Source organism: Podarcis cretensis, assembly GCF_951804945.1.
Source record: "Podarcis cretensis genome assembly, chromosome: 13".
NCBI lineage: Eukaryota > Metazoa > Chordata > Lepidosauria > Squamata > Lacertidae > Podarcis > Podarcis cretensis.
In genome coordinates, this window is record NC_137182.1 from 47,742,271 (window position 1) to 47,797,867 (window position 55,597).

Sequence of the window (55,597 nt, forward strand, 5' to 3'; positions counted from 1 at the left end):
AAGATACACATAATCCTCCTAAGGAAAGCTTATGATGAATATTGCTGTTAGAAAACCACCTTGGAGAGGTAACATCAGTAACCATGCAATGGGAAAGAGGAATTAATTGACCATAGGACCTGAGATTCCTAATCTGAAAACTGCCCAAGCCATGTGAGCAACTGAATGGCTACAATCCACAGGGAATATTTTCGCTTTCCACTGCAGGAGGCAATACACCTCTGATTCCCAGACACTGGGAATCACAACTGGGGAGCAGGGGTGCCCTACTTCTGCATCCAAGCCTTCCCCCCAATAAAGGCTGCCTCGCTTGCTGGCTGCGGAGGGCAGCGCTGAACTCCTTCTCTCTTGGAGGCAATACTGCTGCCATCTGCTGCCTTTTCTCATTGACTTTGTGGGTCCCCGGCCCCCACAATTATATTATTGTGGGTGCCCAAGCACCCCTGGCTCCCTGGATTTGGCTCCTATGTTGGGAAGAGTGCTGTTGTACTCAGGTCCTGTTTGGGGGCTCCCTGTGGGCACTTGTTTGGTCACTGGGAGTACTGGGCTAGATGGGCCATTGGCCTGGTCCATCAGGTCTCTTCTTATGTTCCTCTTCGTACATAGCAATAGTTCTCAGATTGGTGGGGGTGACAAAGCAAGGGCAGGTGAAATAGACTTTACATGTATGGAATGTCAACTGCGTTTTCTATAAATACAAACACTGAAACACAGAAGTAACTTTCATGAATTTTGGTCATGGCCACTGTTTTGGGTGGCTTCAATAGTGTTTTAGACAAATCTATGGAGGATAAATTCTATCAATGGCTGCTGGGTCCATAAGAGCCAAATTTCCAGAGCTAGTGTGCCTTCATTGTTATGTTCTTGTGGGTCTCCTTGAGCCATCTCATTGGCCATTGAGGAATGTAGAATGCTGGAGCAGATGGATATTTGGGCTTGATCCATCAGAGCTCTTATGTTCTCATAGAATCTGTCCAGGTTAGGGGAACTTCACCTTGTCATTGACCCACTTGCTCTGTGCACCCAGTGACAATGCTGTATGGATGCAACAGCTGACAGTGTACTGTAGAAGCAAAGGACTCTCAAAAAGATATTAGATAACAGGAGTGGAAAATATGAAAGGTGATCCTGCATTGAGAAGCATCAAAATTGAGCCTGCATTGGGCTAAACGACCTCCAAGATCCCTTCCAATATGTCAGTGTCTTGTATTTTTCACTAATCTGAAAATGTCATTAGCTTCAGTCTTTGTTTGCTCTCTAAAAATATGAGATCAACAACAACAACAGGTTTCTGCAATCTGCTTTACAAGATACCATTTTGAGGCTCTCGGGCTTATTTTCAGACCATGTGGTTGCCATTCTGAAACAACCACCTGTGGTTCTACACCAGCTTCCACTTCATTTGAATGCTGAATGCCGGAAGAACGGTAGCAGCTGAAACTGAAAAGCTTTGAAGCGTGGCCACCCATGAATGTTCAGCAATGTGGCAAACCCTCAACTAAACTTCCAGATGTCATCTGGCTTGTTTGGAACACTGGATGTAATGACTTAATTTTAGAAAAAACGCAAGGTAGTCCTCTTGATAGACTGTGCTGGAAAGCTACACTGAATCCAGAGAGACAGGAGGGAGTTAGGGGTTTCAAAGAAAGACCTGCAGACATCTGGTCTAATTGCAATGCACTCTATGTGGAGCTACCCTTGAAAACTGTCTGGAAGCTGCAGCTGGGGCAGAATGCTTCTGTTGGGGCTTTTCAGGAGAATGGGACAATTTATCACGGGTCCTTCAAGCAGTACACTTCTATGTGCTACTGGGCCTATTAAAAGTTTTGATACTAGAGTTCAAAGTCCTAAATGGCTCAGGGCCCAAGTTCACAGCCCTTGATGTGCAAAGCCTGTAACAAGTTGGGTCCAGGACCACCTGAACCCTTCTGTTCCAGCCCAATCACTGAGATATGTTTAAGGAATACTGTCAACTGAATGTAGCATCTTTGAAAAACTGAGCATCTAGCATAGCTGGCTCAGCAATGTGGAATATCTTCCTGATGGCAATCTTCCAGGCACCCTCATTTCATATTTCCAGATGCCTTCTGAAGACATCCATGTGTCTACAGCTCTTTTGAGTTGCATGGATTCTATGTGAATGGCTGGTTCCTTTCAATTCCCTCCATTGCTTTTATATTGTTCTTATTGTGTTATTTATTTATTTATTTATTTAATGTCCTATCTTCTTGTCCAAAGAGCTCAAAGCGGCTTTTATAATCCTCATCCTCTTCATTTAATTCTCACAATAACCCTGAGAGGTAGGTTAGGCTGAGAGGAAGTGGCTAGCCAAAGGTCACCTAGTGAATTTCATGGATGAGTGGGAATTTGAACCCTGCTCTCTCATGGCCTAGTCCAACTCTCTAACTACTGCACAACTCTGTTTTTGTATTTGCCATACATCACTTCAATATTTTCTATATGAGGTAGTGGTATATAAATATTTGTAAAAGTAAAAAGTAATACTCTCCAACCCCTACTTTGATATATACCACTCTATTCTGCCTTGGTCAGACCATACCTGAAGCACTGTATCCAGTTCTGGCTGTCACAATTTAAGGAGGATATTGATAAGCTTTAACATGTGCAGAGGAGGGCAACCAAGATGATGAAGGGTCTGGAAACCAAGCTTATGAGGAACAGTTAAAGGAGCTGGGACAAGAGGAGACAAAGAGGAGATACGACAGCCATCTTCCAATATCCTAAAGGGTTGTCACATGGAAGAGGGAACAATATTGTTTTCTCTTGTTAGAGAGGGTAGAACCTGAACCAATGGCTTCAAGTTAGAAGAAAGGAGATTCAGAATAAACATTAGGAATAGCTTTCTGACAGTAAGAGCTATTTGACAGTAGAACAGACTCCATCAGAAGGTCGTGGACTGTCCTTGGAGGTTTTTAAGCAGAGGTTGGATGGCCATCTGTCATGGATGCTTCATCTGAGATTCAGTTGAAGGTTGACATTGATGCCGAAATTCAGCATTGCCTGAGCTCTGCAAATGCAGCTTTCTCCTGACTGAAGTGCAGAGTGTTTGAGGACCGGGATATTCACAGGGAAACCAAACTGCTTGTTTACAAAGGTATTGTACTACCAACCTTACTGTATGCTTGTGAAACATGGACCACTTATAAACACCATCTCGTAAGATTCCATCAACAGTGTCTCCGAAAAATTTTACACGTCACTTTAGAAGACAGGTGAACTAATGCCAGTGTACTGGAAGAAGCAAAAATCACCAGTGTAGAAGCAATGATTCTTCAACATCAACTTCATTGGATTGGCCATGTTGTGCGGATGCCTGATTATTGTCTTCCAAAGCAACTACTCTATTCTGAACTTAAAAATGGAAAGCGTAATGCTGGTGGTCAACAAAAGAAGTTTAAAGACTCTCTCAAGGCAAATCTAAAATAAGTAGTATAAACACTGACAACTGGGAAACACTGGCCTGTGAGTGCTCCAATTGGAGTACAGCCTTTACCAAAGGTTTCATGGGCTTTGAAGATGCTCGAACTCAGGATGAAAGGGAGAAATGAGCTTGGCAAACCTTCACCGTGATCAACTCCTGCCCGGAAGCCTATGTCCCCACTGTGGAAGGATGTGTGGATCTAGAATTGGCCTCCACAGTCACTTACGGACTCATTGTTAAAACCGTGTTTACGAAAGACAATCTTACTCGACTATGAGTGATCACCAAAGAAGAAGAAGTTGAGATTTCTGCATTGCAGGGAATTGAACTTAGAGGACAATTTGAGGTCCCTTCCAACTCTACGTTTCTATCATTCTATCTGTAGGGGAGGCTAATGGACAGTGACTCACAACAGGGCCTTCTCACACTACATTTATGGCATTCTGTTCCCAGGTAATGCATCTGTCTATTACACTAAGGCCTGTTTGTTTATCCAGCCCTTTAAGATGTGAATGTCTATTGCAATCTCAGCAGCTGCAGTTAGGATATATTCTGAATTTTTTATATATATTATATATATCATATTGTTTTGCTGCTTGCTGGCCTGGTCTCCCATGAGAGGAAAAGCAAGCTAAAAATGAAATTCATGCTAGTTCACAGTTAAAGGGGCTAAATTATGCAAAATTTAGAAATTGTAAGAAGGGAGAGTAAAAAAAAAGTTGTTTCAATCGCAGCATCAATAAAGCTATTATAGGGTATAAAAGAGGAACCATAGAAAATGCGTTCTTAAAAAATATGCCCAATTTTTGTTTGTTTGTTTGTTTTGCTTCTGTAATTTAATCTTGACTATGGCTATATACATATTAACACCTTGAAATGCCTCATGTTGTTTTCCCTATTGCTTTTCAAGTAACTTTTTAATGTTGTGGTTCAAACCAGAAAAGGGGCAAGGTGGTATTCACCTGATGTCCATTACCTGATTTGCTTCCAATTTACTGAAATTGTCATGTCCTGTGTGAGTGCCTGGAGGCGGTTGGAGGATGGATGGCAGCTAACAGATTGAGGGTGAATCCTGACAAGACAGAAGTATTGTTTTTGGGGAGACAGGGGGTGGGCAGGTGTGGAGGACTCCCTGATCCTGAATGGGGTAACTCTGCCCCTGAAGGACCAGGTGAGCAGCCTGGGAGTCATTTTGGACTCACAGCTGTCCATGGAGGTGCAGGTCAATTCTGTGTCCAGGGCAGCTGTCTACCAGCTCCATCTGGTACACAGGCTGATTCCCTACCTGCCCGCAGACTGTCTCGCCAGAGTAGTGCATGCTCAAGTTATCTCCCACTTGGACTACTGCAACACGCTCTATGTGGAGCTACCTTTGAAGGTGACCTGGAAACTACAACTAATTCAGAATGTGGCAGCTAGCCTGGTGACTGGAAGTGGCCATCAAGACCATATAGCACCGGTCCTGAAAGACCTACATTGGCTCTCAGTATGTTTCTGAGCATCAGATGTCAAGGAAATAAACAACTATCTGACTTTTAGAAGACATCTGAAGGCAGCCCTGTTTTAGGGAACCTTTTTAATCTTTGATGTTTTATTGTATTTTTAATATTCTGTTGGAAGCTGCCCAGAGTGGCTGAGGAAACCCAGCCAGATGGGCAGGTTGTTATTATTATTATTATTATTATTATTATTATTATTATTATTTATAATGGCTGCCTGACACATCTCAGTTCTACCATGGTGTCTGTTTTCTAATCAGATGGAAGCTAGTTGGAGAGTAAGGGGTCTTTCTAAAGGAACTACATAATACTGAAGAATTGTGGCGAATGTCATGTGCACTTGGCTTCAAACACCAGTGGTTCGAGTATTTTATTATTAATCTGCACCTTCCCAGATACATGCAACCTCTAGCACACAAAATGGAGTCTCTGCATCCAACCTCTAGCATAGTCACCCTACTAACAAAATGGAGAATCCCAGAAATTGTAGCAAAACAACTTTACCACCATTACACTATGGTACAAATTGTTTTCCTGGATCATTGCCTTTCTCTGTATATTTTTTTTTCCCCCTACCCCACTTTCAAGCTCATTTGCAAGGATATACTAAAAATGGCCTTCAGTCTCTCGGTCACTGCTTTCAAGTGCAGTCACAACCGGCAGATGTTTTCGGAGCAAAGGAAACCAAACTGAATCATGTGCATCTAAGCCTGCATCTGTGGTTGCTTCCTGTCTGAAGCTCTATAGAGGGCTGACACCCCAGGCTGGAGAGAGAAATGATTAATAAAATTAAATGCCTTGAGAAAGACATTTAAAAAATCAATGAATGGCAAACCTTCTAGACGTGAGATGAGCAAATATTTGAAAGACATTCACAGGTCACTTCTCCTAATCTTTCTTTCTTTCTTTCTTTCTTTCTTTCTTTCTTTCTTTCTTTCACGAATCCCACCCTTCATGGGAAACTGGTCTCATGAAGCAGCTTTCACATCTCTAAAACACACGGAAATACCTTTACAAAATGCACGAAGAAGAAGAAGAAGAAGAAGAAGAAGAAGAAGAAGAAGAAGTTGTTACAATTATAAATTTTGCAATGTGTAGCTGCTTGGGTTGGGAAATTGGATCTGATTTCAAAAATCTGAATTCCTCAATTGGTGTAGTGGTTTGAGTGTTGAACTAGGCCCTAAGAGACCAGGGTTCAAATATCCACGTGGCCATGAAGCTCAATGGGTGAACCTGCCTCTTGGCCTATCCCACCTAACAGGGTTGAGGTGGGAATTAAATGAGGGGCAGGAGAAGGGTGTAAGCTCAATTGAGAAAAGATGGGATAAAAATGCAATTAATTAATTAATTAATTTGTAACTCTCCCATGTCAACATCTGCATTGTATTATGATTATTGAAGAGAAGCCCCTGGCACCAAGTGGCTGCTCATAGTTCCAACTGCTCAGGGATTCAAAAGGGAAAGAAAGTTGTCCACAGAGAAATAGCTTTGTGGGGCGGGCTGAGCACTGGGAAGCATTGCCAAGTTGCAGAGATGCTAAGGGAGGCAAAGTTCCTAGAAACAAGGTGCTAGGAGAAAAGGCTTTCGGTGGGATTGGTAGGAACAAACAGAAATCTAGCCTAGCTAGAAGAGAAGGAACACAGAAGCAATGACTTTGAGACACAGTGGCTATGCCTTTGCTGGGAATCATGAGTGGGGAGAGGGCTGCTGCCACTCAGGTCCTGCTTTCAGGCTTCTCATGGGCATCTGGTTGACCTATAAGCATCTGGAGGGCTCTGTCATGAGGCAGATTGAAGCGGTTGCTTCAGTCAGAAGAAGCCCCCAAGATGGCAGCCCCATTGGCATCCTGGGCATATCTTGTGGGGCAATTTCAGTGAGATCTCACCCAAAATTAGTGCTGATATTAGTGTTATTTCTCGGCCAGCAGCAGAGGCAGCAGGGTGGGGAAACAGTGCTGGTGGCAGCAGGCACAGTTGCTGCAAATCACCAGTGGGAAGAACACTGTAGCACTTGAGTCCTGCTTTGGGGCATCTCATAGGCATCCGGTTAGCCACTTATTACTATTTAAAATGCCATTGAATTACTTATTTAGAGAATTGTTGACTTGAGTTTCTATTTTGCTTTGTTAAGCACATAGGAAGAGCCTGCAGGATCAGGCCCATGACCATTCTAGTCCTGTATCCTGTTCTTTGTTTGGCCAACCAGATGCCTGGGGCAAGTAGGACCCAAGCACAACAGCACTCACCCCTCCTCCACTTTCCAGGCATTCAGAAACATTACTGCCTCTAACCACGGAGGCTAGTAGTTTTTTATTGTCTTCGCTTCCATGGATTTATCAAATACCCCTTCAAAGCATCTAGGTTCTACATTGGCTCCCAGTACGTTTCTGAGCACAATTCAAAGTGTTGGTGCTGACGTCTAAAGCCCTAAATGGCCTTAGCCCAGTAGACCTAAAGGAGCATCTCCACCCCTATCATTCTGCCCGGACGCTGAGGTCCAGCTCTGAGGGTCTTCTGGTGGTTCCCTCACTGCAAGAAATGAGGTTACAGGGAACCAGGCAGAAGGCCTTCTTGGTAGTGGCACCCGCCCTGTGTAACGCCCTCCCATCAGATGTCAAGGAAAGAAACAACTATCTGACTTTTAGAAAACAACTGAAAGCAGCCCTGTTTAGGGACTTTTTAAATGTTTGATGTTTTGCGCGTCGAGGTCCCCAAGACACCCCCCCCCCAAAGAAAAACACAATTGACACTTAATTTTTGTTTAAGGTTTTTGGCATAATTTTGGCCACAACTTTATTCAAATTACAGCAATGTGAGTGGTTGCTTAGGCATTGGTAGCACTAACTGACCCCGCCCGGGGGCAGCTCTGACATTCGCACCCCCCGCGAAGTCCGCAAGGGTAAGTCACCTGGGGAGAGAGACAGGACTGGGAACCATGCCTCACCTCTCCCCAGAATGCTCCCAGGGGCTTGCGTGGCCCTAGCCCCTTGCCAGGGGGTTTCGGACAAAAGCATGGGGAGCCCCTGGGTTCCTTTAACGGAAAACCCTTGAAGCAGCAGCTGCAGCAGCATTTTGGAGGGGCAGGCACAGCCGAATCCATACCCCTCCACCAACCAATTCCAAGACCAATGCCTAACCGCCAACTGAGCACTGAAGCTCACCGCCAAACCACCCACAAATGCAACCCTTCCTTCAATCCCAAAGCAACCGCATCCAGCCAGGTGTCGTTCCCCATAGGGGAAAGCTGCACCCCATCTGCCCTAAAGAGGGCAACAGCCTTGAAGGAAATAGCAGGGTGCAATATCACAGAACCACCTAAAGCAAGGACCTATTTTATTTTATTTTATTTTATTTTATTTTATTTTATTTTATTTTATTTTATTTTATTTTATTTTATTTTATTTTATTTTATTTTATTTTATTTTATTTTATTTTGCACCGCTTTATTAACATCAATATTCTTGCTGCTGTCACTGCATATAGAAATAACATCTTTATCTCATTACCTGTAATGCCTAGTAAAAATGCTTCTGGTTTCTTAGCAAATGTATATTTCAACATTTTCTTCAATTCATTATATATCATTTCCCAAAAGCATTTAACTTCTTACATTCCGACCACATATGAAAAAATGTACCTTCTTTTTCTTTCCATTTCCAACATTTATTACTTGTCTTATACATTTTTGCTAGTTTCACCGGTGTTACATACCATCGATACATCATTTTCATAACATTTTCTTTTATAGTTGTACATGCAGTGAATCTTAAGCCTTCCATAGTCTTTCCCAATCCTCCATTTGTACAGTTAACATGCTTTCTGGCCTGCTCGGTGGTAGTTTGTCTAGGCATTGGTTCCGACTATCTGCACCTGACCTCAGCAGGGCAGCACTGACCACTGGGCCCCACCATATCGTCAGTACAAGCAAACATCGTGGGGGAGCAATGAACCAGGATCAGACTCAAGCGAACCCCAAATGCTCCAGGGACCCTTGCGTGGCCCTACCCCTTGAAAGGGTTCGACAAAAGCATGGCGAATCCTTGGATTCCTTTAAAGGATTACCTTTGCGCATTGGAGGGGACAGGTGCTCCGACCCCCCCCCTCCAGACCACCTTGAACCAATGCCTTAAATTATTTTGAGTCCAGAGAGAGCTGCCATCAACTCATCCAAGTCCTCCTGCATGCAGGAATGCAAACTTATGCTGTAAGAAGACGGCAAGTCATTCTCGTCCAGCTGCACCACTAGCACTGCGAGAGGACCTGCACAGGTCACACTCGACCGCACCAAAGGAAGGAACTCCTCCCAAAGCATTCCCCATTTGGACACCCAGTAAATGTTCACATGGGCAGGAAGACTGAGATGGCACCCCAGTCCAGACTCGTCAGCACGCTTGCCAGCCCAGTGTACAATGCTGTGACCGACAATCCAAATGTGCACAGCTGCTCCTATGAAAAAGGGAAATAACAGACAGGCATCAGCACAGACATCATTGGTGACACTTCCTGATGTAACCCTTGTCAGCATCAGACTTCCAATGACCCGTATTCATATTCCTCATAGAATCATAGAGTTGGAAGAGACCACAAGGGCCATCAAATCCAACCCCCTGCCAAGCAGGAAACACCATCAGAGCACTCCTGACATATGGTTGTCAAGCCTCTGCTTAAAGACCTCCAAAGAAGGAGACTCCACCACACTCCTTGGCAGCAAATTCCACTGTCAAACAGCTCTTACTGTCAGGAAGTTCTTCCTAATGTTTAGGTGGAATCTTCTTTCTTGTAGTTTGGAGCCATTGCTCCGTGTCCGCTTCTCTGGAGCAGCAGAAAACAACCTTTCTCCCTCCTCTATGTGACATCCTTTTATATATTTGAACATGGCTATCATATCACCCCTTAACCTCCTCTTCTCCAGGCTAAACATGCCCAGCTCCCTTAGCCGTTCCTCATAAGGCATCGTTTCCAGGCCTTTGACCATTTTGGTTGCCCTCCTCTGGACACGTTCCAGTTTGTCAGTGTCCTTCTTGAACTGTGGTGCCCAGAACTGGGCACAGTAGTCCAGGTGAGATCTGACCAGAGCAGAATACAGTGGCACTATTACTTCCCTTGATCTAGATGCAATACTCCTATTGATGCAGCCCAGAATTGCATTGGCTTTTTTAGCTGCCGCGTCACTCTGTTGGCTCATGTCAAGTTTGTGGTCAACCAAGACTCCTAGATCCTTTTCACATGTACTGCTCTCAAGCCAGGTGTCACCCATCTTGTATTTGTGCCTCTCATTTTTTTTGCCCAAGTGCAATACTTTACATTTCTCCCTGTTAAAATTCATCTTGTTTGTTTTGGCCCAGTTCTCTAATCTGTCAAGGTCGTTTTGAAGTGTGATCCTGTCCTCTGGGATGTTAGCCACCCCTCCCAGTTTGGTGTCATCTGCAAATTTGATCAGGATGCCCTTGAGTCCATCATCCAAGTTGTTGATAAAGATGTTGAATAAGACCGGGCCCAAGACTAGGTCTGTTTTAGAGTTCCCAACTCTAATGACCAGCTCCAAAGCAGATAAGGAAAAGTCCTGAAGCAATAAGCCTCCAGACTCTCAGCCCCGCGCTGGCTCCAACACTATTTCCCCAACCCTCAGTGCACCAAAAATGCAATGGAATACTGAAAGGAGTCTCGCCTTGATCTTTAACCAGCAGACAAGTTATAACTTGTTGCAGATACTGCATAGGTAAAAATTGACCGACTTCCTGCCCACTGTCGTATGAAGTTGGAGCCTATTCCAACCTTCCAAGGCCCTGTGCACGACAGACTTTATACAAGGGTCTCTGCAAATTAAAGCTTTACTATAACAGACATTGCAGTGGACTGAATACTGATAGTTTTAACAGCACATCCAATCTGCAGCCGGTGGACCAAATACTGCAGGATCTGCTCAGAGGATGGGGGCCAGTTCTTCTGAATGGCCGAGGACTGCCAGCTTAAGGCTAAGAAATCCATCCAGGCCTTCTCATAAGAGCTAAAAGCAGAAGGGGAAATGGAAGCTGCTGCTCTCTGTAATTGACAACTAATTGTTGTCAAAGTGCCACAGGTGGTCTGGAAATATCTGGCAGTAGCTGAGTGTCTGGAGCCCAGGATCTGAAGCGCTCCATCTGAAAATGGGATAGAGTGTCAGTGACATCATTAGCGGATCCCGTAATCAGGAGAGCAGAAAGCACAATATTAAACCTTAAGCAGCGCAGCTCGAAGCGTGAGCGAAGGGGCGGAGACTCTGCTGGAGCGTGATTACTGTTTTGCCAAGACGCTCACCACTGCCTGGTTATCAGACCAAAAGCAGATCCGATGGTCACTGAACTCCTCGGGCCACATGTGAACTGCTACTACAATGGGGAAAAACTCAAGAAAAGTTAGGTCACATAATTGCTTCACCACACCGGGCTTGAGGCCATGGCTTTGCACACCAGCGGCCCCTGAAATAAAAAACCAAAGGGCAAAGATCCTGCAGCATCAGCATGAACCTGAAAATCCCTGTGCAGGTTCATGGTATCCTGCCATGGCGAACTACTATTGCATTCATTTAGGAATTGCAAGCCATCGCATGAGATCTGCCTTGGTAAGCGTACACGAAGGTAAGGGGACCTCAGGCCGCAGGCAGCCTGGCCTAGCGGGAATGAAAGGGGCAGCCTGGGGCAACACTCTGCATGCAAGATTAATTAAGTGACCCAGCAAGATCGGATCTGATGACGCATCACTTGCTTCAGAGGAAGTATTACAAAACAACCTCCTTCAGGGCAGCTTCTCCATAGGCAAGTGGTATGTTTTAGCAATGATATCCATCTGGATCCCTAAATAAATGTGATTGGCCTGCCTTGCCAGGCTCAAGGCCGGTGTACATGATGATGAAGGGACATGAGACAACCTGGCCAAGCAGGAATGGACGGGGCAGCCTGGGGCAACCACCCTGCATGCAAAATATAACTGACCTAGCAAATGAAAGGATCTGACAAGGCAACACTTGCTTCAGAGGAAGTATAACAAGAATAACTTCCTTCAAGGCAAACAACTTCACCACAGCAAGCAGATGTTTGAGCAACAATATCAAGTTAACCCCCAAATACATTAAAAGGGGCAGTAGGACCCACTGTCCTCTATCCACTGCCAACAGAACACCCAGCTCCCAGAGGGAACAAAGGGTGTCCAGAAAGCCTACGAAAAGGCTGGTGTCACATGAACCAGCCAGTAAAATAATCCAAATAATGGTACCCCCAATTAATGAGTCTTGACTCACACTGTTCAATCCAGAAAGGCGCTAAAGGACTTGAGTGCTGCACAGTATATTGCGCAACCCATCGGCATCGCCTTATCAATATAAGGAGCTCCATCCAAACTAAAGCCCAACCATTTAAAATCTCGAGGGTGAACCGGCAGCAGCCTAACAGCCGATTGAATATTGCATATTGCCAACAAAGCACATCTTCCAATTTGTTGGTAAGCTCAACCACCTGATCCAGAGACGCGTATTTCACTAAACAATTCCGGAAGGATAGCATCATTCACTGAGGTGCCTTTGGGATGTGATAAATGAGGATCAGATGGAATTATATGGGGCTTTCTTAGGGACAATCCCCGATGGGGATAAATGAAGATCAGGAATAGAAGGAGGATCAAAGGGGATCCCACCATACGTCTCAATGCAAGCTGCTTCCTAACCTTCTTTCAGGCTACCTCAGGTAGCTCTCTAACTGACTTTTGATTTGCTGTATTCCGAGCCACTGACTGAAGAGCCAGAGGAATCCTAAACCTTGAGAAAACCCTTCCCATAATCACAAAGCTGCGATCCCAGCAAGCTGTGGGAATGATGGCAGCCCTGTGTCTAACATTCTAAAATACAGTAAGGCACCAGACATTAAAAGCTTCCCTAAACAGGGCTGCCTTCAGATGTCTTCTAGAAGTCTGGTAGTTGACATCTGGTGGAGGGTGTTTCACAGGATGGGTGCCACCACGGAGAAGGCCCTCTGCCTGGCATCCTGTAATTTTGCTTCTCGCAGTGAGATAACCACCAGAATGCCCTCAGTGCTGGACCTCAGTGTCCAATTAGAATGATGGGGGAGCATGCAGCTGTCCCATACAGGGACCAATCCTGCAACCTAGACATTACCAGCACCACACGCTGACCAGCTGAACTATCCAGGATGATCCTTAAAGACCTGGAACAGCTTCACCCTGACCCCCGTAGAGGTCCAAGGTGATGTATGAATCCTCATCAGAGCCCAGGGATGATGTACCTGCGCAAGTAGTCTACATGTCCCCATCCCTGCGAGGAAGTGTAAACATCATCCCTGCTCCTCTTTGCCCTCCTCCTGGATTGCCGCCTCCGAAGAGCTTCCTTCTGGAAGAAGGCACCTGGGGCATCAGCAAGTCATCCTCTGCAGGAGAGGCAAGCTCTGGATGCATCTGCAAAGGCCCTGCCATAGTCTGCAAAAAACTAAACAATGTGAGGAACTGGTGAAACCAATGCTTTGTGACCACTTGGGGACACTATTCAGTCCAGAATCACTGCACGAGGCCATCGAATTCTAGGGCAAAGCGAGCAAAGCCTTAGGATCACCTGCTAGGCCAGTCATAAATAATTCCAATGAAATAACAAACTTGAGGCAGCCCACCGCCTGACCAGGTTGTTAGTTTGTTTGGCCAGCTCCGGCCCATCTGGAGCTGACACTATGGCTCATCTTGCTTTGAGCCCAGCAGAGCAGAATTCCAGTCCGCAGAACGAAAGGATAAGCAGGTATTGTGCTACATGCTAAGTTTTATTTACACTCTATGCTGAGAGAATACAAACATCCATCCTGCCTCTGTGAGAGCAGAGAAGCAACTCCCCTCGGAAACAAAGAACACCGAGAGAACACTGAAAAACAGGAAACCAGTATACGTCACATCCAGTCTCCCATTCCCGTGGGAACCCAACAGTAACTCTGACTGTGGAATGTAAACAATTGTCTTGTGACAAGCATTTTGCTGCTCAGTGAGGGAAATAGAAATCAACATCCTCCCCCTTTCTGTGAACATCACTGGGCAGCATGTTCGTACAATATCAGTACAAACCCAACTTCTGCACATAGGTACAGTGTTGATCCCTTGATACAATCTTGGACAATACATCAGCAGGAATTTCATTACCTGGCATATAGGACACCGTTACGAGTCCCTTCTGAACACGTTCCCTAGCATGTTGCAACTTCAACTGCAAGTGCTTCGTGCTTTGCTTACAACCTTCAGAATTCAGCAAAGCCAAACATGCTTTGTTGTCCTGGTAAACCTGGATTGGACATTTGACAGGAATTTTCATGTCTTTGCACAATTGTAACAACCATTCACAATCTTTAAGTGAATAAGACTGCATTCAGTTCAGCTTCACAAGTACTTAAGCTAACTGTTGTTTGCTTCTTGCATGACCAATCAAATAGACCCTGATTGTACATGTAGCAAACTCCAGACGTGCTTTTCCTGTCTGTAGTGTCACTTCCAAAACTTGCATCTGCAAATATCTCAAGACCACCAGACTTCTGATTGTTAAATCTCAGTCTGTAATGCATAGTGCCTTTCAAATAGCGTGCTATGCATTTCAGAGCTTTCCTTTTTTAAAAAATAATATTTATTCAAGTTTTAAAGATTACAAAAAGAGAAAAGAAAAAAAGAAAAATAAAAAGACAGAAAAAATACAAACATTTAAAAAAGAACAGATCAAACCTTTACATAGCTTTCTTTCCTTTACTTATTTCCTTGACCTCCTCACACCACCCATTTTTGTATTCTAATTCAATTTGTTATTCCAGCAAATCCTTCCAACCTTGTTTTTATCTTAATAATTTGTCTTAATATACTATAATTTTACATTCTCTCTTTCACCAATTCATTCATTTTTACTTAATCCTTTATGTCATTTCTACTAAAGCCACATAATTTTCTTTTCCCAACATCTTTCTAACAATCCTTAATTTTACAATATTTTAGAAGATAAACTTTAAATTTTTTCCAATCTTCTTCCACCGATTCTTCTCCTTGGTCCCGGATTCTGCCAGTCATCTCGGCCAGTTTCATATATTCCATCACCTTCATCTGCCATTCTTCCCGGGTGGGCAGATCTTGTGTTTTCCAATACTTTGCAATGAGTATTCTTGCTGCTGTTGTAGCGTACATAAAAAAAGTTCTATCCTCCTTTCGCACCAATTGGCCGACCATGCCCAAGAGAAAGGCTTCTGGTTTCTTCTGGAAGGTATATTTAAATACCTTTTTCATTTCATTATAGATCATCTCCCAAAAGGTCTTAATCGATTAAGATTAAGGCGTTTCAGAGCTTTCCAATCCTTAACAGTAGGATTGTTGACTTGTCTGCTTAGCAAATTACAGCTAACAGCAATGTCAGGTCTTGAACATCTGGCAATGAAGTTTAGTTTGCCTAGCACACTTCTTTACAGTGTAGTATCAGAAAATGCTCCTTCAGTGTCATCTACCTGATAACCTGTTGTCATTGGTGTGTCTACAGGGTTAGCATCCATCAGGTTTAGTTTGCTTAACACATCAGCAATTTTCCATGACTGGTGTACTAGAATGTTACCATCTTGATCTCTCTCTATTTCCAGAGATAGGTAGTTGTTTACCTCACCAAGATCTTTCATGTCAAAGTGCTCTTTCAGTTGAGCTAGGGCGTTATTGTACATTGTGACATCTTTCCAAAAGAACAGAATATCATCAACATAAAACAAGCAATACAGCTTCTTTTGCCCTTCCTCTTTGACAAATACACATGGATCAGCTTTCCTTTGCTGAAAACCTAGAGAAAACAATACTTCAGTGAGTTTAGTGTGCCAGCACCGTGCACTTTGTTTAAGACCATAAAGGGACTTCTTCAGAGCACAAACAAATCCCTGTTTTAACTGTACGCCATCAGGTGGAAGCATAAAAAGTGATTCACCTAGAGATCCATACAAAAACGCTGTATTCACATCGTGGTGACTAACATGTAGATTCTCTTCTGCAGCAAGCTTGAGCATAAGCCTAATGCTCTCATACCTCACGGTGGGTGAGTAGGTCTAGTGATAGTCTTCACCTGGTACCTGTGAAAAACCTCTGGCTAACAATCTGGCTTTTTGTCTGACTATCGTGCCATTTTGATCTGTCTTCGCTTTGAAGACCCATTTGCTTCCAAGCAGTTTCATTCCTGGAACTACTGGAACTAGCTCCCATGTTTTGTTCCTCTCTAAGGAATCAAGCTCAACCTTCATGGCATTTAACCATGGCTCAGCATCCTTTGAATCCAAATCCTGGATTTCTTGGAAACTTGAAGGTTCAAATACCTTCTTGGAGCTTTTAACAGCTGCTACAGCTGTTTTAGCAAATTCATAAGCAAATCTCTTTGGAGGTCTGCCTTTAGTGGCTCTCTGAGACCTGTGAATTAGCCGTAAGTCTTCAGCACTCTCCTCTTCTTTCTTAGGAGAAAAGTGACCTATTGTGAATAATGGTTCCTCCAATTCTTGATCAGAGCTTTCAGAGGGTCTCACAGAGGCTTTTGCACTCTTGAAATCCTCAGAATCATCTGATTCAGTCTCAGGATCAGGACCTTTATCAGTGGGTGTGGGTTGTTGCGGCAGTTGTGGCTGTTGCTGCTGCTGTTGCTGTGGCTGTTGCCTATCCTCAGTCTCATCACTGTCATCAGGATAACATTGAAAATTCCCACATTCTCCCCCCACTTGGAATTGTACTCAACACTTCTTGTGAGCCTAATTGTTTTAGAGTCAGTCATCATTATTCTGTAAGAACCTTTCTGATAACCTAGAAAGATACCATGCAATCCACGCTTGCCTAACTTGGAGCTTTGTGGTATGTGAACCCACATGTCAGAACCAAAAAATCTCACATGTTTGATGTATGGTTTCTTGCCAAACATCTTTTCATAGCGGGTACAACCAATCGCTGAAGATAACCTGCGATTTTAACTGTAAACAAAACAGGAGAGAGATTCAGCCCAATAACTCTCTGGAAGATTGGCATCATGCAGCAAGGTTTTTAACCCTTGAAGCAATGTTTGGCTTGCTCTCTCACGAAGTCCGTTCTGCCATGGCGAACGAGGACTAGACAAATCATGTTGAATTCCTTTCTCAGTTAGAAAAGCTTCAAACTGCTGAGAAGTGAATCCCCCCCCCACGATCAGTGAAAAGAGTCTTTATCTTCTTACCATGCACATTTTCCAACCAAGCACAGAATTCCTTGAACCTTGGAAAAGCCTCTGATTTCTGCTCGAGATTGTACACATAAATATACCTGGAAAATGCATCAATGAGAACCATGAAGTACCTGTTTCCACCCAAAGAGGGAGATAGTGGACCAACCAAATCAGCGTGCACTACCTGGTATGGTTCTGTAGCTTGTCTACTAGACACCTTACCTTTCACAGCCATTTTCACCTTGTTTGCTGCGCATGCCTTACACTTCATGTGGTACCTGCAGGGTTTAATAGTCATACCTTCAGCCAAGGCAGGCATTTTAGATACTGCCTCAAAATGTAAATGACAAAATTTCCTGTGAAAATCATGAATACATCCTGCATGCAAACTTTTGTTAGAACCTGCAATGCAACAAGTTTCATCTTGCACAACATCATCAAAATACAGAACAAACGAACAACATATTCAGCATACAATACATAATCATTTTTCTTTGTGATGGTGCACTTCTTGTTCTTGAATGAAACGTCAATGTTCCGTTCATTCAGCTGCACAACGCTGAGTAGATTGTGTGCAGCATCTGGAACGTAGAGAACATTGTATATCGACGAAACTGTGAAGAACAACAGTTCCGTAGCCTTGACTGGAGATCATGTGGTCATCCGCCTGGTGAATCGCACCTTCCTGCAGTGTAAAAGACACGAACAGTCACTTGTCATTGCATATGTGGCGGGTTGCTCCTGAATCAATCACGAAGAACGATCTAGACGTCTTCTGGACCTTTGCAACCTTTGGAGTGAAGCGTGAGACCATTGCCTTGTGCTGCGTTGTCCTGGACACCGTACCTTTGCCTTTGCCTTTTCCACGCATTGAGCTTTTGCTGTGCTGCTCTGTCTTGGCCCTGGGAAATCTGCATTCCCTCTTCATATGGCCTAGACGTCCACACGAGTAGCATTTCACTGCCTTGAAAGCTTTGGCACCATCTGGTGGTTCCACTGCTTGCCCTTTTAGAGGGAAGCACCTCCTCAAGAACCCCAAATTTCTTTTCATTTCCTTTCTTTTTTTTTGGGGGGGGGGGGGGAGCGATGAAATCACAAATGGGTCCAACTACCCAGCAACAGAATAGTCCAAAAGGAGCAGTTTGTTTTGTTTTGTTATAACAATGGCTAAGAGGGGGAAATGAACCCTGTCTCCCAGGACCTAGTCCTGTACTCTAGCCACTAAGCCACAAATCATCTCTAAAATGGTGGGAGCCACTATCAGGGCAAAACAAACTTGAAGAAAATAAACTTGTTCAGAAACAGCATAGTTAAAGAGCATACACAGAGTGCTCATAGTCATTGGAGGCACAGAGACACTGGCTCCACTCTGTCTGCCCCAAATATACAATAGCAACTGAGCCTGCAAGCAAAAGATACATTGTTAGAGAATGAGTCACATGTCACAGAGACTTAACAATTTACTGCTAACTGTAGCAGGCTTAGGCCTGAATGTAGGCCTCACTTCTTCTGCTCTTAAAAATCTTTGACTCATTGCAATATTAAAGGAAGCTCAAAATGGTCTCTTGCCCAAGGCTAGATTAAAATTCGGCCAACAGCGCTGCACACACCCAAAATAAAGCCACCTTTGGGGATACTATAAACGAAAGTGATTCCAGCTAAGCTGGGAACAGTCCTGACTAGCCCCACAATTAACAAACAGGCAAAATGAGGGAAACCTTTCTGCAAAAGAAAGCCCCTAAATGGGGGCTCTCTCCCTATTGGGAAAGACAAGCCAAGGAGGATTATGCACAGGCAGCACTCACAGGTACAGGGAGAATCTTCCCAAATGGCAGGGTAAGGGGTGGGGTTGGAAATCAAAGAGGAAAAGAAAAGGGGTGGAATTAAATTAATTAAGGGACTAGAGAGGATTAAAGAGAAGGGGGAAATAAAGAAATGTAACCAGACAATGAGAAGAACTCCACTGTCCTCCAGACGGTCCAAGTGCTCCAGGTGATCCGAAGTAAGCAGCGAAAAGAGGAAGTTCCCCGCTGCGAGCATTGTATTTAACAAATAGGGCTGTCAATCAACATCCTAGATTTCCCCAGTAACAGCCCGTCCCTGCTTAAAGGATGGCCAAACCATTTGCCTAGTAACAGTAAGGTGTTTTGTCAGCCCCGCCCGCAACCTGTGCTCTCCATGAGCGGGAACACACTTTATCGTGTTTTTAATATTCTGTTGGGAGCTGCCCAGAGTGGCTGGAAAAACCCAGTCAAATGGACAGGGTATAAATAATAAGTTGTTGCTGCTATTATTATTATTACTACTACTACTACTACTACCACTACTACTACTGTTACTACTATTGTCACTATCACTGCCTCCTGTGGAAACAGGTTCCATAGTTTAACTGTGAAAAAATACGTTCTTTTATCTGTCCTTAATCTTACAACATTCAGCTTTATTGCACCAGCTACAACACTCAGCTAAAATTTCCAGAGTGGTTTAACAACCAGTCCTTCTGCCCAGGGGACTCTGGGAATTGTTGTGTTCCAAGGAAGGAGAATATGGGTCTCCTAACAACTCAGTGTACCCTTAATAAATGACAATTGCCATGATTCTTTGAGGAAGCCATGACCATTTAATGAATATTGCAGTTGGGGCCTAATACTGTACCAAACAGTAGGTTTATTTTCCCAATGTATCATTCTATTGTCTATTTCTTTTTTTAAAAGGGTGGTGCTTGAGAACACAACTTGTACAGCTGGGATTCTCACAAACCTCTTTCGAAGCTTAAACCTCATCTTTCATTACAGTGACAGAAAGCATTGCTAAAAAACTCAAACACACATGTACAAAAGAAATACCCTGATTAGCACATTTGTGGTTAGTGGCCGTTGGCTCATGTTATCACCTCTGAAATATTTTTGTCTAGGTATTTCTCAGAATCCTGACACCTGGGTATTTCAGTAGTGGCCACTGCATGTCATTTGAAAGCTCCATCAAGAACAAACTGGTTGAGATAATGAAGTTATGAGAAAGCAGAGATACAAATTACCGTTATTCAGGGACTGGTGAGGAGGAGGTAGTTTTGGTTTCTTGGTGAAATATGCCTAGTTCAGAAATAGGTTTAACTTTGGACAGTTTTAACAGGTTTTTTTTTCTTAATCAGGCACCTGTTCCTTTTGGGGAAATATGTGTAGTTGTAATAATTTATTACCTTGACACAATAAAGTTGATCATGATAGTCTAATGATAAATTGCATACAATAGTAACTGAAAATATTATCTTGTTGGCATCCATCTGTTTCAAGAGACAATGGAGTGAGCCTCTGAGGGTGAAGTCAAACCAATATATTAGCAGCACCAAAGTGACATGCCTGGGGCGCAAGCCTGGACAGTGTGTATGGAGGTTCTGAGCTGCCCAGACAAGACCACCCCCTCAGCCTGGCTGATGTGGTCCAAAGGAAAGTAGAGCAATACGTTTGGCACCAGCTTGGCTTCAGGAGTTCCCAGAAGGAGCGTACAAGGCACCATCCAACCCTCTAGGGCAGGCATGGCCAAACTTGACCCTCCAGCTGCTTTGGGACTACAATTCCCATCATTCCTGACCACTGGTCCTGGTAGGGATGATGGGAGTTGTAGTTCCAAAACAGCTGGAGGACCAAGTTTGGCCATGCCTGATCTAAGGACTCCACTCCAGAATTGTGTAGGGTTTACTCCTTAGATAGGGTTGCCATATTTAAAACACTGATGAGCTTTTTTCTGCCAAATCACATTTAAAAATGATGTTTTAAGCTATTTTTTAATGGAAAATCAGCAGAAACTACACCGCCGACATGAGTTGCGAAATGTCCGGATTTCCAGGGACATTTTGCTGATTTCCGCCCAGACACTGCTACCAACCACAGTATTCTGGAAATGTCTGGGAAATTCCAGACATATGGCAACTCTGCCTTAGGTTTTTCTTCTCCCAAAGATATCCCACAAAACAACAGTGGTGGGAGCCATGTTAGTGTGCAAAAAACACTACAGTTTGTTGATACACTGAGGTCCAGCACCGAGGGCCTTCTGGTGGTTCCCTCACTGCGAGAAGCCAAGTTACAGGGAACCAGGCAGAGGGCCTTCTTGGTAGTGACGCCCTCCCTGTGGAATTGCATGTCAAAGAGAACAACAACTACCAGACTTTTAGAAGACATCTGAAGGCGGCTCTGTTTAGGGAGGCTTTTAATGTTTGATGTAGTACAGTATTTTAATATATTTTTTTGGAAGACGCCCAGAGTGGCTGGGGAAGCCCAGCCAGATGGTCAGGGTATAAATAATAAATTATTATTATTATTATTATTATTATTATTATTATTGACATTTTATGGCAGTGTAAGCTTTAACCTTGTATCTAAGTGAGCTCTGATCCAAACAAAGCTTTTACCATAACGTGTGGGTTAGGTTGCATTCATATAGCAGTTTATTCAAATTCATGGATGTTTCCCTGTGGAGATTATGTTTTTGCTGATAAAGAGTTAACTCCAACTTTGAACTGTGTGATTTACTGACTGGCATGCTCTGAGACAGTTGGGATGGGTAGCTATGGGGTGCTGGTTTGTGGGGCTTTTAGATGTCCAGTTATTCTACTTTCTTGTGTCTGGGCTAGAGAGACAGAACATTCCATGTCCATCATCTAGACTTGCAGAATATTATTATTATTATTATTATTATTATTATACCAGAGATGGCAAATCCATGTCCTTCCAGATGTTGCTGGACTTTAGCTCTCATCATGATGGTCTGGGGATGGTGGGAGTTGGAGTCCAATACTGGCAGGTCTAGATGTTTCTCATCCCTTCATGGCTTTCCAGTTTCACAGACATAATCTAATTATTAAAGGAAGGGCTTCGGGTAGGGATAACCATGAGATATAAATGCTGGTCGCTATTTATGATGGTCATTTTTTAAAAAATCCTCAATTATTTAATAAGGGAACATATTTTATTCTCCAAAGCAAAGGTTATCAGACTGCTATTTTGCCACTAGGAAAGAGCAGGTGACAGTTTCAGATGTATTTGGAAGTACCAAGACTTTTAGGTTTTGAGTTTCATTCTAAGTGCAGACATATGAAACTGAGAAGCAGTACTAATGATTAATGTTTGAAATAGTTGTAGTCGTGCCAGGTGTGTGTGAGAGAAGAGCAGAGAGAGAATGTTAGGTATAGGATGGGGACATTTCATGGCCATCATTCTTTAATTATTTGAGCATCATGTTTAACTCATTTATCCTCCCAATGTCATGGCTTCATCCACTTAACAAACACATGCATTTCTCTCTTTCTTAATGTATATACATAGACATTATGTATGGAGTATGTAGACAAGAAAGCAAGAGAGGGAAGCAGAATTCAATAAATGCACGCAACTGATGAAGCACTTCTTCAGCTTAAACAAATATTTGCAATCCTATAACTTGTTTTTCTTAACTTCAGGTACGAAATCCTATTCCAATTTTCACTATGGGTGAACTACTTTTGACAGGTCGTTGGCCCAGTGACACAGTTCAAATCTCACTTTAATCCAAGTTTCTCTGAAATATTTCATTCTTCATCCTCATGCTACTTCTTCATTCCTCGTCTCTTTGTGTGCTGAGATTAACCCAGGAAGTCTTCCATTAACCATAGTTAACTGTTCCATCTGAACCAATAAACCAATAAATAATCATTATAAGATTCAGAATAAGCTAGGATCTTAAACTATGGTTTAGAATTGGTTTAAATCTTGGTTTGCCCTGATCCTGGTGAACCTAGCCTTTTGGTTCGTATATAACTGGAGACTGTGGTTAATGGAAGACTTCTTGGATTAATCCAGCTCACTAACAATATGGAGAGAAAGGGCATAAAGCTTGTGCATATTTCAGTTCATCACCCAGTAGTGATGTATGGAAGTGAGAGCTGGACCATAAAGAAGGCTGATCGCCGAAGAATTGATGCTTTTGAATTATGGTGCTGGAGGAGACTCTTGAGAGTCCCATGGACTGCAAGAAGATCAAACACATCCATTCTTAAGGAAATTAGACCTGAGTGCTCACTGGAAGGACAGATCATGAAGCTGAGGCTCCAATACTTTGGCCACCTCATGAGAAGAGAAGACTCCCTGGAAAAGACCCTGATGTTGGGAAAGATGGAGGGCACAAGGAGAAGGGGACAACAGAGGACGAGATAGTTGGACAGTGTTCTCGAAGCTACAAACATGAGTCTGACCAAACTGCGGGAGGCAGTGGAAGACAGAAGTGCCTGGCATGCTCTGGTCCATGGGGTCACGAAGAGTCGGACACGACTAAACGACTAAACAACTAAACAACAACAACATTTCAGTTCAATAAAATGAGTTATATATGTTTGAATCAGATCATTAACTGCTATAAAGACACCACAGAATACACGGAGGGCAGCTCATAAATAAAAGTATGTGTATGTTTAAAGTACTATGGATCTACACATGTACCCAGACAGCAGTGAGAATGGAGGCAAAGATTTCATCCAATCATCAACATTGTTTTATTTCATTGCATATTAATACCACCACAAACCAGTAATTTGAGGGACGGCCTTCTCTTCTGCAGAACGCCCAAGTCAATGTGTTATGCTTAGGCTGCCACCAAGTCTGGGAGGACTTACAAACACTGTTCTTTGGGGGTTCCAGACTTACTTGTTATGTGGTCAAAGATGCTCATAATTTATGAAGTGCAAAGGTCTTCCTTCTTAATGCTTTTTGTGAAGCATCTTTGACCTCATTGTTCCTGATGGTGTATATGAAAGTGTTCAGCACTGGGGCAACTATCATGTTCAGTACAGACACAACTTTCACCACCTTGAATGAACCTCTTGTGACAGTAGGTCTTAAGTAGATGAAAAGGACTGCTCCATACAAGATGCTGACCACAATGAGATGGGAGGCACAGGTGGAGAAGGCCCTCTGCTGTTAATGATGTTGGAGATGCAGAAGGAAATCAACATCACCACCACAACAATCATTGTTGATGTGCCTCTATAACAAACTCTGTGTCCACAATACCTGCCCCCTCCCAAAGCTGTACATGGAAGGGTGTTGATTTTCTTTTCTTTGCTTAGGTAAAGAACCAAGGGCAGAGGTAAAACCATGTTTCCTTCAACAGTGCCCACTTTAAAGGAGATCTAACCAACTTTCCCTGTAAAAGATATTTCATTGATAGTTTAATTGCACTTCTGATTCACACATGAAAGGGATATTTCATCTACACCCTGCAAAGCCCTTCTTATGAATCATATAACACTAATGAAAAGTTATTTCACCTTCTCCAAAAGTTCTGGGATTCTGTCTCTAGGGCTGTGCCCCTTTGTGATTTCCAATCAGAAACACCCAAAGCTGAAGGTTGGATCAGGTAATGTTGAGTCAGCCAGGCCCACATGTGTTGATGTTCCATAAAGAATTGAATGCTTTATTTGTCATCCTTCACATATTCTAAAAGTCTACATTTTCTCATGTATTTTTTCCTGGAATTTCCTTTCGAGTAATGTATGGAAGCAAGAATTCAATCATGCAATATTTTACACAGGTTTCATGGCTGTATAAGGTTCAAAGGTTGGCTACAGTAGCCCAGGAGTGAGATCCTTTTTCAACTTGTGTCTCATTCCCTACATGGCAATGATGTGCTTAGAGCTTAGAAACTGCAAAGGTCTTACTTCCTAAGGCTTATTTTAAAGCACATTTGACTTCATTATTACGCATTGGTATTGTGGAAATCCCTATGGTATTTCTTCTTTGGAGATGAAAAGCTGCGTAGAAATCATTTAATAAAAGAAAACTTTGTCTTCCTGGCCACACTATCTTATTATAGCTGGGGTGAGGAATCTGTGGCCCTCTAGATGCTGTTAGACTCTAAAACCCAACTCGAGTCCCAGTCATAACAGCCAATGTGCAAGGATGATGGGAGTTGTAGTCCAGCAACATTTGGAGGGCCACAGTTTCTTTATCCCCATAGCATCTTCTGAGGGTGCCACCAAGTCTGATAGGACTTCCAGACACCGCTCTTTGGTGTCCCCAGACTGATAGGCTATGTAGTCAAAGCTGCTTCAATGCAGGGTCTGGAAATGGAAAAGACACCCAAAGAAAGTGGATGAAGCCAGGTATTGGCTTTTCTGAGAAATTAGAGAAGTGTTCTCAGGTTCAGTCCCCATCATCCACAGGTAGGACTGGGGAAAACCTTTGTCTGCAAGCCAGTATTGGTCCTGCCAGTCAGTGTGGACATATCTGACCTAGATGGACCAAGGGTCTGATTCAAAGAAGGCCACTTAATCAGCTATCTCTTGCCATTATCTGGTAAGTGGGGACATAAGTAGGTAGATTACTCTTTCTATACCCATCAATCCATCCATCCATCCATCTCCTCTAATCATCACTAAATTGATTGGCAATGGCACCATTTCAGAATAGAATCAGAGCTGTGGTAAACTTGGATTCAGAGGAGCATAGGGTAAAATTACAGGGGATGATGATGATGATATATTTATATGCTGCCCATCTGACTGGGTTGCTGGGATGCAGGTCTCTCTGAGCACTGAGTTAGACTGTAGTCCTTTCCAACCCAAGTCAGTGCTTAGAACTTAGAAACTGCAAATGTCTTCCGTCCTAAGGCTTTTCGTAAAGCATCTTTGACTTCATTATTCCTGATTGTGTATATGAAAGGGTTCAGCACTGGGGCGACAATCATGTTCAATACAGACACAGCTCTGACCACACCTAAAGAAGAGCCCTTGACAGAAGGTCTCAAGTAGATGAAAAGGACTGACCCATACAAGATGCTGACCACAGTCAAATGGGAGGCACAGGTGGAGAAAGCCTTCCGCTGTCCACTGGATGAAGTGATACGGAGGATCGTGGAGATGATGAAGATGTAAATTACAACCGTCAAAAGCAGAGAGCTCAGGATCACAGACACAGACACAGCAAAGCCAAGGGCTTCAATGATTTTTGTGTCCCCCCCTGCAATCTTTAGCAAAGCTCCAACATCACAGAAAAAAATGATGTACAATGTTGGAGCTACAGAAAGGAAGCCTCACAGCCTTCAACACCTGGAAAATAACTGAGAAAAAGCCTGCAAGCCAGGCAGCCAGTGCAAGCTTAAGGCAAACCTGAGAGGTCATGAGGGTGGGGTACCTCAATGGATGGCAGATGGCTAAGTATCTATCAAAGGACATGATAGAAAGAATGAAAAACTCTGTGACACCAAAGAGGAAGTAGAAGAACGACTGTGCCATGCAACAGTGGAAGCAGATCATCTTCTTTGCTGACAGGAAGTTGACTAGCATCTTCGGCATAAACACAGTAGTGTGTCCAATCTCAATAATAGAGAAGTTGCTAAGGAAGAAGTACATTGGCTTCTGGAGCCGATGGTCCACAGTCACGATGAGAATGACGAGACCATTCCCTGTAAGGCTCAGAAGGTAGAGCAGGAGGATCACCACAAACAAAAAGATATCCATGCCCTGAAAATGGGGGAATACCAGAAGGATGAATTCTGTCACTCTTGAGCAATTTGTTAAGTCCATCCTTTGAGTCTGCAAGTAGACAGGAGAGAAAAAGAGCTAATGAGGAAAATAGGAAGCTGCCTTCTGGTGAGTCAGACAATAGGGTCATCTATCTCAGAGTGGTCTATCACACAGCTCGAGGGCTACATGCTTGATCTTGGAAAAGCTTGACCTTGCAACTGTTGTTACAGTTGTGCAGTAACAACAGTTGTGCAGCCCATAAGCATCCCACAGTGACCACTCACAGATGGTACGGCAGCAGAAAGCAGACTTAGCATCAGCTCCAGGCATGCTAGCACGGACAAGCCAGGGCAAACCAAGTAGTGAAAAATCTGCCCATTTTGGTTCTCCAATTTTACCTCCTTCCAATTTTAAAATCCATTAGCTCTTTGCTACAAATTTCTCCCAATCACCACATTTACATATGCAGTTTGGGTTAATATACAATCTCTACAAGCTTCCTTGCATTTATATGGGTTTTTTTAAAGTAATAAATGCCCTTTCCCCTAGTATAGCTATGCTGCATTGGATGATTGGGTTGATTTGATTAACATCCTACGCCCTTTTAAAATGTGTTGGGGAAGGGGTTACTGTGTTGTTGGGTTTTTATTTTGATTATGTGTTTTGTGGTTTTATATTCTGATTTTATTCTGTGAAATGCCCTGAGGCCTGTTGGTATAGGGCGGTATATAAATTGAAAAAAACATCATCATCATCATCTGCATGATGTGGATTTAGAACAGGGGTCAGCAAGGTTCACTCCAGTGGAGATCCCTCTGTGGGCCAGATCGTGGGCGCGTGTGAGAGTGTGTGTCTGTGATTTCTGGATGCCTGCACAGATGCAATTTTTTACGTCTGTGCAGACTCAATTTCCGGCATCTGCACATGTGCGGACATGAATTCCAGTGCCGCGGAAGCGAATCCCCGTGCCGCGCTATGGCAGTTTAGTGCAGCCTGCAAGGACTTGCTGAGACGGTGGCTTGGTTCAGGGCGGTTCTTGGGCGGGTTAAACCACCCCCGTGGGCTGCTTGCGGCCCATGGGCCTTAGGTTGCCGATGCCTGATTTAGAAGGATAGCTATGCTTGAGCCATGTATTGCTTTGGAGAATGCTAATTAGAAAGGCTTGCCTTTAAATGTGAATCGAATCAAATTTCTACTCTTACTTCCTACTTAGTCTGTGCAATTTTGTACACATTACTTGGCTGAAAAGGTGCATTAAAAAATTCAGAGAGGTGCAAATTTCAAGGGATGACTATGTTTGGGTTTGTGCTTTGCACCAGAATGTGATAATTATGTAGGTTAAGTGAGAAATGAATTAGATTTCTCCTGCATTTCTAGTTTTAAAGCACGGGATAGCAGGGGGTGGGATGCGATAAAAAGAGTGTAAGGATGGTCATAGGAAGGAGAAGAGAAATTATGTCCATTCTCCGTATATTAGATCTCATCCATTACATCTACATCTCTCCAGTCTTATTCTCATTTCCAAATATATTGTAGATCCCTGAGTTTGATATTTCTAATTTCCAGAAACAATGTATTTAATAAACTCATTTGAATATATGCTTGAACCTAACTTTAAACAGTACAAATTAGTGAGGGGAGGAGGAGGAGAACATTCCCAGTACAGGAAAAGAATGAATTCAATGTCACTTAAAACATCAAAATACCTGAAAAATAATTAGCGTATTTTCACCACCACCGCGATGATCAATGTATTCCCATAAAAAGCTGGATTTCCATGATACCTGCTTCCATAAAAAGATGTACAGTGGAAGAGTGCTGATTTTCCTTCTCTGGGTTAGCTAGAGAACCAAGGGGGAAGATGGAGAAATGTTTCCTTCAAGACTATCCACATTTCAAATATAACTATCCAAGTTTCATTGTAAAAGGTATTTCACTGATGTTCTAAACCTACTTCTGAGCCATACATGAAATGAATATTTCATCTACACCATATGAAGCCTTTTTCACAAATCATGAAGCTCTGTCCTCATCTTCTGCAAAATAATAATAATAATAATAATAATAATAATAATAATAATATATTTATTTATATCCCGCCCTCCCCAGTTGAAGCTGGGCTCAGGGCGGCTAACAACAATCAAAATAATCCAACGATTCTAAAAACATTTCATTATAAAAATTAATTAAAATCAAATTGATGGCAACCAATAAGCAAAGTTCTGTGCAGGTTGCCAGAGGAGGGGGGGTCAGGCTGCGCCCTGACCAAAGGCCTGGTGGAACAGCTCTGTCTTGCAGGCCCTGCGGAAAGATGTCAAGTCCCGCAGGGGCCCTAGTCTCTTGTGACAGAGCGTTCCACCAGATTGGAGCCGCAGCTGAAAAGGCCCTGGCTCTAGTTGAGGCCAGCCTAACCTCTCTGTGGCCTGGGATCTTCAAGATGTTTTTGTTTGCAGACCGTAAGTTCCTCTGTGGGACATACCAGGAGAGGCGGTCCCATAGGTACGAGGGTCCTAGGCCATATAGGGCTTTAAAGGTTAAAACCAGCACCTTAAACCTGATCCTGTACTCCACCGGGAGCCAGTGCAGCTGGTATAGTACCGGATGAATGTCATCTCGCAGCGAAGACCCCGTAAGGAGTCTCGCTGCGGCATTCTGCACCCGCTGGAGTTTCTGGGTCAGTCTCAAGGGCAGCCCCACGTAGAGCGAGTTACAATAATCCAGTCTGGAGGTGACCGTCGCGTGGATCACAGTGGCTAGGTCAGGGCGAGAGAGGTAAGGAGCCAACTGCTTAGCCTGGCGGAGATGAAAAAATGCCGCCTTTGTTATAGCTGCAATCTGCGCCTCCATAGAGAGGGAGGTATCGAAGATTACACCCAAACTCTTAACGGACGGTGCTGGCACTAATTGCACCCCTGCAAGACTCTGGGATTTTGTCTCTGAGGATATGTTGCATTGTGATTTTCCATAAGCAACACCCAAAGGTGATGTTAGGAGCAGGTGATGTTGAATCAACCTGGTTTATGTGTTGATATCACTGGGAAACAATTTTTTTGATGCACTGACACCTGCAGTTGTTCTAACCTAATTTCAACGTGCTGATTTCATATCTGAAGTTGATTTTGTTCTGTAAGCTCTAGTTTTTTTGCAATTCATGTTTTTCACTTTTCACCATAATCTTTGTTTTTCACAATGCAAGAATTCAATATTTTATTAAACACATAGCCAAAGTAGTACAATATGAATATAAATGTAAGTGACTTATATAGCATTGAACATGACATGTATAGCATTGAAAATGACATGTACAGCTGGAGGTATGCAAAAAATGTATTCCCTTGGGATACACAGTATACTGGGGAAAATTTTTTTCCATTTTTTGTTGCATGAGATTTTTCAACTGTTCTTATATGTTCTTTCAATGCTGATTTCAAATCTGAAATCAATTTTTGTGTACGTACTGTAAGTTATCTTTCAATTTCCGACTTTTGCCGATATGTCATATTTACACTGGGGATAAGTGGACATTGACACATTGATCTACCCTAACCACATGGTAATTGTTGTTTTGCAGACTTAATTTTTCTTTATTTTTATAGTTTTGTAATCTAAATATTTGTATTTTTCAGATCGGACCACGGCTTCTTCAAATAGACAAAAAAGTGTAAATATGTGGGTTGTCAAAAGCAACTGAAACAAATTTGTCATCCATATATTCTAAGGGGGAAAAGTGTACATTCCCCCATGTACTTTTTCATGATGTTTCTCCAGTTTCATTTATACACGCTTACAATTCACCTGTGCAATACTTTACCCAGATGTTATAGCTGTCAATCAACCTATGACCAACAACCTATGAAGTAATGAATGCCAGCGGTAGGGATTGCCAAACACTCATGGTCTATAGAGATCCTCTCTCTCTCTCTCTCTCTCTCTCTCTCTCTCCAGCCTCTCTGTCCATTTAGGGAAATATAGAATTTGTATTCCTGGCATTGGGTAATCAGGACAGATTAGGGATTCTGCTAGTTTTCTATGATGGCTGTGTGGTTTTGTTTGTTTGTTTTTAAACAACACTCTAAACCAGAAACAGTTAAAAACATTCCCTTAACCAGTGATCTAAGGTAAACAGAAGTGTTTTCAAATTCCTCCTAAAAGTGAATAATGATGGAGATGGCTACACCTCTCTAAAGAGGGCATTCCATAAATGGGGAACCACCACTGAGCATGGGTCTACACCAGCCAGGCTTCCCTAGTTGTTGCACCACCAACAAGGCCTCATTGGATGATCTCAGGGCCTGAGATAATTGATATTGTAGAAGGTTCTCTTTTTCTGTACTTGGGCCCCAAGCCTTTTTAATGGCTTTATATAGTACCAACAGCTTGAATTGGGCCCACCAGCTCACTGGCAGCCAGAGTTTACAGGACAGTGACATGTGGTTCCATTGGACTATCCATGTGTCTGGTGAAACACGGTATCATTAGTGCTGTCTACATGCACAAGGTTTGCAGAAATATGCTTTAGAAAAAATGTAAGCAAGGGAACCCCAGCATAATGCAATGAGGGCTCATCATATTCAGTGGCCACAGAATTCTGAGTGTCCATTGTGTGCATGTGTAGGAGGGAGAGAAAACATTTCGGGGGATCATGGAATGGTGTATTTCAGAAAAGAGCATGGCTGGCTGACTGGAACTTTGAATTCTGCAATATCCTACTGCGGATCTCACTTGTAATACATTGATTTCATTTGAAAAGCCTATCCTCCCAATACAGTCATACCTTGGGATAAATACGCTTCAGGTTGAGCGCTTTCGGGTTGCGCTCCGCAGTGACCCAGAAGTAACAGAGTGAGTTACTTCCGGGGTTTGCCACTCACGCATGCACAGACAGTCAAAATGACATCACACACATGCGCGGAAGCAGCGAAACGCGACCCTTGCACGTGCAGACGCCTTGTCGCATCTTATGTTCTATTCAGGATGCGAACGGGGCTCCGGAACGGATCCCATTCACATCCCGAGGTACCACTGTATGCCTAATCCAGTCCATTACAGATTGAGCAGTCTGTAGCTTCAACATTTATGTTAATCGGCAAGGAACCATTAAATTGGCTTTAGATGTTGTAATAATATGGAATATGGAATTAAGCCTGCTGTGCCTTTCACATTCTTTAAGGGCTATGAAGAAGTCCTAAGAACATATGAGAATCCTGCTGGATCAGGCCATTGCCCATCTAGTACAGCATCTGGTTCTTACAGTAGCCAATCAGATGCCATGGGGAAGACCAGAAGCAGGACCTGAGTGCAACAGCTAGTTAAGAAATAAGTCCTTAATTCAAAAGCGAATTATTTCTTAGTTAGGTGAATTCAAAACTATTTGTAATGCAGAATGTTGATTTCCCTTATGGGAAATTACAGGGCTTATCATTAGAGAGCGAATCCAAAAACATTACGCAGAAGATCCATAGATAGCTCCTCATTTGCACTGTATAATTTGTGGGGAAGTTTTTAAACAGTGCAGATAAATTTAAACATATATATATACACCAAATTGCAGACACAGCATTGTGCATCTTGATGTTTCAACACATGCTTTGCAGGTCTGGGGATCAATAATCTCTAGGCAATCTTCAGCAGGGCTGGTAGATAGAGACAGGAGATCGATCAGAACAGATATAGCTATGTAGCTGACACTAAGGGAAAGGACAGCATAGAACGGCAGGTGGATAAAACTCCAAGACTTCTGATGAAGAAAATCCATAGGATTTCGTTTCAGTAGGATGATACGTTTGGAACATGACTGACAAAAATGTATAATTGGCTGATTGTTGCCCTGAACATGCACTATTGGCACATTTGTGATGGATCCAATAGCTATAATGTGAGTATATAATCCCCCACCCACCCCTTTTTAGAAAATACGCTTTGTAGTCTTAAAGCAAATACTCATTAGTTTTCAGTCATGCGTTCATTTCCTGCAGAAGCACCCTCTTGCCTTGCTTTGTATCATTTCTCAGATTCTACAAACCTAGAGCTGAAAACAGCACTTATTTGAAATGTTTATTCTGCTAAAAGAATCTGTATTCTGCTAAAACCAACAACAACAAACCTCTCCCTCTCTTCTCACTTCCCCGCTGACTTCATCTGTGCTTTCTTTTCAAAATTGTGTTGATCGAAGCAGAAAGTAGATATAATTTTTTGTGTGTTTTACTGGGGGCTTCTTGTCTCACTCCGCCACCCATTATGAGAACTCTTGCCACTTTGTATTCAGAGGAATATTAGAAGTACAACATAGCTATAGTGGTTAATATATGTAGAAACTTGTATGTGTGCCCAGCTGGATCTCACCAAAGGCCCATAGAGTCCAGCATCCTCTTCTCATAGTGACCCACCAGATGCCCCTTATAGGAAGCCCATGAGCATGATCTAAGTGCAACAGCAGCTCTATCTCCACCTGTGACCCCCAGCAAGTGTCAGGCTTCAGGGAATTGGCTTCTTCCCCCTCCCTCTTTGACAGTAGATAAGCAGAACAAAGGAAAAGGAGTCTCCTCACCAGTTAGAAACTTTAATGACCACAGAGAGAAAACAAAGAATCCATTTCCTAGGAATGAAGGTGCTCCCAGTTAAGGGTTCCACCCACTTCCTCCCTAGTCACCCACATCACTACTGCATCTTGCAACCTAAGCTCATAACCACTGTGCTTCTGTGCAGGCACCTTAACTGTTCTCCTTGACCTTGGGCTGAGCAGATGGATGCTTTCCAGAGACAGTTAATCTCTCTCTCTCTCCCCCAGTGCTTCTTCTCCATCCAGAATTTCCCAGCTTCTGCCTTCTGAACTATGCCCTTCTGCAAACCACTGGTCCAAATCTATACTGTCCTCCTGCTCCTGGGAAGCTTCAGGATGTTGATCAGGAGCAGGGGGAGGGGGAGTCTCCCACCATTTCTCCTCAGTGCTGGGTCCCTGACAGCAAGTGGCATTCAGAGGCATACTGCCTCCAACAGCAGAAGAGGAATACAGCCAATGCAGCTAGTAGCTATTAACTAATGCATGTAAATGGTACTTTTAAAACAAGAGAGGACCACCTGCAACTCTCCAGCTGTTTTTGGTCTTCAGATCACATCAGCCCCCAATCAGCATGGCTTATGATCAGAGATGATGGGAAATGATGTCCAGCAACATTTGAAGGCTCATTGGTTCCTCACTCCTGGAACATATAGGTGTTTAAATTAAAAATGTTTTCAAGAGCTACATTGTTCATTTATTTTAAATATTCTGTGGCTGCCTTTTCAAGGCCAAAGCTTCCACAAGGCAGTCCATAAGAAAAATGGAGGTTGGTAAAAACATAATTCCAATATATACAGTGATTTTAAATGAGCAGTTAAGTTAAGTTAAAACATTGTACAGTAATACCTCCGTGAACGTCTGCCTCGTCTAGCTTCCATTCTGGTGAATGTCCACAGCAAACCTAGAAGTACCAGAATGGGTTACTTCTGGGTTTTCTGCTCGTGCATGTGCAGAAGCGCTAAATCGTGCTCCACGCATGTGTGCAGATGCGACACTTTGCCCTGCGTCCTTTTCGGCTAACGGATCCCGGTCACAAAACATGGTACGACTGTACAGGCGGGCCAGAACCACACTCATATAAAATAAATGTAAGATCAATAGGAAGGAGCATGTTAAAGTCAATGTGTTAAAAGAAAAACAGCAATGAAAGTAATTAAAAGCATGCAGCATTGAATCTCGACTGAAAGAAGAAGTCTAGAAGAGGGTTTCATAGCTCATTTCAAAGCCAGCACAGATGTATCTCCCTCGGGAGGAATTTCCACAAATGTGGCTTGAGAACAAAGCCAAAAATCCTGGATTCAGTTAAGTTCTAAAAATCCAAACTAAATCAAATTCAGTCTCCATTTCTAATGCCAGTATTTCCTTCTAATAAATTCCATCAGCCTACAGAGGGAGGGAAGAGAACTTGGTGTATCTTATTGCCTCTGCTGAAATACTGTCACCTGGCAGCAGGCATTCCCATCAGGCTACTGAACCTATTTCTATCCTAGTAACTTTAAAAATAGGTCTCAGACCTTTATTTTTAACTCCTCACTCCTTATCCCCATTTCTTTGTGTGTCATGAATTTTAGGTTGTGTGAAGAAATAGACTATCTTCCGCCTGATCTTGCATGAACCTGTGGGAGCCTCTTTTTATGTTTTTATTTTGCAAAAAGTGTGGGATCGACGTGCTTTAGCTAAACCCATTAAAATAACACGGGGATATGGGAAATTCAATGAAATAAGAAGCGAAAATGTATTCTGCTCTCCATTTTAGTGCAGGATGAATTGAATATTCAAATAATAATTTTTAAAGTTTCCATCACCTCTCTCTTATCAATCTTGCTGAGCCTAGTTATGGATTTGACCAATTGCACAAGAGTGTCAGAGTTCATCTTGCTTGGATTCCCACATATTTGGGGAATGAACATCACCTTGTTCCTCGTGGTCCTCCTGCTCTACATTTTGTCAGTTGCAGGGAATGGTCTCATTATTGTCATGGTGAGAGTGGACCGTCGGCTCCAGAAGCCCATGTACTTCTTCCTTAGCAACCTCTCTTTCCTGGAGATGTGGTACACCACTGCCGTTGTTCCCATGATGTTGACCAACCTCCTGTCGGCAAAGACCACCATCTGCTTCTATTGTTGCATGGCCCAGTCCTACTTCCACTTCCTCTTTGGCATCACAGAGTTTTACATCCTCACAGTCATGTCCTTTGACAGGTACTTAGCCATCTGTCAGCCGCTCAGGTACACCACCATCATGACCTCCAATGTCTGCCTTCAACTTTCGCTGGTTACATGGCTAGGGGGCTTCTGCACCATCCTTTTGCAGACAGTGCTGGTTGTAAGGCTTCCCTTCTGTGGCTCCAATGTTGTCAACCATTTCTATTGCGATATTGGGCCCATGTTGAAGATCGCTGGTGGAGACACACATCTTATTGAAGCCCTCGGCTTCCTGATTGCTGTGGCTGTGATCCTGGGCTCCCTGATGCTAACGGTGGTATCTTACATCTTCATCATCTCCACGATTCTGCGCATCCCATCAGCCAGCGGACAACGGAGGGCCTTCTCCACCTGTGCCTCCCACCTGACTGTGGTCAGCATCCTGTACGGGGCAGTCCTTTTTATCTACTTAAGACCTTCTGCCAAACACTCATCTTTCAGCCTCAACAAAGCCATCTCTGTGCTGAACACTGTGATCACTCCAGTGCTAAATCCTTTCATATACACCATCAGGAACAATGAAGTCAAGGAGGCTTTACGGAAAGCCTTAGGAAAGAAGGTGCAGAATCCACTTATACTGTGAGATTTGGACTGTATTGGGAAAACTTACAGAGCAATCTAGTTATAGATAGGTAGCCGTGTTGGTCTGCCAATCTAGTGCTAGGGATAGATAAGGTTTCCATGTGGTCCACATTTTTAACCAAACCACCCAAATTTGCACCTCTAAGACTAACAGGTGGGTCAGAAGAACACCTCACTTCTCCAAATTTCTTGGCTTATTTTTTTAAAAAAGGTACCCAAATGTCCCAAGTGCACTATGCTCCCAAGTGCATATTCTATAAATGTGTATATTGTGTTCAAATATGTCCATTGTGACAATAAGACTTGGCTGTGTTTAGATTAATTTCTAAGACAGAGGTATCCCAAGATGGAGACAAATAATTAAATACAGATGAAAGATAGAAATGGATTAATTGAAACCGCAAAGAGTAGACAGACGTCAACAAACCAACAAAGGGACTCATTCCAATAGGAGGGGCTTTGTGAGTAGAATACCAGTAGAATACCCTGGTACTGGTTTGAATGAATTAAATCTTGCTTTTTGTTTAATAGGTCATTTTAGTTTTGTTAATTTTTTGGTTTTGTCATTGTGCAATTTTCTCCCCCCCCCCTCCTTTTCTCGCTCTCTTTTTACTTCTTTGATATAATACACATTTATTTTGGATTCTTGACAATTCAATTATATATGCTGTAATAACTATCTAGAAATATCTAATGTATAATTAGTTTGTTTTTTGCTTTTTTGTATGTTATGCTTGTAATATTTGTTTATTTTTTTAAAAAAAGAAAGATATAGACTGCAGTTTGCGGATTCCTGCATTCCAGGGGGCTGGACTAGATGGCCCTCTACAGTTCTGATTCCCTGAGTCAGAAGAGTGATCATAGTTTTTCAGGGAAGGACTATATTGCTAATGATTCTCTGAACCTGCAGTGGAAATACATGGTGAAAGTGATACTAACAGTGCAAACCTGAAGGACTGATGCTAACCAGTGTGGACAATTTGGATTGGACCACTGTTGTGACCCCAGTATAAAGCAGCTTCATCTGCTCCTATGAGTAGTACTCAATCCTGAAATACAGGAGCTTATAATCACAGTCACTCATAGCCACACATCTCCATGGAGAATCCAAAAATGCAGGCAGCTTTGCTGATCAATTGATGGTATAGTGGTTAGCATGGTGGACTTAGGCTTGAAGACTGGGATCCACAACCCTGATCATCTGTGACATTCACTAAGCGACCTTGGGGCAGTCCCTGATTGATCCTGGTCTATCCCACAGTCAGCATAAAGTGAGGTGACCCAACCCTTTTTCTGTGCCACTCTGGTGTCAGTGGAAAGTGGAACACAAATGTGAACTCTATTAAAGCACCATGTGGTCCATAGACTGCCATTTCTTATGATGGCTTGGTTTGAATGGGAGAACAATTGCTTAATGCTGTATCATGTATTGAATGCAATGAAAGTACCTTTTAAAATAGCCAAGCAAGTCTTTTGCCAGGTTAACTAATGAAAACAGAACTTGTTTAACAATCCTGCTCTTCACTGCCACCAAGTTCACAATACTGGAAAATATCACTCCTGTTAATCCACTCTGAGAATTGTAATTCTGGGGAGGACAGAGGAGTAACAAACCATACTTCTCATTATTATTTGAGGGAAGCTTAAAGTGGTGTCTGGAACACCTAAGCTGTAACAATTGCTTGTACCGCCTCACAATTACATTTTGTACTCCAGAAGCTGGAAAGAAATTTCATACACTTTTCTACAAGATGCCTGTTGCACTTCACAAGTGTTGTCACGACACCTAGTGGCCAGACCCAAACAAAACACAAACCTTAAATTAGACACAAGCATTATGCTATAAGCAATACAGTGGTACCTCAGGTTACATACGCTTCAGGTTACAGACTCTGCTAACCCAGGAATAGTGCTTCAGGTTAAGAACTTTGCTTCAGGATGAGAACAGAAATCGTGCTCCTGCGGTGCGGCAGCAGCAGGAGGCCCCATTAGCTAAAGTGGTGCTTCAGGTTAAGAACAGTTTCAGGTTAAGAATGGACCTCCGGAACAAATTAAGTACTTAACCCGAGGTACCACTGTTTGTTGTTGTTGTTGTTGTTGTTCTCCTTCTTCTTCTTCTTCTTCTTCTTCTTCTTCTTCTTCTTCTCCTCCTCCTCCTCCTTCTTCTTCTTCTTCTTCTTCTTCTTCTTCTTCTTCTTGCTGCTGCTGCTGCTGCTGCTGCTTTCTTAACCACCCTTCAACATGTCCCAGGATGGGCTACAACAATTTAAAAATACAATATTAAAATTAGTTAAAGCACGTTACTGTCAAGTTGGAACTAAAATATATAATTCAGGTGTCAAGGGCAAAAATCAATTGGATGCAATTTCAGCATACAACAAGCAATACATAATCAAGGTGCCAGATTCACTTTTGTGGGGAGGGTATCCCACAGATTTGGGGCTGTCACAGAAGATAATAATAATAATAATAATAATAATAATAATAATAATATAATGAGAGATGCAAACTAAGGTCAATTTTTAAAATGCACCACAGTGATATAAAAAAAAAGGGTGAATAGTTGGTCTGGTTAAAAAAATGCATTGCCACAAGAGGGCAGTAAACAATTTAATAGCACATTGGAATATAATGAGAAAAAAAAAGTGTTGAAACACCCTCCAAACACTGAAGAGAGTGCTCACCAAATCTTCTTAGGAACAGAGTCCCATGATCTTGGGTGCTGCTCACATACCAGGTGCGAACACCAGCCTTGCTGAAGATTGTCAGAACAATTCATTCCTTTGCTTGCCATCGCATCCACCATAGTCAATAGCGTCACATTCATAGCATACATTTAAAGCACTTTGACAGTCACAGGGAATCCTGGGAGCTGTACTTTGTTAAGTCATAGCTTCCAACATGCCGCAGAAGAAAATCAGGATTTTCATCTTTTGGGGCCATGCTCCCGAGTGAATCATATGACTCCCACGAGATGGCATGCACCCCTCCCCAAATGTGCTTCTTTCAGGATTTCTCTCTTGTGGGAGCCAGGTGACTCATGCAAGAGTACGGCCTCCCAAAATGTGCTTCTTTCAGAGCAGTGCTCTTGCGGCAGCCAAAACGGAACATCCCAGGATCCAATCAGAAGACAGGATGGCTTCTGTAACTCTAGGATGTCCTGCTCAAAACAGGACAGTTGAGAGGTATGGTTTAGGATACTGGAAGTTGCAGCTCTGGGAAATTAGCACCATTAACAGCCTACAGTTCCCAGAATTAGACATGACTGTTAAAGTGGTATAGCAGTGCTTTAAGTGCTCATCTGCACCTATATTAACCCTGTTAGGTTTCCCCAGGGAAACCCAGTCTTTAGCACTGAATCAGAATGTATGACAATTGAATTTTCGATGGATGGCTGTTTGTTCTTATTTAGTGCTAAAGAGCAGGTTTTCTGGGGGAAAGCAGTGGGGCAAAGGCAAAACCACTCCGACTCATGCTTAGATAGCACGGGACAAGTAGAAAACCACTCAGATCTGTGATTTGTGGGCACAGAGGAAGCAGAAGTGTGGACAAGCCCAAAATGTATGGTATGGATGTGACCTCAATTGAGAAAATGAACCCAGGAGGATCACATTGGTGGCCAACCACTTGAGAGCAGCAGAGGCAATCAATACATAAAAGGTAAAGGTAAAGGCACCCCTGCCCGTCAGGGTCAGTCGTGACCGACTCTAGGGTTGCGCGCTCATCTCACTCAAGAGGCCGGGAGCCGGCGCTGTCCGAAGACACAGGGGCAATACATAGGGGCAATCAATTGCTCTCAGATTCACCAGTCAATAATTAGAATAAGAAAAAGGATTGCACTGGAAGCCACATGGGCAAATATCTAATCTTAAAATTAGACCAGCCTCTTGGGGGCAGCAAAGGCCTAGAAATTAGAGGTAGCCTTATTGTTTTCTAGTTCTTGTGTGTGAAAACCACAGAAAGTTTCATATAACTTGTTGAGCCATACTTTCCTTCACCACCACCACAGCTGCTACGTTGGGGTTTTATAAATGAATTGCAGACTCTGTTTTTTATTGTTGGTGGGGGAGAAGCTGCTGTTTGCTTGCAGCGCTGTGGGTGGCGATGTGGCTCCATGGAAGGCAAAAAAAGTTAAGGTGAGGTTTGCAGAAAAGTGGCTTTTGGCAAACAATGAGTAGAAAGTGATTTCCTTTTTTATTGCTAAGAGGAAGGGTAAGGGAGGGATGCTGATTTTAGGATGCCTACTCCTACAAAAGTATTATTATTATTATTATTATTATTATTATTATTATTATTAATTTTACCCCCCACCCATCTGGCTGGGTTTCCCCAGCCACTCTGGGCAGCTCCCAACAGAATATTAAAAGCGCAAAAAAAATCAAACATGAAAAATGTCCCTAAACAGGTCTGCCTTCAGTTGTCTTCTAAAATGTTCTCGGCAGCCACTCCCAGTATGGTTTCAGGGGGTACTGAGGAGTGGATACATTTAACTGTCTCCTTTGCAAAGTTCCCCATGCTAAAACCATTTCTCCACACCTGGGTTTCAATTATTCTGAGTTGTGAATCTTCCAGACTAAACGAAGAATACTAGAAGAGTCCTATTAAATCAGAACAACAGCCCACCCAGTCTAGCATTATGTTCTCAAAAAAGCCCAGTTGCCTCTAGGAAGCCCTTAAGCAAACAGAGGAAGTTTTTTCTTCCCTGGACACACAGCAAAAACATGAACCAGCATCTTTAGAACTGATATAATTCACTAATGTGCCATAAAGAAAGGGTTTTTCAAGTAGTTAAGGAATTTTGTGGAGTTGTCCTATTTTCTGAAGGTCCTGAAGGTCCTGCTTCTAATTAGCTCTGGCTTGAATTAAGTTTGTGGAACTTGTGGCCCTGCAAATGATTTGGACTCCAACTTCCATCAGTCCTAGGCTCCATGGCCAGAGACCTTGAGAGTTGTAGTCCAATAGGGTGCTGAGAAGTGAAGCTTCCCAGGATTCTCCATCACTGCTAAAGTTCCATGGAGAATCCAGAGAACTGTACTTTTTTGAGCATGCTGGGAATTACAGCTCTGGGAGACTATCACACTGAACAAACTATAGTTTTCAGGATCCTCCTTGAGTTTTAAAGTCAATACAAGGGTGGTTTCAATGTATAATGCAGATGCCACCTAGAAAATGATCACTTTGATGGCCAACTACTTAGGGGCAGAAAACATACATGAACAGAAGGGCAATCCATTATGCTCACATCCACCACAGTCTACAATTAGAATAAGAAAATGAGCTAAGCTGAATCACATTGGAGGAGGACCACTTGAGGCAAGATCTCATCTAACACTGGATGACAATTCTCTTGGGGGCAGCAAAGCAGTACTAATTAGAGGCAGCTGTCTTATTTTGTAGTTTCCGTTGTGGAAACCACAGAAAGTTTCTATATAACTTGTTGAGCCATATTTTCACCTACCAGCACTCCAGCTGTTACTGTTGGGTTTCACAAATTAGTTGCAGACTCTGTTTTTTTATTGTTGTTGCTGTTGATGGGAGAGGTGCTGTTTTGTCACATGGCTGTTGGTGGCACTGAGGCTCCATGGAAGGACCATTGGTTACCCTCCTCTGGACACGTTCCAGTTTGAACGTGTCCACAATCATCTGACTGTGAAGCCTCCAGATTAAACTCAGAATATAAGAAGAGTCCTACTGGCTCAGACCCAAAACCTACCTAGTCAAGGATTCTGTTCTCACAATGGCCATTCAGATGTGACCAGAAAACAAAGCTAAACAATTGTGCTCTGTAACTGACTAAGGCAGCGACCCAATGCACAAGAAGCTGGCATAAAGGTACACCAGATCCAAACCCTGTTCACAGAGGGGTTATAGCCACTTTCCTCTTAAGGCCAGCAAAGGAAAAACAAGCTTTTAAAATAGTGTTCTATGCCAAGTTGCCAAGTCATATGGCTGAGTTGAACTGGCTTAAGGTTCAGCCTAACTCTCCACCACCAAAAAAAAAATTAAAAAATTCTGATACTACCATGCCCCTGGAAAGCTGGTGTATCTTCAACAAGGTATGCTTGTGTATCTTCAGCTGAACTAGGGTTGGGGACTTAATGCTGTCTGAGCCAAGATGAACAAAGAACCAGCCATCTGAGTGGGAGATCTGCTGTATCCAATGAATCTTGCCATAGGATTGCACTTTAAGGAGCCATAAAAACAGTCCACAAGGAAGGGTTTTTCCATTGGCTAAGGGATTTTGCAGAGCTGCCCTGCTTTCCCAAAGGTACACAGCATTGCCCCCCTCTCTACACACACACACACACACACACACACACACGCCAGTGGCTGATGGAATGTGCAATATGGTTGCGATGATGTACAGGTGAAAACCAACGTTATCAGGAGAGAACCCAGTACTGTAACTGCAGTTGACATGAAGCTCAAGGAAAGTGGTGTCTTTACAGGCTAGATTCGGCACTAGGATGATATCACAGAAGTAGTGGTCAATTACATTTGGACCACAGAATGGGAGTTGAGAAAGGCTCATTATTGATGGAAGAACAGATGGAAGGGCTCCAAGCCAAGTTGTAACTGCAAGCTGCAATGTCAACCAAGCACTCATGATGATGGGTTAACTCAATAGGTTATAGATGGCTACATACCGACTGAAGGCCATTGCAGTCTCTAGAATGTAACCACAAGTTCCCAAGAAGAAATAGAAGTATATTTGAATGATGCAGCCAATGACAGAAATCACTTTAGTATCTGTTATCATGTCCATCATCAGGGGAGAGTGCTATTGTGCTCAGTCCTGCTTGCAGGATTCCCATAGACCAGTGTTTCCCAACCTTGGGCCTCCAGCTGTTTTTGGACTACAATTCCCATCATCCCTTGCCACTGGTCTTGCTAGTCAGGGATGATGGGAGTTGTAGTTCAAAAACAGCTGGAGGCCCAAGGTTGGGAAACACTGCCATAGACAACTGGTTGGTCACTGTGATAACAAAATACTGGACTGCATGGGCCATGGGCCTAATGCAACAGGTTCTTATTTTGATAGCTTGCCCTTACCATTCTGTCACAGCACTATTTACAGTATCTTATTTATCTATGATTAACACCCTAGAAAAGAAACTGGTTACCAGCTGCTGTTATTGGAAGAATATGTGTAGCTGTATAGAGATGATGTCAGGGAATAAATGAAGGAGCACTTTTGAAATGCAAACTAGCTTTGTTTCCACTGGAATATATAAAAACACATTGATGATGATGCCTAGTATACCCAGGGCAAATAGATGACACAAGGCTGCTGAACCCAAGGCAAGGATTGCTCTGGTGTGATGAAGTTCTTCAGTTGCATTTGCTCTGTCCTGTGGCTCTTCTTGGCTGGTGAGTAGCAGTGGGAAAACCTTTGTTAAAACTTAGTTCTCTAATTGGCATTACCATATTCCCATTATCTCATACCTGTATGTCAGTGTTCAGTGTTTTATTTCACCATCTCCTATGTTGTGCTTCATTTGTAGAATCTTCTGGATCTGTCACTTTGACACAACCCGGGTCAGTAATGGCATCCCCCGGGGGCTCCGTAACGCTGGACTGTGTAGTATCTGGATACAATATTGATGATCACCACATGTACTGGTTCCGTCAACCCCCTGGGAAAGGCCTCGTCATCATAGCAGGCTTCCGAACTGGATATACTGCAGACATTGCCAATGAATTTAAAGGACGTGTGACACCTTCCACCAGTGGTTCAACAGCAAAGCTAGTGATGAGTGCCCTGACCATTTCAGAAGCTTGTGTCTATTATTGTGCCAGATCAGCCACACTAATGTAGGTCAGGCTTGTCATTGTACAATATCCTCTAGAGGAGCCCAAACATATTGCTCAGTGCATCTTTTTGATTGGTTTCCATTCCTTGTTTCAATGAGCAAAGATTTAAGAGAAAGTAGTTTTACTTATTCCTATGGGAGTCAGAAAGAGGAAGTTTGTTAGTCTATTTAGCTGATACATATGTTTCCTGCCATCCTAATATATAAAAAGAAGCAAAACAAAAACAAAACCCAACCAACACCACTCAGGCTGTTTTACAATAACGTACCACAGTGCATGGGACGCGGGTGGCGCTGTGGGTAAAAGCCTCAGCGCCTAGGACTTGCCGATCGCATGGTCGGCGGTTCGAATCCCCACGGCGGGGTGCACTCCCATCGTTCAGTCCCAGCGGCTGCCAACCTAGCAGTTTGAAAGCACCCCCGGGTGCAAGTAGATAAATAGGGACCGCTTACGAGCGGGAAGGTAAACGGTGTTCCGTGTGCTGCGCTGGCTTGCCAGAGGCAGCTTGTCACACTGGCCACGTGACCTGGAAGTGTCTGCGGACAGCGCTGGCTCCCGGCCTATAGAGTGAGATGAGCGCACAACCCTAGAGTCTGGCAAGACTGGCCCGTATGGGCAGGGGTACCTTTACCTTTTACCACAGTGCATACCATTGCAATTCAATATAACAATGTAAAAGAACTGAGTGGTGGTGACAGAATATGGGGTCAGCACTTAAAAATCATAAATCATTTTCAAAACGAGTCAACATTTTTTGTGATTTTGGGTATGTAGCCTTTCTTGAGGCTCTGGAAAATAATCAGCTGCCCTTCAGCTGTAAACAAAATTTGCTCCCCCAGATTCTACGATTTAAATATCTTAGATTGCAGAGCCAATTACGTCTCTAAATTAATAATCCCAGCCCAACGTAGGGCTTTTATGCTGGCCCGTTTGAATGTTTTTCCCTCAGCATTTGTCTGGGGAAGATATCAAAACATTCCCAGAAGCAAGAGATTCTGCAGATGTTCTATGAATGTCCCGGACACTGTAGAGCATATCCTCTTTCATTGCCCATTGTACAGTACGCTCCGTCAACGCGTGCTGTCCCCCCTTTCGGGTGGTCTGGAACCTCAGCAAGCTGAATGTGTGGGACTCTACCTATCCGACGCTGACCAAAGGGTAACGGCGGGGGTAGCCGAGTTTTTGGCAGCAGTCCTCCAAGGAGCAGGTTAACAAGGAAAACCACTGATTCTATATGTATATATTTATATTTGTATGTAGCCAACTCCTGCCTTTTTATATATATCTCAAGGCTTTTATATGTTATTTTCCTTTTATGGTTTTACCTGCATAATGCCTAATAAAGGTTTGATAAGTAGTAGTATCAGCTGCCCTTACCCACCCCTGAACAAGGAAAACACAGAGTTTAAACTAAATCTAAACAAAACATTGTCTGCTTCATGAAATAAAAGTTTGCCAGAAGGTCCTCATCAACCGGGAAGGTCGTCACCAATGCTAGCTCTACTCACAGCAGACCTGGAAATGAATGGATCTTCTTCCTCCTCTGCACCTCACCTCCATCCTTGGATATACACCTCTTCACCTCTTCACCTCTGCAGCGTTCTCTGTTTGCTGTCTGCACTCACATAAGCCCTGCTGTTAGTTTTAGACCACCTATCCACCACATAAATTGTTGTCCCCTGGGTCTTTTAAAATTATTACTTCCTTAGCCACATTTACTGTCCTAACTATTCTGATTCTTTTACAAAAATAAAAATAAAAATCCACATATTATAATGTTGCCTGAGAATTGTCTTTATCCCCCTGCTCTACAGCTTTTAGCCTCTTGGAGTAGCTTAATGTATACTATATAGCAATTGCTGTATAATTGTCCATTGAAGCAGTTAACCCCCCTGGGAAGATAGGAGCTGATATGCCAACCATCCCTCCCTTGAACAATGTCCCTGTACATTGGTTGCCTCTATGTACCCAGGAATTTTATCCACAGGCATTCAAGACTGGTTGGGCTGATAATGGACTAGGAAGCCATCATGCCAAACCATTCAACCAAGCATATTTGGAACAGGAGAATTTGGAACAAGCAGGCCACAGGAGGAAACAAACGCCATGGTGCCAGTGCCTGCCGATCTGTACAACAAAAATGATTGTAGGCATATATTTACTACTTCCCTTTAGCGCTGGGCTGAGCAGCTAATTCCACCCCATTTCAGTCTCACTGGCACACAATTGCCGCTCTGTTCTCTTCCATTGTGTTCTGTTGCATCCTGTTGGATCCTGTTCCATTGCATGCATTTTGTACGCATTTTGTGCACTTCCAATGTAAAATACACAGTTTTCAATGCATTCACCAGTAAAATAAACATTTGTGGGGAGGAAGTATTTCTGTCTGTGCTTTTTGTGCATCTGGTGAAATGCATAACCCAACTAAGAGTTTCATTCTGATCCTCAAACAATTTGGGGAAGCGACAGGTTGATGTGCAGTGGAAGGCAGACCAACTCTTGCCCCATCTCTACTTTTCTTTTCCAAGTAAACATAAATGCTTTGCAGTGTCTTTCATTACCTCCTTCACCTTCTCATTCCAGAGTGTATATATGAATGGATTAAACAAAGGAGTCACCACAGTATGAAGAATAGCCACAGTTTTGTAAAGACCTGATGTATGGGTGTAATGGTTCTAGGGGTTGCTCATGCGTAAACTGGCGCCACACCTGGCTGGGTTGCCTGAGTGAACCTTTTTCCGTCCAGACAGCCACTCACCCATGGCTGTCTCAATCGCTGGCAGAATCCGTCAGTGGGCATTTCTTGAACTTCTTCCAGCAAAGAAGCTCTTTGACACCTAGTCTCCGCCTACTCTCCCTGCGTGGAAGCCTTCTGCGCAAGGAGGGTGTGGGCAGCGGAGGACCCGTGCTGTCCCCACTGGTCCCCGGCGAGGAGTCATGGGACCGCCTCGCCGATTCCCCCATCTGCCCCCCTTCTCCACTGGTGCTACGCTGATTTCCTTCCCCAGAAGATGGGCTGCTTCTCCCCATCCCGGGACACTCTCTGGAATCCCTCTGGAGCCCTCTCCCTCCCTCTGGCTCCGATGGCAGTTCCCTGACAATGGGTTTTCTCCGGCAGCAAGTACATGAAAATGGAGCATCCGTAGAAGACAGACACCAATGTGATGTGAGCTGTACAGGTGGAAAAAGCCTTCTGCCTTCCAGTGGCGGATGGGATGCGCACTATGGTGGTGATGATGCACAGGTAGGACACCGAAGTTAACAGCAGTGGACTCAACACTACCATGGCAGTTGACACATAGCTCAGCCACTCAAGTGCAGTTGTGTCCCTATAGGCTAACCTCAACACTGGGATATCACAGAAGCAGTGGTCAATGACTTTTGGACCACAGAATGGGAGCTGGAAGAAGACAATGGTTGATGAAAGAACAGACAGAAAGGTTCCAGCCAAGTCTCAACAGCAAGCTGGAATGTGAACCAGCTACTCATGATGATGGGATAACACAATGGGTCGCAGATGGCCACGTATTGATCGAAGGCCATCACAGCCACTAGAATGTAATCACAAGTTCCCAAGAAGAAATAGAAGTACATTTGGATCATGAAGCCCATGAAGGAGATTACTTTAGTATCTGTGATCATGTTCATCAGCATTTTTGGGACAATGGCAGAGGTGAAGCAGACTCCTGAGAAGGAGAGGTTACAAAGGAGCCAGTACATGGGGGTGTGAAGACGGCAATCTTTCCACACTAGGAATATGATCATGAAGTTCCCAACTAATATTAATGAATAGGTCACCACCATGGTCAGGAACACAAGAACCTTCACTTTCTGGATGCCAAGAAAACCTACTAAGAAGAATTATTTCACCACAGTGTGATTTCCACATCTCATGGCTTCTTCTGTTTTAAAATGTTTGCAGGAATACAGAAAGTTTCATGAGTTTGAGGCAGATGGAAATCAGGAGCAAAATGAGGACAATTCAACCCATTGTAAAGGTGAAGGACCTCTGGATAGTTAAGTCCAGTCAAATTTGACTATGTGTGAGGCTCTCATCTCCACTTTCAGGATGAGGGAGCTGGCGTTTGTCCACAGATAGCTTTCTGGGTCATGTGGCCAGCATGACTAAACTGCTTCTGGAGAAACAGGACACTGTGATGAGTGCCAGAGTGCACAGAAACACCATTTGCCTTCCTGACACAGAGGTACTCATTTATCTACTTGTGATGGTGTGCTTTCAAACTGCTAGGCTGGCAGGAGCTGGGACAAAGCAATGGGAGCTCACCCCATCACATGGATTCGAATTGATGACCTTGTGATCGACAAGCCCAAGAGGTTCAGTGGTTTAGTTCACAGTGCCACTCCCATCCCCATAGTGATAGTGCATGGCTATATAAAATTACAATGTTCCTTTGGATGAATATGAATATGTAATAATATGTAAGCCGGTCAGAGATGGAAGAAATCCTTCTCCTTTCTGTTTTAAATATTTACAGATTTCTTATATCTTTCTTCTTTTGCAAATTATTATAACATGATCCAATCAGTTTAAATCATTTGTGCATCCTAATCATCATAACTGGGGATAGCTAAGTATATTGCTTGATATTTCCTATGAAATGATGCAATGGGTAATGTATAATGGAAAGCAAAGGCTGTAGGCAGGACAGTTTGGCTCTTCCCCCCCACCCCCAAAGAGCACCCCAGGAGCGTGGGCAAAGGCACACAGCCTTCCCGCTGCTTGCAAAACTTGTCAGGGCTTCAGGGGAAAGCAGAGGCTGCCAGCAGAGCACTGTGGCTCCTCCCCCCACATCCAAAGAGCACCCCAGGAGTGCACAGCCTTCCCGCTGTCTGCAAACCTTGTCGGGGCTTCAGGCGAAAGCAGAGGCTGCCAGCAGAGCACCATGGGTCCTCCCCCCCCACCCCCAAAGAGCACCCCCAGGAGCGCAGGGCAACAGGGATTTGGCTCCAGGGACCATAGATTCACTCCATAAGACGCACAGACATTTCCCTTTACTTTTTAAGAGGGAAAAAGTGTGTCCTATGAAGCGAAAAATACGGTATGTTAAGATAACTTAATTGGAAAAGCTTGCAAATAAATAGATAGGATTTAAATATGTAAGGATAAGATTTAAGATGTTTAAAGTCATACTAGAAAAAATGAAAGCTGTTAAGTGACCATGCTAATTTTTGAGAAAATCGATTTTGGAAAACTGTTAAAATGAGATATAATGAATTTCAACCAAGGGGATTTGAGGAAGTCACTTAATAATGTTACCAAGACTTAAACAGGATGTTTGTTTGTTTGTGTGTTTTGAATTTGTGAAAATCAATATTATTATTTTTTGAAAAAAAAAAGAAGAAATAAGGAATTGGTGGTAGAGAGCCCATCAGAAGCCCCCAAGAACCTTGAAGAAAAGGTAGGATACAAATGTAGTAGAACCCAAAGGTCATATGGCTACCTATAATTTTTAAATGTGATGCACAGCTTTATGTATATGTAATATTTGCACCATCATTTCAAGCAAGGCCATCTCCAACTTTATTTTCTTCTTATAAATTTCATAAGAACCTGGCTACTGATTAGGCCAAAGCCCTTCTAGTCCAGCATCCAGCTCTCACGATGGCCATGCCAGATGGCCTTGGGATGCCCACAAGAAATACATGAGCTCAGTAGCAGCAGCTGTTACTCAGTGGCATATTGCCTCTGACACTGCAGGTAGTACACAGCCGTTATGACTAGTGGTCATCAGTAGACCTGTCCTCCAAAGGTAGCTCTCTGCCATCACGTACCTTAAGAAATATCCCCCAACAATATTTGAAATTTGAGTGGCGATGGAGGAAAGGATTCCTCCATGAAAAAGGTTTGTTGTTAATTGCTATGGAGGAATGCAGAAGAACTGTCTCAATGAAAAGAACTCGGAGATAATGATAATAAATGCCTTCTCCTGGAGTCCGGTTCATTTGTCTATCGCATTAGAATGTCTCTTATTAAAACTATCCTCTGCAATCCCATTTTGCTGAAACTCAAGCTGAGCCAAAAGTTGCCAGTGGAAAATGTAAATGTACAGTACTAACGAGTTGTAGTTTTTCTCATGGGAGGTGCAGTAAACTTGGAAATTCCATGATACAGTGGTGCCTCGCAAGACGAAAATAATTCGTTCCACAAGTCTCTTCGTCTAGCGGTTTTTTCGTCTTGCGAAGCACGGCCATTAGCGGCTTAGCGGATTAGCGCTATTAGCGGCTTAGCGGCTATTAGCGGCTTAGCGGCTTAGAAAAAGGGAAAAAAGGGAAAAAACTCTCAAGACTCGCAAGACGTTTTCATCTTGCGAAGCAAGCCCATAGGGAAATTCGTCTTGCGAAGCACCTCGAAAAACGGAAAACCCTTTCGTCTAGCGGGTTTTTCGTCTTGCGAGGCATTCGTCTTGCAGGGCACCACTGTAATTGTTGTTGATTATGCAAATTCTTCAAAGTATGCACCCAAATTCCAAACAGAAGAAGACATCAAGCATTAATTGGAACAAATTAATAAGAAGCATGCAGTGATACAGGCCCAACAGAGACAAGTCTCTGTGGGATCCCTTAAACTGTGGAACTCCCTCCCTACAAATAGTTGTCTTGCAGCTTTATTATACAATTTTTGTCATATGAACCCCAAGGTACTCAATATGTACTTCTGTTACCCTGGCATTTTTTTAAAAAAAATGTTTTATTAAAGATTTTCTTGAGTTAAAAAAGTATGTACATCGTCTGTTTTCTGGTCCTAAAGCCTGTTTACAGATCAATTATATTCAAAGTGAGACTTTAATGGTGTATACAGTATAAGATTGGGGGAGGGCAGAGAAGTGGGGAGAGAGAGAAAGGGGGAATAGAATGGGGGAGAAGGGGATAGAAAACTTTAATTCTTTTACCAGAAAGAGGGAAACCCTCAGCCGCACCAGACCTAAGTAGGCGAGGCCACGCTCCCCCCCCCGCACCATCCGATTGGCTGGCTCAGGGTATGACACATCTGAAGATTCCCTGCTATCGCGGGGGCTGAAGCCAGCCCCCACGAGTGTGGGGAGGGGCGTGAAGCCCGCAATCCCACCTCCTCTCTAGCTCAGAAGTGGCTTTCTTTTACAAGACATGGCAAGGGAATGGCATCCACAATATAAAAAAATACTGCTGCATAATCCCACAAGCTCCTATCTCTATCATTAGTAACAGAAAACGTATTCTGCCCTGGAGACTTGAGTCTCTCAATAGTGGTGGAATTGGGTACTATGGTGTCCTGGTGTGAGGACAAAATTTGGCGCCCCACGCACAGTCCTTCCACTAACTCCCACCTCTTTCCCAAAGCTGGAAAAGTGCTAACTAAGGTTTGGGAAGGAGGCTTGAGGGCTCTAGGACCTTGTCAGAGCCTCTCACCTGCTTTCCATAGCCTAATGCCCCTCTTCCCTGGTTCTGGGATGGTGCCCCCTTGATTCCAGTGTGCACCTCTTGGACAGCTCTAAATCCACCCCTGCTCTCAACCAAACTATTTTTCAAGAACTTAAGGGACTTATAGTTGGAACAGAGCAAAAACCCATCTTAGTATAGCATATGCTATGCACCGGGGGCCTTCTGCTGGTTCCCTCACTGTGAGAAGTGAAGCTACTGGAAACCAGGTAGAGGGCCTTCTCAGCAGTGGCACCCACTCTGTGGAACGCTCTCCCTCCAGATGTCAAGGAGATAAGTAACTAAATAACCCTTGGTATTTTCAAGGTATAGGAGGACGTCCACACGTTATGGTCTATTTATTATTCATCATTGAATTCAAAACACAATGCTGGAAGAGCTAAAAAAGAACCCTCCTTTTCGCATTTTTCCTCAGGGCTGCTTTGAAATCTTTGTTTCGGATTGTGTAAATGAAAGGGTTTAACAAGGGAATGAAACTAGTGTGCACAATAGATACTGCTTTGTTGACTTGTGTGTTACCATGGGTTGAAGGCCTTAAGTACATGACCATGAGCACCAGGTAGAACATGGTGATGACTATAAGATGGGAGGCACAAGTGACAAATGCTTTTGATCGTCCAGTGGCTGAAGGGATTTGAATAATAGTGGCTATAATGCATGTATAAGAGATCAGTGAAAGGCCAAAGGAACCCCACATGATGGATGCACCATATATGAGACCTATCAGCTCCATTAAACTGGTGTCGGCACAGGCCAGTTTCAGAACTGGTCCAACATCACAAAAGAAGTGGTCTACGACATTGTTTCCACAGAACGGGAAAGTCCACACTACTACAGACTGAGAAAAGATGATCACAAACCCTACAACCCAACTCATCCAGGTCAAGTTCAGGCAGAGTCTGTTGGTCATGATGGTTTTATAGAGCAAAGGTTTGCGAATGGCAATATAATGATCAAAAGACATGACTGTGAGAGTGAGGAATTCAACAGCGCTAGCTGCAAAAACCACGAATCCTTGTGCCATGCAGCAGGCAAAGCAGAATGTGGCTTTGCCTGAGAAGTCATTGACCAACATCTTCGGTACTACTGTTGTTGTGGTGCAGATCTCGGCCATGGAGAAGTTGACGAGAAAGAAGTACATTGGAGTATGCAGCATGGGTTCCATGCAAACAATCACAATTATTAAGCTATTTCCTGTTAGTGTGAGAAGATACATCACTAGAAGTATGGTAAAGAATGGCATCTTTAGTCCATGAAGTTCAGGAAATCCCCGGAGAATAAACTCAGTGACAAATGTGACATTGACCATGTCGTTTCTTCCTTCCTGAAATAATGCAAACACAATGGTTTTTTCTCCCAGTGGAAGATCAGAAATATGAATATAAATATGAATATATATCACAACCACCATTGGAGGATTTTTAGTGCCTCATCACAGCATGTCCTCTGTGCTATGACTTGGGAGCAAGAAAACATGGATGTTGTGAGGCGAAATGTGCTTGTTTAAAACAATAATCCGTAAGCAGACCCCTGTGTTGCAATATAGACAAGCTGAAGAAAATAACACAACACAATGACCAATAACAATGGCACTAAACACTATAGACTAATACAAATGTTCAGAAATTACAACTCTGTTCCGGTGATATTTGGTGACAGATTATATATATATTGAACTTTTGAATTATTCTATCGCGACTGGTGAAGAAGATTTAGGAGGCAATTAAGAAGATGAAACCGGGGAAAGCACCAGGTCCAGATGGTTTGTCATCAAAGTACTACAAAGTTTTAGAGGAGTATCTGGTCCCGATACTATGTGATGTAATGAACAATATTTTACGAGGAGGGAGGATACCTGATTCCTGGAAAGAGGCACACATTACATTAATACCTAAAGTAGATTCCGACAAATTGGATATAAGAAATTATAGACCGATATCACTTCTTAATAATGACTATAAAATCTTCGCAGAAATAATGGCGAATAGACTTAAGAAATACTTAATAAAATCTATCCATAAAGATCAAGCCGGATTCCTCCCTAACAGGCAATTAAAAGATAACGTAAGGCACATAATAAATATTATTGAATATTTGGAATTCAAGAATGACATCCCCGTGGCATTAATTTTCATTGATGCCGAAAAGGCTTTTGACAATGTATCCTGGCGGTTTTTATTAAAATGTATGGAGAGGGTGGGGTTCATGGAAGGCATAAAAGAGATCTACTCAAGCCAAAGGGCTAAACTAATTATTAACAATAATCTAACTAATTCGTTTGTGATTTTGAAGGGTACAAGACAGGGGTGCCCTTTGTCCCCTCTTTTATTTATTATGGTGCTAGAAGTAATTACAAATAAAATAAGGAAAACACCAGAAATAAGAGGAATCAGAATTGGAACAAAAGAGTATAAATTAAAGGCCCACGCCGATGACTTAGTAATATCGCTAGAAGATCCAGTAAAAGGTATCGGTAAAGTCCTAGAGCTATTAGAAGAATTTGGAAAATTATCTGGCTTTAAGTTAAATAAATTTAAAACCAAGATGCTGACAAAGAACCTGGCAGAAGAAACAAGAAGCCAGCTAGAGTTGAAAACGGGAATCAAGGTGGTGAAAAAGGTGAAATATTTGGGTATTTGGATCTCCACGAAAAACATAAACCTAGTAGAAGATAATTATACTAAGGCCTGGAGAGAGATAAAAAAAGATTTAGATACCTGGAGTAGTATAAAACTTTCCTGGTCAGGAAGAATGGCTGCAATTAAGATGAGTATTCTCCCAAGACTGCTGTTTTTATTCCAGAACATCCCGGTGATTAGAGGTACGACAGTGTTTAAAGATTGGCAGAAAACCCTTTCCAGATTTATTTGGTAGGGTAAAAGAGCAAGAATTAAATTCAAATTACTTACAGATTGAAGAGATAGAGGAGGGTTCGCTGTCCCGAACTTGAAACTATATTATGAGGCCTCATGCCTATGTTGGATCAAAGAATGGATCGTCTTAAAAAACACAGATTTGTTACATTTAGAGGGATTTAACACCAGATTCAGTTGGCATGCATATCTGTGGCACAATAAAGAGAGGGTACACAAAGGCTTCTCTAACCATATCATCAGAGGAGCGTTGCTTGAGGTATGGGACAGGAATAAAAGACTTATAGAAAAAGATACCCCCTGGTGGCTATCACCAATTAACATTTTAACAATCAAAAAACTAAACATGGAAAGTGAAAGATGGACTTATAAAGACCTCCTGGTAAGATCAGATAAAGGATGGAAAATCAGAACATTAAAGAAGACTTAAAGGATAAATTGGCAGGATGGCTACAATTTCACCAAATTAATGCCTTATGGAACAAACATAAAAAAACTGGGATGAATGAGAAAAAGTCCAGATACCAGGTGGAAATATTAGAAGGTAACTCCAAACTCTTATCTAAAATGTATAACCAATTATTAGATTGGGATACGAAGGATGAAGAGATAAAGGAAGTTATGGTCAAATGGGCTATAGATCTTGGATACAATCTAGAATATGACAGGTGGGTGAAACTTTGGAACAAGGACATGAAATTCACAGCATGCGTTGGACTTCGAGAAAATATGGAAAAAATGATGTACCGATGGTACATCACCCCTGTGAAATTGGAAAAAATGTATAAGACCGGAGACAAGACATGCTGGAAATGCAAAACCAAAGAGGGTAACTTCCACCATATGTGGTGGACTTGTGAAGAAGTTAAAAGGTTTTGGGGAATTATTTATGATGAATTTAAAAAAATATTGAAATATACCTTCCCCCCAAAACCCGAAGCCTTCCTCCTGGGAATGGTCGGAGAGGAGATCAAGAAGGAAGACCAAACAATGTTCCAATACGCAACTGTAGCTGCCAGGATATTGCTAGCGCAAAATTGCAAAACACCTAATATCCCAACTGTTAGAGAATGGCAAATTAAATTATGCGAGTATATAGAATTAGCCAAATTGACACAAAAAATCTTCCGGGTTAGCGCGATCCGAGTAATGGCGGATTCCCTCCGAGTTCCGGAGGGAATCGGCTCCATTGCAGACGGGGCTCACCGCGACGGCGACGTGGGGACCCTTAGAAACCGCAGGCGCGGAAGCCTGCGGACCTGGTGACTCGGCGGGCACCTAAAGCGCCCCCCCGACCCACGAAGAGCCTTTTTAAAGGCTGCGGAGAGGGTACGGGGAGTGGCGTGGTGCTGTGAGTAGACCGCTACTGCAGTGGAGCGAAGCCGCGAGCCATTGCCGGAGACCGCTGACTTTCTTCCCTGAAATTCGGACTTTAATTAATCCGTGAGTAGATTGGAATTTGGACTTTAAAAAGTTTATCCTTGAA

At 43.0% G+C, this 55,597-nt stretch overlaps 2 protein-coding genes across 2 annotated transcripts; one reads left to right on the forward strand and one right to left on the reverse strand.

Annotated features, from left to right (window-relative positions):
- Positions 1-35,102: 35,102 nt before the first annotated feature.
- Positions 35,103-35,987, forward strand: LOC307200516 (olfactory receptor 6X1-like; the record flags this gene model as incomplete). The annotated part of the gene is made up of 1 exon (XM_079949055.1): positions 35,103-35,987. One exon carries the CDS (start codon positions 35,103-35,105, stop codon positions 35,985-35,987), a length of 885 nt encoding a protein of 294 aa, XP_079805181.1.
- Positions 35,988-51,617: 15,630 nt separating this feature from the next.
- Positions 51,618-52,547, reverse strand: LOC307200517 (olfactory receptor 6X1-like; the record flags this gene model as incomplete). The annotated part of the gene is made up of 1 exon (XM_079949056.1): positions 51,618-52,547. One exon carries the CDS (start codon positions 52,545-52,547, stop codon positions 51,618-51,620), a length of 930 nt encoding a protein of 309 aa, XP_079805182.1.
- Positions 52,548-55,597: the final 3,050 nt, after the last annotated feature.